Here is a 72089-nt window from a genome sequence, read left to right on the forward strand (position 1 = left end):
GAGATGGATTGATAGTTATATGGCATCTCCTTCTCCCTGCCAAAGATGTACACACATTGTAGGTTGAGGACACTAGGAAAGAACATTCCCTCAAAAATGTAGCTCACCCCCACCAACGCATCTGGTGGTTTTTGTTGTTGTTGTTATGTTTTGTTTTTTAAGGGTTTTTTGTTGTTGTTGTTGTTTTAGCATCTGTTTTTACCTGGCCAACCAGAGGACACATTAATTCAGACCAAAGGAAATTTAATCAAACAGCATTGCAAAATTAGAAACAAAAGATGTATATACTCTGCCACAAGGTACTGCACCATAAGGCAGGAACATGTGCGGAGAATATACATGAATGGATATAAATTGGGAACATGTTTAATCAGGAAACATGTAATCACCAGGGTCACTTAGGTGCTCAAAGCTACAAAGCCTTCTAGTGACATTGCCTAGAGCTCTTCCTTTGTTAGGCATCTCCAATATGCTTCTGCTACTGAATTCTGCTTGTCATCTTCCTATCTTTGGCCAGAAAGTAGTTTCTTCCTCAAAAGGGACCTCTCCTTTCCTCAGCTGCTGCTGCCTAGGAGTCTCCAAACCTTTATCCAAGTTAGGGCTGGAGTTCCTCTGAACTCCTGAGTCTCTGGAGGCCCTAAGTTGAGGAGGGTCTGTAACTCATTCACTTGCTGTAACAGGGTGAGGTATGGTACAGTGGGCTTCATAAGTCATCAGCAAGCAGTTAGGGGCACAAAGAAGCTTTGGGCACTTTTTCCACAACACGATGCTGAAAGAACAGCAGATTTGAAATCAGATGACCTGAGTCCATAGCCCAGCTCTGCCACTTACTAGCTATGTGACCTTAAGTATGGTCAACTTAGAATGGTGATGGCAAACCTATGACACGCATGTCAGCACTGACACATGTAGCCATTTTTGATGCTACGCGGCCACATGCAGCTGCATACAGAGAAGTATGGGGCCACGTGCCAAGGATGAAACATTTGCTGTAGTGTAGTGTAGACATTCTGTGCACTACAGAGGACAATTCTACCTATATTAATTTACCTATTTTGGTTTAAGTACAGATATATATTGCAATTACACATTTTTGTTGTTTAAACTATAAATATTATGAAATTATGTTTTTTTCCTTGAAGTGACATACCACCCGAGTTATGCTTGGTTTTTTGACGAATTTTGACACACCAAGCTCAAAAGGTTGCCCATCACTGACTTAGAAGGTTGGAGCCTCAGATACCTCCCCCTATCTATCACCTAGTGGTGCTGAGAGATTAAAATGAAATCGAAGTATAAAACACACAGAGAACTATATAAATGTAAGAGACTATCATCCTTGCCTTCAAAAAGCTAATATGTGGTTGGAAGACAAAACAAAACTATATGAAACAATTAAGAGAATACAGCATCCTTACCAATTAATGGAGGGGACTAGACCACTCTTAGAGATAATCAAAGGTCCCTTCAAGACCTTGGGTGCCGGAAGCCATCGAGGCTGTGAGGTTAGCACGGCTACTCACAAGCTCTGACAATCCAGCACGGCAGGTTGTCAGGAGGATGGCAATTCCACGCTCAGTTTACCCCATGTGATTCTTTTTACAGTGACATTCACTTGCATTGAATTATTGCAATCAATATCCTTATGCGGCTCAAAGGAGACACAGAAAAACAATACAGGTTCATGGCAAGAACAATCACAGCCATAGACTACCCACTATCCCAAAATAAACCCCTGTACAACCCCCTAGAGTATAGACATTTCCCCTAGAATCAGCCCAGCAAAAAACCAGCAGTTAGTGAGTTAATGCAAGTTTCTAAAGTTCCCAGCAAGAGAACACCCGGCCTGGGTTTGTTCCCAAACTCCTACAGACCAAAGAAACAGTGAAACACAAGGAAATTAAGGCAATGACAAATTAGGACAGAATCATCCTACCAGAACTGCATTCTTATTAACCATATAGCAGAAAGAACAGCATGGGAACAAAAATTGGACCAGACTGATATTATTGTATCTTATTGGATGTAATCAACTACCATAACTATCTCCTTGATTTATGATAGGAATGAATAGTATAACATAACTATATACATGATATAATTAGTTAAAATATAATTAACTATTATGCTTAGCTAGGAACTGATGTTCTAGTACATTACGAATGGCTGAAAAGACTAAGTTCCAACTAAGCCAGGCCATAATGAATAATTCTTGACAAGCTTGCTTCTTTGTTTAACCACGGTAAGATAATTATTAAATGCCAATCTCGTGATGTTTCAAAAGTTAATATGTGATTTTGAAAGTATGGGAAAATCAAAACCTGTATGAGATCATAAAGAAAAAAGGGTATAAAAATGAAAATCAGCAGATGGCACTAGAAGGAACAGCCTCTGCAATTTGACTTGCACTCTGGCTCGTTCTCACTCCATTCTTCGCCACGCCATCCCACCTCCAGAGACCCAACCAAGCGAAGAGCAGACTCTTCGCACTTAGGGTCATCTAAGGACCAGTAGAGATGCCTTATTTCCCTTTTGCTCTAAAAAAAATATATGTTGGGACAGCTGGGTGGCTCAGTGGATTAAGAGCCAGGCCCAGAGTTCAAATCTGTCCTCAGACACTCTCTAGCTGGGAGACCCTGGGCAAGTCACTTAATCCCCATTACCTAGCCCTTACCACTCTTCTGCCTTAGAACCAATACACAATACTGATTCTAAGATGGAAGATAAGGGTTTTAATATATATGTTACTAAAATAAAATATAACCTTTGTTATTTAAGCTCAAGCCTGTAGTATTATTTATTCAACATATTATTTCATTAAATATTCTTTCTTAAAAATCTAACCAACAATCACAAAACTACTGCAGTAGGGTTTGAATTTAATGTTTGTTTCAGAGGCTAGAGATGGACAGCACCAGAATACATTTCTAGAATTCAAACAAGTCAAAATCATGGAAATTGGCTGTTTAAAAAAAATAGTCACGTTATATGTTATTTATGTTATATAAAATAAGAAAAGGATCACTGTGACCTGATTCTCTGGATACCCCAATGAGTACCTACATGATTTTTTTGTAATTTGTTTATTCACAGTTGTTCCTTGAACCAATTCTCTTGGAACAACTCTCAGGATTCGTGCATAAATATAGGTTTATGCCTATTCTATTTTTTTTTTATCCTTACCTTCTGTCTTAGGATTTGTGAAGATGGGATTAACTCTACCCTGTCCATTTTTAGATTTAATCACCAAAAGTGTACACACCACACTTACCCTCAGGTTGGGGAGCTCTGTAACCCATATGTGCAATAGTGGGTGATGAATCAGAATCAACTGACTGCCTCCTGGGCAGTCCTAAGCAAAGCTTTAGTTATAATTGGTATCCGTAAAATGGGAGAAAGGCACAGGAAGTGACCAAAGAAATGGTCTTTATAAATTGCAAAAACCTCCTGTGAAAAAGGTCTTTTCCCTTGAATTGGACCCTGGAGGACCTCTGGCTGAGGACATGATTGGTTCCAAGGCAGAAGAGTTTAAGGGCTAGGTAATGGAGGTCAAGTGACTTGCCCAGCATCACATTGCTAACAAGTATCTGAGGTCAGATTTGAACCCCAAATTTCTCAATTCTAAGCCTGGCTTTCAATCCAATGAGCTACCTAACTGCCCCATGTCTATTCTTCCAAAATCCTCAGTTAAAAAATGTTTTGTGAGTTTGACAGTGTATCTGATCCACTGGCTTGAATCATCTCATCATCCTTCCAACCTCAAGACAGTACCTATGTGACGATGGCAGACTTCCAGGCTCGTTGGGAGGTCTGGAATTTGAGATCCGAGGTTATGAAATGTCTTCCTCCTCCTGAGACTGTCCATAAGCTTCCTTTCTTTTCTCCACAAAGAAGGACTGCTGCAGCGATGACACAATCCCTCCTCCCCAGCTTCAATCACTTCAAAGCCCTTCAAGGACAGTTAAAGTCCTTCCTGACTCCCACCCCTTTCTAACCTTCTTAGCCTTTGCCTGTTTTCCCTCTTGTCTGAGGTGAACTTCTAAGTTCAGGGTCAATATAAGCAGAAGGAAGACCTGATTTGGAAAACATCACCAGTTCATGGCAATGCTTGGGATGATGATGGGTCAGTCCCTTGAAGATCAATGTCAGAATGGAGTAAAAGTAAAACATCTCCTTTGTTAATTTGTTTCCCAACCATTGGCAAATTTATACGAAGCAGCTCTAGCACTACAGTGACTAGGAAGGGTTTATCCTCCTTCGGTTCACTTTCTACTCCAGCCTCATGGAAGTGGCTTAAATACGACTACAAGAAGAGACAGAAATTGAGGCCGTGTTTTGTTTTGTTTTTTTAATACACAAATAAATTTAAACACACGTCAACCTATGGTAATGTTATCTGAGGGTGTTGTGTTATCTCCATTGGGTCCATTCTACTGCCAACAGATAGATGTCCATACCAAGTGCTAATGATGATAGAGTGGATAGCTAGCAATAAAGAGGCAAAGTCTCTGCTCCAAATGATTGTAACTTATTAGCACAGAGGGCATGTTAATGCTGCATTTAGGCAAGGAGATTGTGCCTGGATCTGCCATCTCTTAGGTACTCTTAGATAAGGAAGCTCCCTCTACCAAGGCCCATCAGCACTTTCTCCATATTACATGTCCAGGGCACTGAGGGGTTAAGTGACTTTGCTCGGGGTCACACAGACACTTTATGTCTAAGGTGGGACACAAAACCAGGTCTTCTTGGCTCCAAAGCTATCCACTACACCATGCTTTCTTTTATATTCCATGTTTATTGTTACAAATGGTTGCAAGTTTAGCTCAAATAATTTAAGCCCATCTCAAAATAATACACATCTTTTTCCATGTGCAACATCAAACATTAGGAAGATGGGCTAAATAGTCAGAGAAATGCCATTTAACCCTCAGATTCCATAATTAAAGTGCAAAGTGAACCACTCTCAAAATTTATACCTGGGCCTAAAAACAACACATGGAAATTCTTTAGCAAGGTGAGAGAATACAGTATGCTGAGACTGACCCTTACAGAGCCAGTGTAAAAGGACAAGATAAACTTTCTTGGAGGCTGACCTTTACCTTGGAGGCTGACCTTTACCGTGGAGGCTAGTCACATAAGGAAGAACAAGAATAATGGCACAAACACAGACAAACTATGTTTATAGACATCAAGTGAAGATCAACCTAAGGGTAAGATGTCTAACTGGAAAAATAGAGGCACCTAGCAAAATTATATTTCTTCTTCTGATTCTTGGTCTCGTTCAGTGTTTTTCAGCAATCTCATATCAGAAGGAAATGTCTTCTTAAGTTTTGATCTAATTAACCTGAGAAGAAAGAATAATTTGTCATTAGACATAAACAGATTTGAATTGGGGGCATTACAAATCAAATCAAAGGAAGTAATTAAGAATGAATAATAATTTTAAAAGTAAAATATTAACTTTGCAATTTGAAAGAGTAATCCAAAACAGCAGACAGTGGAACAGTCATTTTCATTTTGCCATCCCTTCCTTTGGGATAGCTCTTCCTCCTTGGTTTTCAGTCATGGCTCGCTGCCTACTTCTCTGTCTTAATTCTGGGTCCTCCTCACCTTCCCCCTTAAACTAGACTGTTATTGATCCCCTTGTCTCTCTGCACTAGGCAATAGCATCAACTCCCATGACTTTCATCATTATTACGACACAAATGACTTCCAGATATTTATATTTACCTCTTTATGGAGTACCATCCATTTTCCAGTTCTGGAATCATCATCAAAACTAACTCATTGGGGGGGGGGCAGCTGGGTGGCTCAGTGGATTGAGAACCAGGCCTATATATGGGAGGCCCTGGGTTCAAAACTAGCCTCAGACACTTCCCAGTTGTGTGACCCTGGGCAAGTCACTTAACCCCCATTGCCTAGCTCTTACCACAATATGCAGTATTGATTCTAAGGCAGAAGGTAAGGGGTTAAAAAAATTTTTTTTAATGAAAACCAACTCATTGCTCCTGGGAAAGATATATATATATATATATCTTCTCTCTTATGTCCCCACTTACCATCTCTGTAACTTTCCAATCCAAAATCTACCTCTCTGGTCCTTTTGCTACATCTAGTTTCTTTCCCTATTAGAATTATAAGCTCCTTGAGAACAGGGATTATTTTTGTTTTAATATTTCTTTGACACTTGGTGCATAAGTGCTTAAATGCTTCTTCATTTGTTCATTCATTCATTCATTCCCAGATATTTGCAGAACATCTGGCTGCTTGCAGGGTAACTCCACCTAGACATAGTTCCTGAAAGTGCCTCAATTCAGCATCTCCCAAACTGAATCCATCCCATTCCCTCTTGGGTCTGCTTCTCCTCCTAATTCCACCAGAGAAGACACTCCCATCAGGCCAAGCTCCAAACTTCAGAGTCACTGTTGGCTTTTCCTTCTCCTCAGAGTCAAACATGTGTGAAAACTAACTCAGCAGGCTCTCTCCTCTCTATTCCACTTCCAAGAAAAACACCTTCATTAAGGCCCTCACCTGAAAAGAAATTCTCTAGACTATTATGATAGCCTCTTAAGAGGGTAGTTTTAAGTTTACCCTCACTCCAACCCATCCTTCATACTGCTGTCCAAGTAATTCTTATACACCACTTGGATTAAGCCTCTCCTCTATTCAAAAACCTCAAATGGCTCCCTATTTCCCACTAAATAAAGATGATAGAGAAAGGTAGTTAAGTGATGCAGAAAAATATGGACTCAAAACGATGGGTTCAAATCCAACTTCAGACAATTACTAGTCATGTGACCTTGGGCAAGTAAATCACTTACTCTCTCTGGGCCTCAGTTTCCTCATCAGTAAAATGAGGGGTTAGACTTGATTGCCTTTAAGGTCTGCTTCCAGCTCTAAATCTAGTATCCAGTGATTCTTCAGACCCAAGTTTAGTCATTATAATGATTTTTGCTCACACAAACACTAAATGAATTCTATTTCCCTAAGTAGTTACTCCAAGGTCCTAGATAGGAAAGGGTTGAAATCAATCCCTCTCCCAGATAATAGGGTTGGGAGTGAAACAAAAGCCTAGCCTAGCCACCCCTTTCCTTCCCTACTCTCCAGAATCCTTTTTGTTTCTTTTGCTGCTTGGCTTCTGAGAGTTTTGTGCTTTGGAGTTTTGTGAATGAATAGAAAGGCATATGCTAGCTGTAGGCAGAGCCATGAATAATTCAGCTGATTTCATCCCTTGCCCAGCTCTAATACAAACTACAAGTATTTTCCTTATAAAACGTGACTATTATATGAACCCCCAAAAGAATTTGGTTGTATTATTTGTTGAAAAGAAATGGGTGGTGCTGGTCCACAAAGCACCATGACTGAGGAATAACTACAGAGACATAAAGTCTGGTAGAGCTAGAAGAGTCTTTGGGACTCATTATGTTCAACCTTCTCCTATGATGTAAGAAGAAAACAAAGCCCAGACGCACTGGGTAGTGATCCAAACACCACAAGGTACTCCCAAGGTCACACAGTGATTGTGGAAGATGGGAAATCTCATCAGTGGGAGAACTGGGACAGAAATTCATTCTTCTGACTTCTAGTCCAGTATTCTTTCCACCTTTCCATAGTGTCCTCCCTTGTATACAAGTAGCTTTTTGTAGCTTTCTTAGAATCCTTGTAATTGCCTTTTATTTACATCTCTAATAGATTGTTTTACAAATTAATAGTGCAAAGCATATATTAGCTTGTGTAAGATAAGACCAATGGCAGCATCATTTTTTATTCGTTTAATTTTTCTATTCAATAAACATTTTTCATGTTCAATAAACATTTATTAAGTGCCCACTGTATGCCAGGCCTGGATTCAGGAAGATTCATCTTGCTGCATTCAAATCTAGCCTCAGACACTTACTAGCTATGTGACTCTGTGTTAATCACTTAACTCTATCTGCCTCAATTTTCTCATCTGTAAAATAAATTAAAGAAGGAAATGGCAAACCACGCCAATGTCTTTGCCAAAAAAAAAAAAAAAAGAAGAAGAAGAAGGTCACAAAGAGTCAGATATGACCAAAACAACTCAACAACGCAACAAAAATATGCCAGGCACTGTGCCAACGTGTTCATGATAAATTCATCTCACCTGGTGTAAAGTTGTCTAATTCTCCACAACCAAATGTTTGTAGGCAAATCATTTAACTTCTCCAAGGCTCAATTTTTCCATCATTAAGTGAGGATGACATATTTGTATTAATGCTTAAGAATGTGTGAGGATCAACCAAAACAGTGTGCCAGAGACAGTTTTCAGAGTGTCTACATTAAAGAATTATTATTATTATTATTATTATTGCTAATGAGTAGCAAGGGCTATATTGATCGGGGATGGAACATGGCCAAACAAATTATAGTACAGGAATGTAATAGAATATAACTGTGCTCTAAGAAATAACACAAGGACTAAAAAGATGCACAGGAAGACTTAGGTGAATAAAGCAAAGAGAAAGAAGCAGAACCAGGAAAACAGTACACATGGAACTATAACAATGGAAATGGAAATATCCACAAAGACCCATATTGCTGAGTAGTTTAATTTTAGCCTTGATTTTGTAACTCTTGGTTTTCTACTGTAGACATTCCAAGCTCATTTAACTTCTCTCTATTCCAGTATATGATAATTGTGAATGTCTTGCTGAGAAAGTAAGAACTCTGAAAAAGACACAGGAAAGATTGAAAGTGGGGCTTCTCTAGGGAGAAGATGGTGAAAAATTTTTGTTTTGGACATATCAAACTAAATTGATCCATATGACGATCCAGACTTATTACTTCATCAGAGTGGGACTTCCTGGGTATAAATTCCCTCCATGGATGTAGGCTGACAACTACTCCTTATCTTCAGTTCCTAGAGAATTGTTGAGACACTGAGAAGATATGACTTGTCCAGAGTTATATGACTAGTGTGAACCAAGGTTTTTCTGACTGCTAGATCAATCTCTAACTACGGTACCACACTGCCTAACAAGTCCAGTGGCTTTAAAAAAAATTAAGACCTTTAACAATTGCTTATTTTTCTAATATAGCATTAATTTCAGAAAATTCAGACAGAAAATTTTCAGTTAAAAACCCATGTCAATGCAACTTCTCTCCTTTCACTCACAAACTATCTGGGTACTAATAGTCTCATGTCAAAAAAAAGAAAAAGAAAGCATAATAAAATTCACTTGTTAAGCAATTTTATCTATTTTCTGACTAATGTTTGATTCTATACCTCTACCTTCTCCCTCAAATACAGAACTATGGGGCCTTCAAATTGTGTTTCATACCTGTTGTATTTATGGGGAGTTAAGAATTAAAACCCCTTCATCTGTGAAGGACTAAACTATTATCAGCAAAACAAAGTTCCAAGATAACCCCAAGGGACTCATGATAAAAAAAAAAAGTGCTATCCATAGCCAAAGAAGGAACTATTAAAGTCTGATTGCTGATCAAAGCATACCATCTTTCATTTAATTTTCTTCATGAGTTTCTTCTTGTATGTGTGATATGTGTTTTCTATCATAGCATGAGGAACAGGGAAATAGGTATTGTATGAAAGTAGCCTGCATAAACCTATTTACCACCATGGGGAGGGGAAAGAAGGGAAGAAGGGAGAGAATCTGAATCCCAAAAGGTCAAAAACAATCATCAAAAATTGTCTCTTCATATAACTTAAAAAAAATTTAAGTTAAATAAAATAAAAACAACAAAAAAAAAGAACTAAAAACCTTTCAGTGTCCCCAGGCAACTCTAAAGGACTTTAAGTTACAGATGAGTTGCTAATCTATATCCATGGAGTTTCCACCCTAGGAATCCTACAGGGCAGGTTTGACATGTCACTCCACTGATCAGTCAACTCTAGGGGCTCCATATTACCTCAAAAATCAAATATAAAATCCTCTACCTTCATAATCTGGCCTCCTCTTCCCTTTGCAGGCTTCTTACACTGACTGTATTCCCTCCACACTACCATCCACCGTGGCACATCTCCTTGCTGCTCCTAAGGCAAGACCCTCCATCGCCTCTCACTCCTGCTTCATTCCCATTTAATTTTGGAGGTAGCAAGAGAGAGACAACCACCAATCCTTGGCTTCAGCCGTGCCAAGAGAGGTTCAGGGGGCCAGGGGGCATTAGTCAAAGCCCTGAATGACCAGAGGACTGCCCTAGATGTGCCCTTTGCATCAAATCAACTGAGGGAAAGAAGTGTAAGAGGTCATCTTTGGTATCTTACACGTTTCCAAATCCTTCATTTTGGAAGTCACTGGCTGGCTAAGACGAAAGGTCCATAACCATCAGGACAGGCAACCTGCTAAAACCAACAGCTAAAACACCATTTCTGTCTCCTCAGTACCTATAGCCCAGTGCCTGGCACACAGCAAGTGCTTAGTAAGTGCTTGTTCATTGTTTGCTAACTTGTTTTGCATGATAATACTCTGGAATTGCTTGTCAGTTCTGGGAGAGAGGAAGGCAGAGGGGAAGGAGACCACATGAATTAGGTAACTTTGAAAACTTATGTGTAAATTTGTTATTGGAATAAAATAAAACAAAGAAAAGAAATTCATTGTTTGCTAACTGACAGTTCAGCTGAATGACATTCATAGGGGAAAAAAAGAAGCAGGAACTACCTCTTCTCTTTGTGTTTTTAAGTACCCAATAAATATTTCTTGAGTCCCATTGGTAACCAGTGACCAGAAAATCTTTCCCAAAATTGCTGTGATCTTCATTGATTCTATTACCTACCAAATAAAATTCAAGCTCTTTGGCACAGCATTCGGAAAGTTCTGTGAGTCCCCTCTCACTCTCCACCTTTTTTTTAAACCCTTACCTTCCACCTTAAAATAAATCCTGTGTATTGGTTCCAAGGCAGAAGCATGGTAAGGACTAGGCAATGGGGGTTAAGTGACTTGCCCAGGGTCACACAGCTAGGAAGTGTCTAAGGCCAGATTTGTCTCACTCCCTTTTTTGTAAACCCTTACTACCTGTTTCAATTCCAAGGCAAAAGAATGGCAAGGTGTATGTGATAACAGCCATATTGTGGAATGCTCAAATGGATAGACATGGCTATTAGAAGCAAGAGAGTGATCCAGGACAATTCCAAGGGACTTAGGACAAAATGCTATCCACCTACAGAGAAAGAACTGCTGGAGTCAGAATGCAGATGAAAGCATACAATTTTCACTGTAGTTTAGCTGGGCTTATGTTTTAGGATTTTGGTTTTATATCATTACTCACTTACAAAAATGAATAATATGGGACTGTATTTTGCATGATAATACATGTATAACCCAGAAAAAAATAAAACAAAGCAGTAAGGGAGAGGTAATGGAGGTTAAGTGATTTGCTCAGAGTCACAAAACAAGGAAGTGTCTGAGGTCAGATTTGAACCTACCATTTCTGGGCCTCATTCTCTATCCACCGAGCTACCTAGCTTTCCCTGCCTTTTTAAACCAGTTAATGGTTTAAATTAAATTAATGTTAATTTTTCTCTGGAAAAAAAACAAAACAAAACATCCAGTCAGCTTTCCTCTCCCTTGCCTTTCATTTTAATGTCAAAGGTCCTCTGAATGGAAACCCCAGAAGAAAAACATTTGATTGATCACATGGTTCATTGGGGATATGGTTGGGGATGTTGACTTTGAGTGATCACCCCATTGCAAATATTAATAATATGGAAATAGGTCTTGATTGATGATACATGTAAAACCCAGTGGAATTGCTCGATGGGTCTGGGAGCAGGGCAGGAGAAGGGGAAGGAAAGAACATGATTCATGTAACCATGGAAAAATATTCTAATTTAATCAATTAAATAAATTGATTTTTTTCAAAAAGCCCTCTGAATGGATCAGGGCTCAGCACTACCAACCCTTCCTATGCCTTGTAATCTGTAGAACTGATCCCCAAAGGCCAATAACAGTTAACTTACCAGGTGATAAAAGCATAATTCATACCCAAGATGAAATAAGTGAATGCATAATGCCAGCAAAAACATATGGTCAGAAACAACATGTTGCCGTGATCTGTTTGATTCCATTCAGGGCCTCCATTGAGGGGATATAACACAAAGGCAATCTGTAACAGAAAATACAAATCTGTGTTGAAGCCATCAGATGGATCAAAAAGATGTTGAATTTTTAAGCCTTTGGTTCCAGGGTTCATGGGAGAACCACACGCCCAGGACATGGGCTATGTGGATTTCAAAATTAATATCCAATAACTAAATATTACATTTAATAAAGTTTTATTAATAATAACTAAAGTAAGAGATCTAGCTATTCAGCCCACTCGCCAGAGCAAAAGAGGAAGAGGGAGGAGTTACAGTCAAATATAAAACAATAACGTGACCACACAAATGTGGAGGCACAGGAGAGATTAAAGGGAATTTTGGGAAAACTAAGGGACTTATGGGGGATGAAGTCCAACATTCAAAATCTCCATTTATACAGCTGCTACAATTTTACAAAAATGAGGCTTTATTTATTCTGTCCAGCCACATGGACTGCAACTACCAAAGTATATCACCTCTCAAACATCCTAGAATTCAGAGCTAGTAAAGTGAAGAAATCAAATATAAATATGTTTTTATAGATGAGGAAACTGAGGTTCATGAAGGCTGCTGGTCAGTCAATAAGCATTTAGTTTTTGTTGTTTTTTTTAACTTTGAATTCCATATTTTCTCCTTCCCACACACATTGAGAAGGGAAGAAATAAGGATCCATTATACATGTGGAGACATACAAAACACACTTCTGTATTAACCATGTTGCCAAAATAAAAAGAAAATAACTTCAGTCTCTCAGTTCTCTCTCTGGAGGCTGAGACCATTTTTTATCATGAGCTCCTTGGAACTATCTTGGATAGTTGTATGGATCAGAATTGCCAAGATTTTCACAGTGAATTTCATTCCAATATTGCTTCAATGAACATTTATTAAGCCCATACTAGATGCCAGGTGCCATGTTAAATGCTGGGCATACAAAGGAAAGCAGAAACCTCAAGGAGCTCCCTTCTAGTGGGGAGCCAATATAGGAATAACCATATGCAAGATTCCTGCAGGCAAAATGGAAGGCAATATCAGGAGGAAGGCCCTGGGGGGAGAGAGGAGGAAGACAGAGAAAGGACAGTCTGGGCAGAAGTTAGGAGAACTGAGAGACAGGGACAAAGAGGGAGAGCATTCCAGGCAGAGAGGACAGAAGATGTAAAGGCATGGAGTCAGGCTGGGGAAGCAAACTGGACGGTGCTGCGTATATGGAAGGAAGTGACAAAGAAGAATGGAAAACTAGGATGTGGCTGGATTGTGAAGGACTTCAAATGCCAAAAAGAGGACTTTATGTTTCATTCTGGAGATATCAGGTAGCTAATGGAAGTTGAGTAGGGGGTAACATAGTCAGGGAGCAGGCAGCGAGGCGGCTCAGTGAAGAGAGCACTAGTGGCATGACTCTGGGCAAGTCACTTCACCCTGTTTGCCTCGGTTTCCTCATCTGTCAGATAAGCCAGAGAAGGAAATGACAAACCACCCTGGAATCTTTGTCAAGAAAACCCCAAAAGAGATCATGAAGCATCAGACAGCAAACGTCAGACTCGTGCTTGAGGAAAATTCCTTTTGCAGCTGAGTGGAGGAAGAATTGGAACAGGCAGAGAGTTGAGGCAAGGAGATAAATGAGAAAGCTGTGATAATAGTCCAGGTAAGAAGTAATGAGGGCCTCTGTTGGGGTGCTAGCTATCTGAATCAGAAAAGGGAAGAAATAAGCATTTATTAAGTACTTTCTAAATGCCAAGCACACTGTGCTGCATGCTTTACAAATAGCCTTTCCTTTGATCCAATAACCTCAGGAGATAGGTGCTATTATTATCCCCATTTTACAATTGAGGAGACTGAGGCAGAGAGTGGTCAAGTGACTTGCTTAGAGTCACAAAGCTAGGAAGTGTCTGAGGTTGGATGAAACTCAGTTCTTCCCAACTTCAGTGTTTCCACTTCCAGTTATCTACCCATTGAGCTATCTACCTGCCTCAGGCTACCTATAGATGTTGGGAAGGCAGGAAAAAAAACCACAACATAATTTGACAATAGACTGGATATGTGGAGTAAGTTTAGTCAAGGATAACAGTAAAGTGGTGAGCCTGGGTGACTCTTGAGGTACCTTCATCAATAATAAGAAAGTTGGGGAGAGGAGAAGGTTTGGGGGAAAAAGATAATAAACTTCCAGGCTGGAGAAGCTAGGGAAACACAGTCATATATATATATAATTTATTGCAATAATTATGTATATAATTATTGCAATAAATTTTATTTTAAAACAAAAATATAATAATACAATAAAGGCCTATTGTTTTATGCATTGCTGGCTTGTATGGTTGTCTCCAAAAACCTCCTGATGAAACATGGGGCAGGAATAACAGAAGCAGAAGCATCAAGGACAACTCCAAAGTTTCAGCCTGTCCTTGGCAAATAATGGGAAATTAGCAAAGCGAGCCAATTGAAGGAGGAAATAAATTCATTTTTAGACAGTGTGGTACAGACAGCCATGATAAAGTAGAAGGAACGGTGCCTTTAGAGCCTAAGGATTTGGGTTCAAATCACATCTCTAATGCTACCAATGTGACCTTATATAAGTCACTTAACTTCCCTCAGTTTCCTCATCTATAAAATGAGGGGAGAATCTAAATGGTCTCTGAGGTCTCTTCCATCTCCAGATCCATACTCCCAGGAGCCTAACTTGAGTCTGAGTTGAAAGTGGGAAAAATCAAATGAGGACAGCCAAAAGAAAACTAACAATGCAAGATCAACCTGGAGTCTAGAAGAGAGGCAGAGATGGTCCTGGGAATTCATTCACATAAAAATGACAAGCCTAAAAAGCAGATGAGATTTCTAAGGGAGATCATGAAGAGCAAGAAGTGCAAAAAGCCTCGGGATTGAACTCTTAAGGAAGAAAGCCTAGGAACCAGTTACCCTCATCTACAAAAAAAGAAAAACTAGATGATCTAAAAATAAATAGCCAAAGGAAAGTGGAAAACTACAATGATTAGCTTGAAAATTCATGAGTGAGCCATATAATCAAGTCCTTTGTTTAGCTCTTTTTTTCCTTTTTACATCTTTTTCCTTTAATTTTTAAAAATCTTTATCAATTTTTTTAAGGAAGAAGATCTAGGAAGCCTAGGAACTAGTGACTCTCATCTACAAAAAAGAAGAGGTTAAACTAGATGATCTAAAAATAAATAGCCAAAGGAAAGTGGAAAACTATTATGATTAGCTTGATAATTCATGAGCAAGCCATAGAGTATATTATCAAGGCTTTTTGTTTAACATTTTTTCCTTTTTTCATCTTTTTCCTTTAATTTTTTAAAATATCAATTTTTATAATCATCTTCATTTTCTAATATATCCCTCCAGTCTCCTGGACCCAGCGAGCATCCCATAAAACAAAGAATAAAATAAAAAAGAGAAATGACTAGTTCAGGAAAACCATCCCTGATATGTTAGATTGAGTCTGACAATATGTGCAGTATGCCATAACCATATCAACCAATCCCTGCCAAGAAGGAAGAGAGGAGCTTTTTTCCTCAACTCTTCTCTAGGACCAAACTTCTTAGTCATTATAATTGCATAGTCCCAAATTTAGTTTTGTTGCTGATCTTTCCATTTCCATTTTTCTAGTCATTGTGGTCATTGTTTTCCTGGCTATGCTCATTTCACCTAAATCCATTCATTCAGTTCTTCTTAAAGAATTCAAGTTAATTGGAGAGCAATTTAGAATTTTCCCCAGATAGTTATGAAATTGTGTATACCCTTAGACTCAGCAACACCATTGTTGAGTCTGTTTCCCAAGGAGATCAGAGAAAAAGGAAAAGAATCTATATGTTCCAAAATATTTATAGCAGCTCTCGGTGGTGGAAATTGAGGGGGATACCCATCAATTGGGGAATGACTAAACAAGTTGCAGCATATGATTGTGATGGAATACTGAAAGAAACTGTAAGAAACAACGAGCAAGCTGATTTCTAAAAAACTTGGAAAGAACTATATGGAAAAGTGAATAGTGAAATGAGTAGAACCAAGAGAACAACAAACACAGCTACAAACTTAATTTAAAGAATAACTTACTTCCAGAGAATGAAATGAAAAACGAAGACATGAAAGACATAATTTATACCAACATATCTGTCTTCCAGATGATGCCTTTTATGATGCAGGAAGAGGAAGGAAGGGCTGAGACACTTGTAAATAAATTCTATTCATTAAAAAAATTCTGGCTAAAAGCTAAATCTATATCAGATTACTGACCATCTCAATGCAGGAGGGTGAGAAAGAAAGGGGAAAATTTGAGACTTTAAAAAAATTATTTTTAAAATGTGAGAAACCATTTTATATGTAACTAAGGAGGAAAGTAAATTTAATTTAAAAATTTTGTAGCTAAGCTTGTTAGAATAAAGTATTCTTTTGCTTTTATTACCTAGTTTTCTCAATTAATGGCTTACATGAAGATATGGCCATGAAAAGAGGTTACAACCATGTATGAAAAGAAAAAAAAGTCCATGGTCTTAAAGATTGTTTGTATGAGGAAACCATGGCCATTCTGATAGGGCAAATACTGTGGTGAGTAACTTGGACTTTGTATGCTGCATCATAGACCAATTCACTAAATTGATACAGACCTAGTCACAGTGTTAGTCTTAGGTCTTCCTCCTACCCAGAAACTAGCTCTTACAGAATATAAAGAGGGAGGGAAGGTCTTCTGAGACTAAAGTAACAACTACTCACATTTACAGTAGGAACTCATTTTATGCAAGCTCAACCCAAGCAAATTCAGATATATGAGATTGCCAATCAGAAAAAATAAAGGCAGAAAAATATGTAAGATAACAATTTTTAATTATGTGCAAAAATTTGTTCCAATTTCCCAAGCACCAGTTCACCCACTTTCATTATTGCTCTGAGAAGTGTTAGTTTGAGGCATTTATATTGTTTTGTGCCAACTATTAGCTCCCACCATCAGTCTTTGTTCTGAGTTCTCACTTGTAACAAGTTGTGTCCACATCTGAGTAGTGCTTCTCTTTGTTTCAGTAATGCTATTTAGTTATTAATAATGGCCCTGAAGTACAAGAGTAGTGATTCTGGTAGCTCTGATGAGCCTAAGAAAAGTCATAAAGTGCCTAATGGTGTTCATATAAGAATATTTATTAAATTATGGGGTATGCTATTATGCACAATTTTCAACTTACACAAAGGATCCTGGAAATTATTGGTTGTGTAAAATGAGGTCCTACTATAGATAGTGCTTTTGCAGTAAAAAAAAACAAAACACATTCCTCAGAACCCTGTAACATATGAATAAGATAATTCCCACTTTACAAATGAAGAAGCAAAGACTCAGAAAGAATTGGCTTGCCTAGGGCCATACAGGTAACATCTTGTTGGAATATGAAGCCAGATCTTCTAAAATCACATCAATACTCTTTCCTCCATACCATAATTCTGCTTTTTGGTTTATGTCTCAGTGTCATCAACAATCAGTGAATTCAGTGGAGAAAAAAAAAACTCAGCACCTTGTAGTTATTTGACATCATGAAGATCAAATAATCAGCAAATTATCTGAGTTACTCATTTGTCAAATAGCAATAAATTATATTTTTAAGGAATAAAATATTGCATATACTAAGTTTTCCATATTTACAGAGAGCTTTATGACCATTTGCCTCTAGCTGTGTCTCTCAACAATTCCAGGAAGGAAGAAATCTTTGTCTTAGAGATCAACTTAACAGGGAAATCTAAGGGCCTCACCCATTCCAATTCCAATTAGTACCAGAGATGATATCAGAAATCATGGCACTGAGTGATGGAGCAACTGTTGTTCAACACATCTTAAGTGTCTGATTTGAAAAGCAGAGATGCAGGGATATTCTCCAGAACTATGACTAAATTCTGATGTGGCAAGGCATCCACTCTTTCCACCCAGCAATATTGCCTGCAAGGCTTCAATCCCATGACTCAACACATCCATCTTTAAAAAGGAGATGCAAGAGCATTATATGCAATGGGGATAAATTAGAAGCCTTCCCAATAAGATCAGGAGTGAAACAAGGATGCCCATTATCACCTCTATTATGCAACATAGTACTAGAAACACTAGCAATAGCAATTAGAGAAGAAAAAGAAATTGAAGGCATCAAAATAGGCAAGGAGGAGACTAAGCTATCACTCTTTGCAGATGATATGATGATCTACTTAAAAAATCCTAGAGAATCAACTAAGAAGCTGGTAGAAATAATCAACAACTTTAGCAAAGTTGCAGGATACAAAATAAATGCACATAAATCATCAGCATTTCTATATATTCCCAACACATTAGAGTAGCAAGAGGTAGAAAGAGAAACACCATTTAAAATCACCCTAGACAATATAAAATACTTGGGAATCTATCTACCAAAACAAACACAGCAATTATACGAAAACAACTACAAAACACTTTCCAAAAAAATAAAACTGGATCTCAACAATTGGAAAACCATTAATTGTTCGTGGGTAGGACGAGCTAACATAATAAAAATGACCATTCTACTCAAATTAATTTACCTATTTAGCGCCATACCTATCAAATTACCAAAAAACTTCTTTACTGAATTAGGAAAAACTATAACAAAGTTCATTTGGAATAACAAAAGATCAAGAATATCAAGGGAAATAATGAAAAAAAATGTGAAGGAAGGGGGCCTAGCAGTACCAGACATTAAACTATACTATAAAGCAGCAGTCATCAAAACAATATGGTGCTGGCTAAGAGACAGAGAGGAGGATCAGTGGAATAGACTTGGGGTTAATGACGTCAGCAAGACAGTGTATGATAAACCCAAAGAGCCCAACTTTTGGGACATGAATCCACTATTTGACAAAAACTGCTGGGAAATTTGGAAAACAATATGGGAGAGATTAGGTCTAGATCAACATCTCACACCCTACACCAAGATAAATTCAGAATGGGTGAATGACCTGAACATAAAGAGGGAAACTATAAATAAGCTAAGTGAACACAGAATAGTATACCTGTCAGATCTCTGGGAAAGGAAAGATTTTAAAACCAAGCAAGAGCTAGAGAAAATTACAAAATGTAAATTAAATGATTTTGATTATATTAAGCTAAAAAGCTTTTGTACAAACAAAAATAATGTAGTCAAAATCATAAGGGAAACAACAAATTGGGAAAAAATCTTTATAACAAAAAACTCTGACAGGGGTCTAATTACTCAAATATACAAGGAGTTAAATCAATTGTATAAAAAAATCAAGCCATTCCCCAATTGAAAAATGGGCAAGAGACATGAATAGGCAATTCTCAGGTAAAGAAATCAAAAGTATCAATAAGCACATGAGAAAGTGTTCTAAATCTCTAATAATTAGAGAAATGCAAATCAAAACAACTCTGAGGTATCACCTCACACCTAGCAGATTGGCTAAAATGAAAGAAGGGGAGAGTAATGAATGTTGGAGGGGATGTGGCAAAATTGGCACATTAATGCATTGCTGGTGGAGTTGTGAACTGATCCAGCCATTCTGGCTGGCAATTTGGAACTATGCTCAAAGGGCTATAAAAGAATGCCTGCCCTTTGATCCAGCCATAGCACTGTTGGGTTTGTACCCCCAAAGAGATCATAGATAAACAGACTTGTACGAAAATATTTATAGCTGCGCTTTTTGTAGTGTGGCAACAAACTGGAAAAAGAGGGTATGTCCTTCAATTGGGGAATGGCTGAACAAACTGTGGTATATGCGGGTGATGGAATACTATTGTGCTAAAAGGAATAATAAACTGGAGGAATTCCATGTGAACTGGAAAGACCTCCGGGAACCGATGCAGAGTGAAAGGAGCAGAGCCAGAAGAACATTGTACACAGAGACTGATACACTGTGGTAAAATCGAATGTAATGGACTTCTGTACCAGCAGTAATACAATGACCCAGGACAGCTCTGAGGGATTTATGGTAAAGATGCTGCCCACATTCAGAGGAAGGACTGCAGGAGAGGAAACATAGAAGACAAACAAATGCTTGAACGCATGGCTTGAGGCGGACATGATTGGGGATGTAGACTCGAAACTACCACACCAATGCAAGTATCAACAATTTGGAAATAGGTCTTAATCAATGACACATGTTAAAACCAGTGGAAATGTGCGTCGGCCATGGGTGGGGGAAGAGCGGGGGGGTGAAGGGGAAAGTAGGGGCATGAAGTATGTAAACAGATTAAAAATGAATATTAATAAATGTTAAAAAAAATAAAAGTAATTCAGGAAAATAAAAGCAAATAGAAGCCACCAGTAAGGAGGTTAAATCAATTAGTAACAAGTTTCCTTAGAAATCTCAGTCGCTTCCTGTCAGATACTTGAGTTAACTTTATAGCCTGACTCAAGAGGACCCCCACCAGGATCCCAGATCAGACTGCCCAGGAGCAAAATGAGTGCTAAATGCCCACATTTGTATCACAGCTTCCTTGCCCAATATTCCTGGCTGATGTTATGGGAGCATGGGGCGGGGGGGGGGTTAATTTATGCCTCCCCAGTTCTGTTATTTTTCTGGTCCACTATGGGACAGGGAAAGAAAGCCCTTTCCTCCCTTGCTAGAAGAAGTTAAGGGAGAGCTGGCAGATGCCCAAGGGATACACTACAACTTTTATAGCCCACTGAAGAAATAACTCTTCCTAGCTCAGTACCTCATCACCTTTGGTTCAAACTACTCTCTCCCTGGGCTCAAGGCATCAGCCAGGAATCACTTTGTCATGTATGTACTTTAGAAAGGGGCCATAACATACTTCCCACAGAATGAGGCTTATGTGTGTGTGTCCAAATCCATTGTGGCTACCCTAGTTCAGCAGATCAGAGGTTATGATGTGTTACCAAGTCAAGATCTATATGGGAGCTTCTATATTACTAAAGATATGTCATGTGTGTATGTATGTAAAACACTTACTAGTTGTGTGACCTTGGGCAAGTCACTTAAACTTATGTTTGCCTAAGTTTCCTCAAATGTAAAATAGGGATAATAACAGCACCTACTTTTCCAGGGCTGTTGTGAGGATCTAAATGAGACAACAATTATAAAACATTTAATATGGGGGGCAGCTGGGTAGCTCAGTGGAGTGAGAGTCAGGCCTAGAGACAGGAGGTCCTAGGTTCAAACCTGACCTCAGCCACTTCCCAGCTGTGTGACCCTGGACAAGTCACTTGACCCCCATTGCCCACCCTTACCAATCTTCCACCTATGAGACAATACACCGAAGTACAAGGGTTAAAAAAAAACATTTAATATGGTATCTGGCACAGAATATATTTTAAAATAAAGATTAGCTAATTATTATATGATTAAAAAAAAAGGAGATGCAAGATTCTTAATGAGAGCAGTCTCATTAGGCAAATGATTTCATTCTCATGACTGCACAGGAGGAGCTGGAAAATCAGGGTCTGAGGAAAGTTCCCTTGCTACCCAACAGCCTCCAAGTGTTCTTTCTTGTAGAAGGACACCCTATACCAAGATAAGGTTAAAATGGATATGTGTTTTAGGCATAAAAGGGATACTCTAAGTAAATGAGAGGAATATAGGTTTACTTGTCAAATCTATGGAGAAGGAAAGAATTTATGACCAAGCAAAAGATAAAGAACATGACAAGATGTAAAATGAATAATTTTGACTACATTAAATTAAAACAGTTTTGTACAAACAAAGCAATGTAATCAAGATTAGAAGAGAAACAACAAACGGTGGTAAGGGGGGGAGGGGAATTTTATAATAAATTTCTCTGCTAAAGTCTCATTTCTCAAATATATAAGAACACAAGTCATTCCCCAAATGACAAATGGTCAAAGGATATGAATAAGCAGTTATTAGTTGTGTAAAATGAGGTCCTAATCAAAGCTATTAATATAAAAAAATGTTCTAAATCACTCTTGATTAGAGAAATGCAAATTAAAACAACTCTAAGATACAACTTCACACCAATCAGATTGGTCAATATGACAATAAAGGAAAGTGATAAATATTGCAGGGGTTGTGGCAAAATTGGGACACAAATACATTGTTGGTGGAATTGTGGACTGATACAACCATTCTGAAGGTTATATGCCCAAAGGGATATAAACCAATGCATACCCTTTGATCCAGAGGTACCACTGCTATATCTGTATCCAAAAAAAGGAGAAAGGTCCTACTTGCACAAAGATATTTAAAGCTAATCTTTTTGTGATGATAAAGAATAGAAATTGAAAGAATGCCTGTCAACTGGAAAATGGCTGGACAAATTGTGGCATACGTCAGTGATGGAATATTACTGAGCTGTAAGAAATATTTAATAGGATGATTTCAGAAAGAGCTAGAAAGACCTACATGAACTGATGCAGAGGGAAATAAGCAGAACCAGAAGAACATTGTACATAGTAACAGCAATATTGTGGAATGATCAACTGTGACAAACTTAGCTAATCTCAGCAATACAATGATCTGGCACAATTCTAAGGGGCTTATATATGCTCTCCACCTCCAGAGAAAGAAGTGTTGGAGTCAGAATGTAGATCAAAGCATACAATTTTTCACTTTAGTTTATTTGGGTTGTTATTGTGGAATTTTGGTTTTAAATGATTGTTCTCTTACAAAAATGAACAAAATGGAAATATATTTTGCACAATACATGTATAACCCAGATCAAATTGCTTGCCAGATTTGGAAAGAGAGGGAAGGAAAGGGGCTGGGGGGAGACAATTTGGATCACATAACTTTGGAAATTTTGTGTGGAAATTTAATATTATATGTAATTAATAAAATTAAATATCTTTATAACAAAATTTTATTTAAAAGGGTCAATAGATATTGGGCAGTGGCTGAATACTATGATGTTATAAGAAATGAAGACAAAGGCAATTCCAGAGAAACCTGGGCAGACTTGCATGAACTGATGCAGAGTGAAGGAGAATAATTTATACTATAACATTAATATTGAAAAAATGAATAATTCAGAAATACTTAATAATGTTGATCAATCCAAGGATCAACCACAATTTCATAGGAGTAAAGTTAAAGAATACTGCCTGCCTAATGACAGAGAGATGAAGGACTAATATGCAGAATGGGAAACACATTTTTGGATGTGACCAATGTGGGAATTTATTTTGCCCATCTCGATTGTGTATTTCTTTTCCATTCTTTCCTTTGTTTTTTTTCAATTCATCAGTTGGGGGTGGGGAATGGAGGTAAAAGGGAGAGAAATAAATGCTTGATAAGTGAAAAATAAATAAATTTTTAAAAAAGAAAAATCAACATATGGAAAATAATCTACTTATTATATTATCTCTCCCATCCCAAAAGCACCAACTGTTTCACTTTTGGTATCTGCAAAAAGAGAGTCTGACTCCCATTATTATTTTCTACAAAAGAAGAAAGAGGAAGGACTACAAGAAGAGATGCAGCATCTGAGGTCTGGACTGGGGGTGGAAAACAGTTTAACATTAGTCTGCCACCAATAAATATGCTTCCCTACATGTATCCTATTTTGTAGAGAGTGACAGATATGATCAAATGGTAGGAGAAAGAAAGGGGGGAGATGAGTTTATAGAAGATCGTGACTTTGTGTTAACACTCCAAAATACTTCTGCCAACTTAAAAGATTGCATGCTCTTTGATCCAGCAATACCACTACTAGGTTTGTACCCTAAAGAAATAATAAGGGGCAGCTGGGTAGCTCAGTGGATTGAGAGTCAGGCCTAGAGATGGGAGGTCCTAGGTTCAAATCTGGCCTCACACACTTCCTAGCTGTGTGACCCTGGGCAAGTCACTTGACCCCCATTGCCCACTCTTACCACTCTTCCACCAAGGAGCCAATACACAGAAGTTAAGGGTTAAAAACAAAGTAAAAGAAAAAGAAAGAAGAATGAAAAATGTTTGTATGAAAATATTCATAGCCTCACTCTTTGTGGTGGCAAAAAATTGAAAAATGAGGCGGTATCCATCGATTGGGGAATGGCTGAACAAATTGTGGTATATGATGCTGATGGAATACTATTGTGCTGTAAGAAATGATGAAATCAAGGATTTCTATATGAACTGGAAGAACCTCCAGAAACTAATGCAGAGTGCAATAAGCAGAACCAAGAAAACATTATACACAGAAAGTGAAACACTGTAGAACAATCCAATGTAACGGACTTTGCTACTACAAAACTTATGAGAAAGGGACTTATGAGAAAGAATGCTATCCACATCAAGAGAAAGAACTGTGGGAGTAGAAATGCAAAAGAAAAACAAATGGCTTCTCATTTTTTTATATAGATATATGATTGGAGATTTTTGTTTTAAAAAATTGTTCTACTACAAAAATGAATAATATGGAAATAGATATAAGTGATAACATTTGTATAACCCAGTGGAAGTGCTTGTTGGCTCCGAGAGGGGGGAGGGAAGAGGGTAAGGAAAGAAAATGAGTCAGATAAACATGGAAAAATATTTTTAAAAAAATAAAAATTAAAAACATTTTTAAAAAATAATACTTCTGCCAAGAGGCCCAGTTTCCAAATTAATAAGTACCTTTGTGATTCCATGCATTTTGCTGTATGCATTTAAAAACATTATTCCAAGAAGAGGGTCACTGGAATCACCAGACCTCCAAGGTGGGGGAGGAGGGTCTTGGGGGGTACAGAGTAAGGAATTAAGGAATTGTGGCACATATATATGTTAAGAATTCCTGGCCTAGATCATCTCTAAAGCTCTGTTCCTATGTGTGTGAGTGTACCCTTGTCAATCTATGAAAATTGCAGGTATCACCATGAATCCTCTGCACTGAAGAGTCTTAAAAGTAACTTTGAAAAGTAGAGACTCTATGATAAGCATATACTAAGATAAAGCTTCTGGTATGGAATATTCATATACCCCCAAAGGAAATGTACCAACTAAGTGACAACAAATTCTCAGGCACTGCACATTTTTCTCACAGATGGGGTTTTGGGAAAAGCTGCAGCTGAGGCTTTCATTTCCTGACAATGTGCATGCTTCCTTTGGTCCTGCGTGTATAGTATTGGTGTTTTTTAAGGCCTCAAGTATTTCAGAGTTATTATTTGGTCTGGCCACCAGGTAAAAAAGGAAACCAGTCTAGACATTTGTAGAGGAAAAAAATATTAAAAGCATTAGTGCTTGAGAACATTAACCTTAGAATTCTTTATGAGTCCAAAAGCAGTTTCGAGAAATATGGGACTCATCGACAAATGCAACCTTAATGTAAGCTCCTTGAGGGTAGGAGCTTTTCCATTTTCATCTTTTAATTCCAGTTTGACATTAGGATGGCACCTCAATGTTCGTTGAATTAAGTTAAGTTTTATTATTATTATTTATTATTATTATTAATTAAGTTAAATTTAATTAAGTTCTTGTTTTACACAATTATACCAAAGGATAGTATAATTCACTAGTTCTTTTCTCAATTAGCTGATGGAGCCAATAGCCCTGTAGTGGCTTCCTTCTGATGGTAATCTACTACAAAGCTATAATAGAAACTCTAAAAGAACTCCCTTCTCCTTTCTCTTTATTTTAGACTTCAAAGAAGTTTCTAAAAAAATGAAACTGTAGACAACAAAGCCATCACAATCAAGAATAAAGAACAAGGATTAGTAAGTATTCACGCCATTTTTGTACCTGTGCTATTCTACAAAACTCAAATGACCTGCCCATTATAAGAAAGCAGAATACAGGTTTCTCCTTTTTCTTGCTTTAGGAAAACACAGTTGAATTGTGTCCTTCCTGTCAAAGAAAATATCATAAACACAAATTCATTCTCCCAAAGTTCTCTAAAGAAAGGAAGGAAGAAAGGAAGGAAGGAAGGAAGGAAGGAAGGAAGGAAGGAAGGAAGGAAGGAAGGAAGGAAGGAATGAAAAAAGGAAGAAGGAAAGGTGGGAAGGAGGGAAGGAAGCATATTAGTCAATCAATTAACAAGCATTTATTATGTAATAGAGGTATTTTATAAATATTATCTCATATAATCTTCACAACAACCCTGTAATGTAGGTGCTATAATTTTCCCCAATTTGCAGGCAAGGACACTGAGGCTGAGATTAAGTGACTTGCCCAAGGTCACACAGCTAGTGACTATTTGAGGCAGTATTTGAATGCCCAACTCCAAGCCCAGTACTATCTCATGTACCATCTCACTGTCTATGTAGTATTCACTTAGTAGATTATTGCTCAGAGATATTTCTTCTCAGTCTAACTTCTCCTTGCCAATAAACCTGCTTCTAGGCCTTCTGCGTGTATGCACTTGGGAAACACAAACCCATTTCAGCATCAGCAGGAGAGTTAGAAGAAACACTTGCTCTAGAGTCAGAGGACCTGGGTTCAAATATTGCCTGTGATACTTAGTACTTGTGTTACCCTGGGAAACCCTGTGCAAATTCCATCACCCTCAGCCATCCTCATCTGTAAAATGAGGAGTTTGAACCAAATGACCTAGGAGGTCCACAGAGCTTTGGTCAGCCAAAGTAAAATATGGCCCATAACAAAAATCTGATGAGAAAAAAAAATCATACAATACATTCCAAAGACAAGCACAAAATGACTTCTGGATTATATTCTGCTTCAGAACAGTATGTAATGTAATATCACTGCTTCCTCACCCATTTTCTTTCTTTCCTTCTTCCCTCCTTCCTTCCTTTCTCTCTTTCTCCCTTCTTTCCTTCCTTCCCCTCCTGGGAAAGAGAAGAGGACAGGAGAGGACAGGAGAGGACAGGAGAGGGGAGGAGAGGACAGGAGAGGAAAGGAGAGGAGAGAAGAAGAGAGGAGAGGAGAGGACAGGAGAGGACAGGAGAGGACAGGAGAGGACAGGAGAGGAGAGGAGAAGAGAGGAGAGGAGAGAAGAAGAGAGGAGAGGACAGGACAGGACAGTACAGGAGAGGACAGGAGAGGAGAGGACAGGAGAGGACAGGAGAGGAGAGGAGAAGAGAGGAGAGGAGAGAAGAAGAGAGGAGAGGAGAGGACAGGAGAGGACAGGAGAGGACAGGAGAGGACAGGAGAGGACAGGAGAGGAGAGGACAGGAGAGGACAGGAGAGGAGAGAACAGGAGAGGACAGGGGAGGAGAGGGAGGGGAGGAGAGAAAGCCATCCCTGCCCAGGAACAAGTTGCTCTTGAGGTTGTTCAGCTTTTATTTTTGAAGAGGACTAGGGCCAAATTGAAGTCCTCAGCCTCACTCTGTCTTCCAGTCATCAGATTCCAGTGGTAAGACAAAACTCTGGGGAGTAGCAGATACTTCACTGTTCTGACCAAACTCTAAGTGCTTCACAGAACCTGTTTCAGTTGCCTTCATGGCCACTGGAACAAATCATTCTCATCTGCTCATTCTGCCGGGGAAAGTTGTCCCAGGCTTGGGGTAGAAGTCCTCTATCTCACTGGCAGTTTGACCTGGTTTAGCCTGTCTGTAAGATGATTTTACCATAGTGTGGACACTGTCCAGGCTAAAGTTTACTGGAGCCCCAGGTGAGAGGTGGGTGACAGGTGGACACCAATGGAGAGGAGTAGCCCTGAAAGGGCTAGGCAAACCTCACACCAAAGTTGCTAGCTCCCCCTGAATACCCTGGGAATGAGTCCTAGAATGAGGACTATCTCTATTCTTACTGCTGAAGAAAGCAAGAAGATCTGCATAATCCTTATATGGAAGGCAAAGGGGCAGACTGTGGTTTCCCTGGCACTGGGAACTCTTGGGGAGAAAACTTGCTCTGCCAGGATACCAACCCACCTGCTCTGTTATTTATAATCAACCACCTTTTCTACCTCGTACCTGAGATGGGCTAGAGCTATAGTCCACTTGGAATTGGTCAGAGGGGTGGTTTCTACTCCTCTGTGTCTCCAAAGGGACAGTGTTTTTATATCCATTTTGGCAGGAAGATGAGGCTAAAGCTCAATAAAAACATTTGTTTTTAAAGTAAATAAAAATCACTGAAAGGAATGGAAACTATTATAAAGGAAATGAATACTCGCATAACAGATCTGAATAAATTTCTTGTTGCGTCCAAAGTCAAATTATTTTTTTACTAATAATAAACATCAGAAAGATTTGGTCTGATTTTATTAATAAGCAGAAACTTGAAATTTGTCCAATATTCTCTTTTCTAAACAAAATCACTTAGTTGACACAATATTTGTTCACATAATAACCCATCTCTAAATTTCCTGTACTTAGTTTCCTGGCAGTCAAAGACATACTGCCAAAAACTTGATTAAGCTAAAGAAATTCACCAACATTCAATTATGTGAGGGAAGGGAGGGGATAATCATTTATTAAGCACCTACTATGTGCTAAGAACCTTATAAATATTATGTTATTTAATCCTCATATCAACCTGGGAGATAGGTGCTTTTATTATTCCCATAAAATAATAATAAAGCTAACATTCATATAATGCTTTTACTATGAACCAAGAACTCTGCTAAGTGTTTTATAATATCTCATCTGATCCTCATAACAACCCAGGGAGATACATGATACTATGATCCCCATTATCCTCACTTTCTTTAAAAACCTTTACTTTCTTTTTTTTTTTTTTTTTAAAAACCCTTACTTTCTGTCTTGGAATCAATACTGTGTATTGGCTCCAAGGCAGAAGGGTGGTAAGGGTAGGCAATGGGGGTCAAGTGACTTGCCCAGGGTCACACAGCTGGGAAGTGTCTGAGGCCAGATTTGAACCTAGGACTTCCTGTTTCTAGGCCTGGCTCTCAATCCACTGAGCTACCCAGCTGCCCCCAAACCTTTACTTTCTGCCTTGGAATCAATACCAAATATCAGTCCTAAGGCAGAAGAACTTGGAGTTAAGTAAAGTGCCAGAAAGGATCTGAGACCAGATTTGAGCCCATGTCTTCCCCATCACCAGGTCTGGCTTTCTATCTATTGAGCTACTTCCTTGCCCCAACTATCCCCATTTTATAGTTGAGGAAACTGAGGCAAACATAGGTTAAGTGGCTTACTCTGCACCAAGCTCTAAGATAAATGCTTTTTTTTTTTAATTTTTTTTAAACCCTTAACTTCTGTGTATTGACTTATAGGTGGAAGAGTGGTAAGGGTGGGCAATGGGGGTCAAGTGACTTGCCCAGGGTCACACAGCTGGGAAGTGGCTGAGGCCGGATTTGAACCTAGGACCTCCCGTCTCTAGGCCTGGCTCTCACTCCACTGAGCTACCCAGCTGCCCCCTCTGATAAGTGCTTTTTAATTATCTCATTTGATCCTTATGACTAGAAGGTAGGTGATATTCTGATCCTCATTTATTAGATGAAGAAACTGAAGAATTAATTGATTGATTGATATCAATAAATGAAATTAATAAATAATAAATTAATTAATGAAGATTGAGACTGCTCAAGGTCACACAGGTAATAAATGTCTGAGGCTACATTTGAATTCAGGTTTTCTGGACCCCCATACCCATGCTCTGTCCTCTTTGCTATCTAGTTGTGAATCACTCCATTGTTTCTGCTTTCTTGCCTTTTTCTCCTGTTTCCTTCAAAACTGATCTCTGTTGCTTCCTTTCATGCCCCCCAAATTATCTTGTTATTTCTTTGGCATACATTTTATACCTGTATATTTCTCCCCTGAGAACATAAATTCTTAAGGGCAGAGATGGTTTTGTTTTTTTTTCATCTTTGCAGCCTCCGTGCAGTCACTTAATAAATGCTTGCTACTGACTGATTTGAATGACTGATTTCCTTTTTTCAGAATCACTCCAGCTCTGCTCTTTCTCTCACCAGTCTCTACTTCTCAGCCTTTCAACCAGCATTTCTTTCTGTCCAAATTGTCACAACTTTCCTGTTGCCTTAACAGTGGCATCTACCTCCTCCTGTAATCTCCAATAGCCCATTACTTAAGAAAATAAAACTTATACCTTGGCCATAAAATTTTCAGTGACCTAATTGTTGCCATCCTATTGCTGCCCTCATCAATGATCACTGCAAATTGAATGTTCTCCAAGAACTCTTCCCTGATAGCCCAGACCCACCTACATAAGTCATGCTATTTTAAGTATGACTCTGATATCATCACCAATGCAGTTATATAAGATTGCTCGGAGGGCTGTGGTGCTGGCGTCTGTATGTCTGTATCATCATCCAATTAATGTAAATGATATGATGCCTACACCCTCCCATCCAAAGAATAAATGGAATAGGTTGTTAGCAGATACTAAGATAATTATCATGAGGAAAAATGGAATGAGGTATTTGAAGAATCAAAAAAAATGTTAGTCTTGAGTGTATATATCATAAGGAGAATTCTAGGATTGATCAGGTGATAAATCAAGTGATTGGAATAAAAATAATAAAAATCTAATTTAAAACTTATTCAAATGTTAAATGTGTGAACTGAGAACCAATGTCAATTGGTAATAATTGATTCTTGGTCTAGATCAGTGATTCCCAAACTTTTTGGCCTACTGCCCCCTTTCCAGAAAAAAATATTACTTAGCCCCCTGGAAATTAATTTTTTTAATTTTAATAGCAATTAATAGGAAAGATAAATGCACCCGTGGCCATCACTGCCCCGCCCCCAGATCGCTGCAGCATCCACCAGGGGCAGTAGCACCCACTTTGGGAACCACTGGTCTAGATAAATAAAGGTAAGGAAGGAAGAGAGACTAATTAGGAAGGCTAATTTAACTATATTTTTGCAATACAGGGGGAAATGTTTTGTGTGGAAGTAAGATGTTATATAATAGTGGTGAAATAATAATGTAATGGACAATAGAGTGGTTGAGTTAAGGAGGTAATTGATTACTTTCATTTGGAATTGCACCAAAGCTTTTGGGCCCTAAGACCAATGGATAACTACTATCCTTTAAAAGTAAGAAAGTCATACTGCTAGGTATAGGTTCAGGAATGAGCAGTTCTTCGTTCTTTCTCAGCATATAAGAAGGATTAAACTTCTATGTTTAGATTCACAATCTAATGTTTTGGTTAAACTATATTTGCAGTATGTTAAATTCAAAATACATTTTGGATTAAATGATAAAAAAATTAGTGGTAGGATGTGCAGGATTATGAGTATATGTTCATACGTTAATGAAGGGTGGACAGGTGATGATTAATTTTCCCCATTGTGAAGTGATTAATATATATAAGGAGTATAAGGCTGTGATTACTGTATTTACTCCTAAAAGTAGAAGGGAGAAGTTGGACCATGAGAATGATGAAATGATGACTATTGGTTCTCCTAGAAGGTTAACTGATGGTGGTAGAGCTTTGCTAAGAGTCATCAAAAGCATATTAGTGGTAAAATCCTCAGGCAGTGATTACTGTGAATTCATTTATAATTAATATTGGTTAGACAAAATAATATAGAAGATGTAAGGCCATGGACAATTATTAATACCGTAGCCCCTATGGAGCTAAGGGGTGATTATATTAGGGTGTGTGTTATTTAAAATTTCTGGGGTTCCATATAGAGCTATTTGGGGATCATTTGAGCTTTTAAATGACAAACTTCCTGTGGACACTTTGAAACTATATTTTCCATGGTCCAACGGGTTTCCTGTTTTAGATGGCATCTTCAAGGTAAAGCCTGGCTTTAAATATTGGGAAGTCGGGCTTGACTGTCTCTTTTGCTACGCAGACAAGATGAGGGAAGGTAGGGAATGTAATGGCTGAGGTGGCAATTTGAAATTTTTACAGGCATGTGGTCGATTTTATTCTACCAACACGGGCCTAAATAAAATATTAGTTTTCCTCATAATATCAGCCTTTATCATTTTTTAATCGTTACATTTATGGAGACCACATTGGAAAAGTAACTCTCAATTTTTCAGATAGCCTACCAAGCCATGCAACTCTGAGACACCTCCAGATCTTTCCGGGATCCTCAAACCTGCTCTTTTTCCACTCTTGCTCCTCTCCCTATTCTCCCCAGCATCGCCTCTGGGCTGCTTTTCAGGGAAAATGGAAAATGGTTTTAAATGCTACTGGCCTGCTAGTTCTTTTGCCCAGTGCCCAAGGCCTGGTGCCCCTATCCACACTGTTTGAATGCTGGTTTCCTGCTCACCTCTGCCGTTTTTCCTGACTCCTGACCCCGGCCTCTGCTTTTCCTGTTCCAACTGACTCCTGGGATTTCCGAGCACCCCGGCTGCGGCTTAGAGACTGCTTCTGCAGCTGCCTGCCCTCCCCCACTGTCTCCTCATGGCGATCCCAGAGACTGCCGACTGCTGCTTAAGATTTGGGAAGTATGCCCCCCCCCACTCTTGTTAATGACTTTTAACCAGAAAGGAGCTTTTACTCCACTTTTGCGCTCCACGTGTTTCTTATAAAGCCTGACCTAGGCACCCACACACACATAACTTTTCTCTAGACCCTACCCCACTTGGCTTCCACATGAGCACTAGTGTTTACTCTTCAAACAGGAAGTAAAATGGCAAACTTTCTTGGGATTATTTCAAACTCGAAACTCAGGGGAACTTTGAACTATATATCCCTTAAGCTCAGAGCAGAGACTCATTATAAGGACCTTGAATTGAACCACAGGTGGATTTTAAAACCTCAGAACTGAATGGGTTTTATTTCTGTTTTAAAAAGACTCTGTATCTTACTGTATTTTGCTGATTAGTTGTGAATTAATTTTGTCCTTTTTTGTTGATTTTCCTGTTGCACTGAATCATTTTAAGCTAATGAAGTTTTGGCTGCTAGATTAACTCCTTTTATGATTTTATTGTAACTCCCGAATGATGAACAAATCTATTAGTACTGGTGAAAGAGGTTTTTTGACTGAATAGCTTATTATCTGGTACTCAGATTGTATTTCCTGATTTCTTTAAGGTTTCATTTTTTTACTGCATCAATACAAAATTCTGTTATATGTACCATTTATGAACATCTTACACATTTTAAAGTTGTAAATTGCCTTATGTATACTGGATTTACCATCTCACCTATAGGAGCACATGCCTTAAGTTTTTATTCTATCTTGATAATTGTGTACAACCTTGGAGATTTTGATGCCTTGAAAATTTAAGTTGTAATTTTATAAGAGGTTTTAAATTTTACTTTAGATGACTAGTCCCTTCTGTATGAATGATAAGGTTTTTTTATATTTATTTTCAAGAATTGTTGTCTAAAAGAAAAAGGTTTTATATATTTTATTGTGAAGAATTGTTGTTTTATATATATATGTATATTTTTTTTAAACAGGAAGCCAGAAGAGCTTCTGTATGTGTGATGTTAGTCTCTATGTTTTAGACTGCTTTTATCAGAAGGATCTAGAATTCTTAAGGATAATTTAGACCCAGAAGGTTTTTTTTTTAAATCAGATTTTTTTAGGCTCTGCCCCACAATTGCTATGGAGGTAGTAACAGAGTTTGTTAAGAAAGCATCTTAGCCAACGGTTTACTACACCTGTTGAATTTTTAACAAGTGTACGATTTTTTTTAAAACATCATAGCAAGTGATTATAATAGTAGATTGTTGTGTTATTAGAAATTATGGTACTTTATTTGAATGTTCATTGTGAATCTGTTATTTTGTAAAACCCATTTGCACTCACAGCTCATGCAAAGGCTTAACAGGAAATGAATTTCATTTTTGGGTGAAAAAAATTTTCACTAGTTATAAGCTGTATATTTTTTTATTTTTAAAACATTCTTTTATTTTTCTTCCTTACATGTGCAATGCAATATGTGTTCTTTTCTCTCAATTTATTATCCTTGAGAGCATGCATTTTTTCCCTAAATTTTAAATTTTCTTATTGCTTTTCCTTTTAATTTTTTTAATTCGAGCAATTGATTTTTCCTTTTTTCTCATTTGTACTGAAAGTACATTATAATCATTGTTAATCCTTTTTTTTTATTTTACAGTGATATAAAGTTAATGCAAATATATATTTGCTATAATATTAATGCATACCTGAAAAGCCTGGGACTGTGGTAACCTGCCAATTATTGGTAAATATTATGGGACTATGATTTAATGTCTCTCTGTCTGATTCCAGGTGAAGTGTTAAAAAGAGCCACGAGGTCATGGAGACTGACTGAGAATCTGCAAAAGTGCCAAGGAGCAAAAGGCCATTCAGACCATGGATTGAGGAAGTTCTATGCCAATACTGAAGGTTTTGAAACTGAAGTTTGAGTTTGGAGTCGCAGCTTTTCTAACACTTAGAGGCTCAGACTTCCCCTTTAACTTAAATTCCTAGTAAAGCACCTAAGATTGGCTATCATTATGGCTCATTCCCTGAGAAGGTGAAGGCAAATCAGACCAGGGAAAGACATTCCCCTTATTTCTCTTATATATAAAATGGCAACTTTCTGTAGTCAATGGATCCTTAATAGGTAATTGCAAATTGCTTAAATCACTTTTAATTGGGCCTTGATTCAAAGGCCTGTTATAAGTTGATTTTCCTTACATTTTTTGCACATTTTACATTTCATTCACAAGTTAATTTTTTCTTCTTTATTTGAATGTTATTCTTTTTTTTTAATTATTTCTTTTGTCAATTGATTTCATACAACCCCATGACTCAGCCATGCATCCTTAGCTGACCTGAGGTAGGGGTAATGTGTTATTTAGAATTTTCCTCAGGGGGGTGTGTGTTGGTTTTATAATCATAATGTCTGAATTATAATCTATAATGCAAGTTAATTTTAACTCTTTTAGGAGTAATCTCAGGGGGGTAATGTATAATTCTCAGAAGGAAATGTATGTTTTATAATCTATAATGTAAAGTTTAAATTCTTTTGAAAGTAATTTCAGGATAAGAATTTTGCCATCTCCCCAGAATCCAGACAACAACCCATTTTGGTGAAGACACCATGAAGATGCCTGAAGAGCCTTCACTGGATCATGAAGATACAAATTTGAACTTTGGGGTGCAGTTGATTTGAAATATGGGGAGTTGGATGAGTTGAATGCATTTGTTTTTGAATGTACACTCTTATGCCAATAGGGGACTGCCCCAAATTGGCTTTTTGTCAATGTGGCTAGCTTTTATCCTCTTTTCTTTTATCCCCAAATTTCCTGTAATTTAGAAGTTGACTATGGTTTAAGATCCACCAAAAAAGACCAGTCTTTTTCACCGGATCTCGGGGGTAATGTGTTATTTAAAATTTCTGGGGTTCCATATAGAGCTATTTGGGGATCATTTGAGCTTTTAAATGACAAACATCCTGTGAACACTTTGAAACTATATTTTTCATGGTCCAACGGGTTTCCTGTTTTGGATGATGTCTTCAAAGTAAAGCCTGGCATTAAATATTGGGAAGTCAGACTTGACTGTCTCTTTTGCTATGCAGACAAGATGAGGGAAGGTAGGGAATGTAATGGCTGAGGCGGCAATTTGAAATTTTTACAGGCATGTGGTCGATTTTATTCTACCAACATGGGCCTAAATAAAATATTAGTGTTCCTCATAATATCAGCCTTTATCATTTTTAATCATTACAGGTGGCAATAATAACTAGGTCCATGTGGCTTACTGATGAGTAAGTGATTAAGGATTTTTCTTGAAGTCAATACTAAATATTGATTTTAACACAGAAGAGTAGTAAGAACTAGGCAATTGGGGTAAAATGACTTCTCCAGGGTCACATAGCTAAGAAGTGTCTGAGGACAGATCTGAACCCAGGTCCTCTTGACTCCAGATCTGACACTCCCTCTACTGTGCTAACAAACTGCCCCGGGAGGGATATATTTTGAATTGAAGGTGATATAAAGACAACTGATAGCAATATATTTTTTAAGTTGCTCTGGCTGAAAAATCTGTTACTCTGTGATCAATCTGGTAAGAAACCTTTTCTGTAGGAGAAAGAACACTATCCACATCCAGAGAAAGAACTGTGGAACCGGAAATACATTAGAAAAATATATGTTCAATCATGTTGTGTGATGGGGATATGACTAGGGTTTTGATGTTAAAGGATCTCTCTACTGCAGATATGAATAACATGGAAATAGGTTTTGTACAATGATACATGTATAACCCAGTGGAACTGCTTGTCAGCTCCAGGAGTGGGGAGGGAAGAGGGGTTGAAAAAAACATGAATCATGTAACCATGGAAAAATATTCTAAATAAATTTTTTTTAAATTTTAAACCCTTAACTTCTGTGTATTGACTTATAGGTGGAAGAGTGGTAAGGGTAGGCAATGGGGGTCAAGTGACTTGCCCAGGGTCACACAGCTGGGAAGTGTCTGAGGCCGGCTTTGAACCTAGGACCTCCTGTCTCTAGGCCTGGCTCTCAATCCACTGAGCTACCCAGCTGCCCCCTAAATAAAAACTAAAAAAAAAATTTTCTGCAATTAGCTAGGCTGATTTCAGACAACAGAGAAATAATCAATTACCCAGACTTTTTTATTTTGTTTTATTATTGTTATTATTAGTTATTTGTTATTGCTACATTATTTGTTAAAATGATGTTATTATTTATGTTGTTTTGTTATGCTATCAGACTGTAAGATCCTTGAAAGCAAGAACTGCTTCCAACTAAAACCCTATAACCTCCAGGAAGGGGCTGCTTCCTGGCCAATCCCTGGCAAGGATCCCACTGAGGATTCCCAGGACATCCCTTTCCAAATACAAATACTACCTCTATTCAATGGAAGCATTGGCTTACCTGCCAAAACCAGCTACCTTGAAGCAAGACAAAACTTGACCGGAGGAGCTCTAAAACTATATTGCTCCGAAAGAAGAATTCCAGGAATATGAAGATTGCTGCACCAATGATGGATAGGAAAAGCAGCTGATGAATGTAGATGTCCAACATCTCTCGGCCATGGGTGTGGAAGTAAAAGATAAAACCTGATGGATGAGAGAAAGATGTTTTTGACTTGAACTGAAATCAAAGCTAATCTTTATTATGTAGTTTAGAGTTTGGAAATTTTAAGAAGAAACAAAAAACAATAGAAAGAAGATTAAATGTGAAGTCAAGAGACCCAAATTCAAATCTTGGTCTTGTCATTTTCTGGGTAAGTCTTTTCATATGTGAAGAGTGGTTTTGTTGTTAAGTCATTTCCATCATGTCCAGCTCTTCATGACCCCATTTACAGTTTTTTTTTTGGCAAAGATAATGGAGAAGTTTGTCTTTTTCCTTCTCCAGCTCATTTTACAGATGAGGAAATTGAGGCAAACAGGTTAAAGTGACTTTCCCAGAATCACACAGCTTGATTTGAACTCATGAAGATGAGTTTTCCTGACTTCAAGCCTGGCACTCCACCAACTGGGCCACCTCATAAAAAAAAGGGAGTTGGACTAAAATATGGTCCCTTTCCAGCTCTAAATGTAGAAATGAATAATGCTGCTCTCTCTCATAGGACTACACTGAGAAATCAACTGAATCGACAGCTTTCATTAAGGGCAAAATATTTCTTCAATCATAAAATTAAGAAGCTGGACTAAATGTCCTCTGAGAGCTCTTCTAACTTTAATGTATAATTGTATGTATGCATGTAGATGTCGATTGTATAGCTATATACACATATGGGTATATAAATATATTTATATGTATTTATATATTTTTATCTTACATGTATATTTTATAAATACAAATATGGAGCTAACTAAGAGAACATTGTACACAGAAAGTGAAACACTGTGGAACAATTGAATGTAATGGACTTTGCTACTAGTAGCAATGAAATGATCCAAGACAATTCTGGGGGACTTATGAGAAAGAATGCTATCCACATTGAGAGAAAGAACTGTGGGAGTAGAAATGCTGAAGAAAAACATATGATTGATCACCTGTTTATATGGGTACATGATTAGGGGTTTTGGTTTCAAAAGACTTCTCTATTGTAAAAATGAATAATATGGAAATAGGTATCAAGTGATAACATTTGTACAACCCAGTGGAATTGCTTGTCCGCTCTGGGAGGGGGGAGGGAAGAGAGAAGGGAGAGAAAATGAAACATATAACCATGGGAAAACATTTTTAAAATAAAAATAAACAATAAAAAAGCAATAAAAAATAAAATAACACAAAGACACGTGTGTCTATATATACGTATGTATGCATTTATAAATATATGTATGTGTGCATATATAGAGAGAGAGAAGGTAGATGAAGGGAAATACCCCCTTAGACTTACCCTCCACAAAAAAGGCATTTGAGAGCATCATCTTGCTTAAGGAAACTGGCAGTGTATGGGTGGTGAAGCACAAGATGTCAATCAGTCCAGAGAGTCCAAAGAAGAAGTACATGGTTGCATGCTGCCAACCCATGAGGTGATCCCAATGTTTCTCTTCATAGTTGTACAAGTTCAGGTGGGGCCCATCAGGAACAAACTGTTCTGCTGTCATGCCTTCATGGGAGCAAACAAACAAAACAAAAATTAGAGGCCCTTCCAAGACCTGGCCAATAATAGAAGATGATCCCAGTTCATGAATCCCACACTTCATCCCTCTCTGAACTGTCCCTTAGAATGGGCAAGGCAGGAGCTCTTCACTAGTGTCTCCCCTTCTACGCATCCTGTTACCATGGATAAATGCATGGTTCCTCTTCCTTTAAGCAAATAATACTGTTCCAATATAAGAGAAAAGTACTTCGCTGATTTGGGGCAAGGCACTTACTGACTTTACAATGATGGTCTAAAGCAAAGGTGTCAGACTCACAAAGCCACAACATTCCCAGAGTGCTGCCCAATCCAGATTAAAATGTAACTGAAAAATACTTAACAAAATAAATGAAAGTAAAATAAAAGAGATAACATTAATATGTTGTTTTCTAAGACAACATATGGCCCAGGGGGATTCTTAGAATGGTTGTGTCCCCCTTATTTTAAGTGCCCTTCTTCTATTTGAATTTGGCACCACTAGACTATAGAATGCTATGGTTCTAAGATTCAAGGCAGCAGGGTACCATGGAAAAAGTAACAAGAGTAAATGAAAGAGCTGGGATTGGAACCCACCTCTTCTTACTCCATTAAGTTATAGATAGGTTGGGTTCTGCAAGGGTAGAAGGAATTCCTGCATGGATAAAATCACAGTTGCTTCAGAAATTTGCACTATAAATGTCAGTCATTATAGTAAAATCCTAGGAGCATAGATTTAGAAATGAAAGGGACTTAAAAGAGCAAATATTCATTATAGTGCATTATTATTTGCCATCTATGTATAAGTTTGGCTCTACCAGGCTGGCCCTAGAGAGGCTGATATTGTCTTCTGTGCATTTTGCATTAAGATAACTTCTACTAGAGGAAAGATAAAGCCAAACTGTGGTAGGATGGTTCAGAGAATTTGTTTTCTCCAGATATGAACAGCTATGAAAGAACAGGGATGGCCCAATCAATTACATGAATGCAAGTAAAAAATATTTATAAAAAAATTTTATAAATTGTTTCCTCCCAGATGCTGTTGGGTCTAATTATTATGTAGAAATCAAAAGAGATGCTTTTATCTCTTTTTTAAAGTACTTTTTATTATTATGAATGTAGTCAGTAGCAACTAATAAAAACATATCCCTATACAGAGAAAAACCAAAAAGGAAACCATAAATCTCTGCTATATACACTTTGTTTTTTAGTGTAGAATTCAAATTTTACATGGTTCAAACACTGCTAATGTCCTCTTCTGACCTTTCTTCAGCTTTCTCTTGTTTATTTTTTAATGATTTATCCACAGCCTTTCTTTTCTTCTTTTTTCTTTTTAGCATTACTGTCACTGATACCCATTGCACTCCATTTCTTTCTGACAAAAAGTCTCTATAATAAGTATAGTCACAGAAAACTAGGCTATGCATTGGCCATATTAAAAATATATCCATTTTTTGCCTAAACTTTTTTTATTTATAAAGCATCTATTTTCTTCTTCCCATCTTCCAATTTTTTTTAAATCTGTAATAAATATGCACAAAGCAAAACAAATTTCTGTATTATCTAAACTCACAAATGTATTTCTCATTCTGCATATTTAGTATATCACTTCTCTATCCAGAAATGGGTATCATTCTTTGTCACTGGTCCCCTGAAATCATGATTGATTACAGCATTGATTAGCATTCTTAAGCCTTTTAATATTGTTATTTTTACAGTTCTATTTTATAAATTGTTCTCCTGGTTGTGCTAACTTCACTCTCCAACTTCATTTAAGTTTTCTCAGATTTCCCTGAAACCATGTCCTTCATTATTTCTTTTAACACAAGAGTATTCCATTGCATTCATATACTATAATTTAATTATCCTCTCCCTAATTAATGAATAGTCTCTTGTTTTCCAGTTCCCTGCCACTATAAAAAGAGTTGTTATAAATATATCTCTACATTCGAACCTATATTTCTTTAATTTTTTGTCAGGAATAGACAAAGTGGGGGTATTTCTGGATCGAAGGGTATGAATAGTTTAGTAATTTGGGAGGTATAGCTCCAAACTGCTTTCCAGAATGGCTGCTTAAGGACATTAATGTGCCCATTTTCCCATGACCCCTCTGACATCTGTCATTTTTCTTTTATTTGCCAATCTAATAGTAGAAAGAGGGACCTTAGAATTGCTTTCATTTGCAATTTTCCAATTATTACTGATCTGGAACATTTTTAATATGGCTATAGATAGTTTAAATTCTTCCTTTGATAGTGCCTGATTATATTCTTTGATCTCTTATCAAGTGAAGAAGGTCTCTTATTCTTATTCAGTTGAACCAATTCCATAAACACACATACATATACATATATCCTTATATAGATAGATTGACACCTAGACACCTAGACATCTAGACATCTAGGTAAAAATCCTTTAGCAGAGAAACCTCTTGCAAACATGTTTTCCCAGTTAACTTTTCCTTCTAATCTTAGTGAATTAGGTTTGCTTGTGCAAAAGTTTAAAATGTTTTTGTAATCAAAATTGTCCATTTTATTTTCTGTAGTCTTCTATATCCCTTGTTTGTTCATGAATTCTTTCTCTATTCAAAGATAGGAAAGGTAGGTTCTTCTTTGTTCTAATTTGTTTTTGATGTGACCTTTTACATCTAGGTCATATATCTATTTGGAGCTTATCTTAGTATTGTATAAAATGATGGTTTAAACCTAATTTCTGCCAGATTGCTGAACTACTCTCTGACAATTTTGGACAAACAGTGTGTACTTAGCCCAGTAGCTTGCATCTTTGTGTTTAGTAAACACTAAGTCAATAGGTGTGTTTACTTCAGTATGTTGTGTCCTTAATCTACTCCACTGATAAACCATTCTATTTTTTAACCAGTACAAAATAGTTTTGATCACTGCAAAGCAGAAGTCAGTCATTAAGTACTCAACTCATAATTTGAAATCTAATTCTTGTACATCCCTTTCCTCACATTTTTTCATTATCCTCCTTAAGATTCTTGATCATTTGTTCCTCCAAATGATTTTTGTTAAACTTTCTAGTACTATAAAGTACCTTTGGTAGTTTGATGTGGCAATGAATCTGTAAATTAATTCAAGTCTTCTGTCATTTTTATTCTAATGACATGCCTTCAATCACGAGAAATTCATCTCTCTCTTTATTCCTTAGACATATAGTTCTGTAAAAAGGATTTCATAGTCATATTCATATAATTCCCATGGAAGTCTTTGTAGCTAGACTCAAAGATAGTTGATGCATTATACAGTTTTTTTCTCTCTTCTTGCTAAATTATGTTGGTAATATAGAGAAAAGATGATTGAGTTTAGTTTATATCCTAAAGGTATTAAATGTTTCAATTAATTTTAGTTGAATTTCTAGGGTTCTCTAAGTAAAGAAGCAAGTCATCTCTAAAAGTGATCATTTTGTTTCCTTTTGATCTATATTTGTTTCCTTGATTTCTTTTTCTTGACTTATTTAGATAGCTACCATTCCTAGAACTATGTCAAATGATAGTGTTAACAATGGATATCTGGTTTTTCCTTGGTCTTATGGGAAAGTCCTCTTGTAGAAACTTGGGAAGCCTTGTATAAACTGATGGAGTGAAGTAAGCAGAACCAGAACAGTTTTTATATTTATAACAGTATTATAAAGTTAGATAACTTTGAAAGACTTAAGAATTCTGAACATAGCATCAGAATAAGTAGCATTCTAAGGGCTTCTTGACAAATGAGTGAAGGAATTAGGGTACAGAATGAGAAATATATTTTTTTGGACATAGTCACTATGGGAATTTATTTTTAGCTTGACTATGTACATCTATTATAGGGATTTTTTTCCCCAATGGGAGAGTCGAAGTGGGAGAATTTAAAAATAGATTTTTATTCATTGAAAAATATGCAATTTAATTTTTTAAAAATATATTTTTATATTTCTCCATTACACATAATACTAATTCTATGTTTTAGGTGGATACAACTTATTTTATTTAAAAAATGGTCATTTTATTTCAATACTTAATTTTTTTTAAGATAAATGGGTATTATATCAAAAGCCTTTTCTGAATTTACTGATATAATCATGGATTTCTTTATTATTAATATTTTTTTTACATGTATAGGGACTTGGATATCAACTAGACTTGCAATTTAATTGTTGTAGGTAACTTGTGGATAAGAAAACTGCCTCTACTAATACAGGTCAACCCCCTTTCCAGCAACTTCTAATCTTAAAGAATTATCTAGAACAGTTAAGAGAATATATGACTTACCCACAGTCACAAAGCAAATATGTGTCAGAAGTGGTACTCAAACTCAGGTTTTTCTGCCTTCGAGGTCAGTTCTCTATCCATCATACCACCCAACCTCTCAATTTTATGTTCATATTTTTCATAAATTAAACCACACTTGCATTCCTGGCATAAATCCAACTATGTCATAATGTATATATACTCTTTTTAACACCCTCTTTGCTAATATTGTATTGAATATTTTTACCTTGACATTCATTAGAGATATTGATCTATCCGATTTCTCTGTTCTTGGTTTAGTTACCAAGACCACATATGTCTAAAAGAATAAGTTTGATTCGTGTTCACTTTAGCAGCATATATACTTAAAAAAATAGTAAGTTCGATAATAAGTTTTTCTCTATTATTGCAAATAATGGATGTAATATTAGAATTATAGCTGGGTGAACATCTGATAGAATTACATATAAATCCATCCAGCCCTGAAGTGTTTTCTTTGAGAGTTTCTTTTGGGATTTTTCAGTGTTTTTCCTGAGATCTAGTTATTTAAATTTGTTATTTCTTGTTTTGTTTTTCTGGATATTCATTTGTAGATATTCATCCATTTCATTAATCAATTTTTCTGGTAAATAATTGAACAGAGCAGTTTCTAATGATTTTCTTTACTTTCTTTTCCCTTTACAAATTTACCCTTTTCATTTATGATATTGGTGACTTGGTTTTGCTCTTTTAACAAAACCAAATTGGATAATGGTTTAATCTATGTTATTGGTTTATTTTCCAAAAAATAAGCTTTTTATTTTGTTGATCATTTCAATTATTTGGTCTTTTTTTTAAGGGGATTGTTTTATGTTTTTGATTTGGTTTGGTTTGCTTGTTCATGTGATCAAAAATAGCCAACATTAAGGTCATGAGCAAGCCATTTCTCTGGGTGTTAGCTTTTTCATCTCCAAGCTAAGTATAGTAAAAATGCTTCCTGCACAGTATTGCTATGACAATCAGATAGTACTTCAGTCAAGGAAAAATGATGTAAGCTCCCAAGAAGTATCCTGAGAATCTGCATATTAGAAATGTCATCCACTAAATTCCTAAAAACTAAATAAGAATCAACAGGAAATGGATGAAGCTATTCAACATCAGAAGTCTCCTCCCTAGTCTACACCCATTTACAATTTTATCAGTTGTAGGGAGCTCTACCATAAGGACTTTCCATCCTCCTATGCAAATTAGCACCTATTCATTAACATCTAAATGACTTGTTTAGTTTGTAAATATATCAGTTATGGGTCTAGAGGAAACCAGGGAAGAATGAGGAGAAAGGTTTGGTCTCATAGATCATGAAGGGATGATCTGAACTTTTATACTCAACTGCAACAATTAAAACTACAATTTGTTGCTCAAGGTTTGATTCGACAGTAATAAAAAGAGGCAATTAAAAGAAAATGTCCATCTTTCTACCAAAAATGAATAAATAAGAGATTCACATTCTCTTGAATCCAATCCTGAATTTGGACGCCCAAATGGAAAAAGTGGGAATCTGAGAAATGAACAATTTACCAAATAAAGACATGGAGATTTTGATCAGGCCCTCGATAATTTCCAAACGTTGAAATCCTGCTCTGGATCCAAGGAAACAGGTCTTCTTGTTCTTTTTGCAGACATACTTTAGTATGTACTTCACACTCCACCAAAAACCAAAGAAAAGGAAAAAGCTTCCAGGGATAGCATGACCTCTGAAACTCCCCATCCTATACTAGTACTGCAGAACCTAGAGGGAAAAAGTAAAACAACATCCATGTCATTTCTGAAAGCAATTCAGGTATCATCCATTACTATAAACAATGAAGGAGTTTGATTATGTAACCCAGGAAGATCCTGGAATTTTCTTGTCAAGAGAATATTTTGCTACTATTAAACTTGTTCAAGCCATTAGTTATTCAGGTTTTTTTTTAAGCTTTTAACTATACATTTTTATTGATATTTTTTGTGTTTATATCAATTAACAGTTCAAAGGAAATGGCACAGTGCAGTATTTTCTGTTTTAATACCAACTGTAAGGCAAAAAAAAGGGCAAGGGCTAAGCAAATGGGGTTATGAAAGTTCTCTCTCCCCCTCCTGGGTTAGCCCCCTACCCCAGATCTTTGGGTTTTGTAATACTTGATCATCAGGGCCCCTTCTAGGTTCTCAGAAAAGAATGCTAGAAACAATGGAATCTTGGGGTGTCTCTCCTCTGAGTCTTGACCAAACTAGAGTCTGCCCCACTCGCATTGGTTGCTACTCCTGGGGACTTCCAACATCTTCACTGGACATTTACTGTTGTAAATCCAGGAGTTCTTTTGGGGATGTGCTGGAGTATGTATATGAGAGAGTTGGTCAGCCTGCCTCCATTCAGGCAGCCATCTGGCCACTATAGACAATTTTTTAAAACCTACTATCTGTCTTGGTATCATTTTAAGAGTGGCAAAGGCTAAACAATCAGATTAAGTGACTTGTCAAAGCTCACACAGCTAGGAAGTATTTGAGGTTAGATATAAACCCAGATCCTCTTGACTCCAAGCCTGGCACCCTGGACACTGTGCCACCACGCTGCCCCTTTTCCGTCTAAATTGTACCATCGTCCAGTTGCCCTCACCACAGACAATTAATAAACAATCACTGAGCTGAATTGCATTTGAGTTTACATCAAAGGTTAACACTGAGTTAACAAGAAGGAAGGAATAATTTGCAATGGCATAGACCGAGTAAGGCTTTGTTAGAATATGAGATTTGAACTCGAAAGATATCTTTCCATAGGGGAGAGTTAACAAACTCACAGAGATGGGAAAATGGAGGACGTGTTCACTAAACAGTGAAATGTTGGATAAGCCAGTTTAACTGAAGCCCTAAATATATGTAGGGATAGTAATTATAACAGCTAACATGTACTTTGTATGAATTACCTGATTTAATTCTCTCAATAATGCTGTGAGGTAGGTGCAATTATTATCTCTATTTTACAGATGACAAAATATAGACGAAGAGAGGGAAAGTAATTTAACCAGGGTTGGCCAGGTGGTAAATGTCTGAGGGAGTATTCGAAATTCACCTCTTGAGAGACATGAGACTGTTAAAGGTAGATTAGAACAAGATTGTGGATAAGTCTGAGTGTTAGGCTAAAAAATTTAGACTTTAGCAAAAAAAAAAAAATCTATGGACAGTTTTTGGACAATGATATAAGATGATTAGATCCATGTATTAAGAAGATAAATCTTTCATCAGGACAGAGGATGAACTAGTACAGAGGAGAAATGTCAAGATTGTACTACATTATACCAGACCTGAGGACAAAGATCTAGATAAAGCTTGTCGGGCTGTAGGGAAAGAAAACAGGGGGAAACATAACAAAGAGCTGGCATTTATCATTATTATTATAATTATTTATACACTATGGCTTAAGATGTTAAAGATTATCAGGATCAGTGTTGAAGAGTTAGTTCAAAGCAATTACATACTTAAAAGATTCAATTCATAATCATTTTATGGTTTTCTAGCATCTCGTCTATTGTCCTGAACTGTTAAAGCCTACATTAAAGAAATGGTTTATGATACCAACCCTCATTTCCTTTTCTGACAGGTTTATAAGATCAGGGGAAATCCATATACAGTTGGTTTTAGCAAGGCATTTGATGAAATCCTTCATTATTCTTATGCACAGAATTAGAGACATTGTATTTGTTGGGAGTATTTCATGAAAATCATATAGCTCATTTTGTAATAAGAGATGGGAACACCTTTACCTGAGAAAGAAAAGACTTCCTGGCCTTGACCTGCGGACAATAATAACAAGGCCTGAATCAAACCCTAATAGCAGCCTTAAGAAGACAAGTTGCAACTATAACTGACAAGTCATATAAGACAAAGCAAGGAAGACAAAATTATAGCTATACCCTGGAGAGAAGGAGACATTGCCACAGCCTGTCATCAGGCTTAATGCAAGTTTGTTTTTGTATTTGATTAGATGTGCATTTTAAGCTATTAAAATTTATATAATATTTGTTTCTAAATTCTCTCCTTAAACACTACCTGTATGTGGCCCTGGGCAATTCCCTTCTCTGCTCTGCCTCAGTTCCTTTATCTGTAAAATAAGGAAACTGGACTAGTAGGTAGTGTCAAACACCATGTTCCCTATTTACTTAGAAAACCACGAATTAACATCATGTTGTTTTGTAAGTGTTTTGTTTTGGGTTTTGTTTTTTTTGTTCTTATATGCTTCCCAATTACATTTTTTTAAGCTTTTTTTTTTTTAATTTTTTTAAACCCTTAACTTCTGTGTATTAGTTCCTTGGTGGAAGAGTGGTAAGGGTAGGCAATGGGGGTCAAGTGACTTGCCCAGGGTCACACAGCTGGGAAGTGGCTGAGGCCAGATTTGAACCTAGGACCTCCCATCTCTAGGCCTGGCTCTCAATCCACTGAGCTACCCAGCTGCCCCCCAATTACATTTTAATTTGGTTCTGGCAACCTTCAAGAGTTTTACCTGCTGTGAATAGGCAGCACCTCTCAAGTCTGGGGTTCATAACCTATACAAAGGCAAAGGAAAGACAGAATATTGTATGTAAAGAATAACAAGAAGGTCAGCTTGAAAAAATGAAATGGAAGCAGATAACGGGAAGGAGTGGGGGAGGAAATATTTGGAGTGAAGGTTTTCTGAAAAGGCTCTCATTTCCAAGATATATTAAGAACTAATCCAAAATTATAAGATTATAAGAAAAAAGAACCATTGAAGAAATGAGTAATAGACAAAGGATAGAAACTCTTTCTATAGATATAGTTATATAGATATACATCCATATATGTGTATATACATGTATATACAAACACACACGCATGTATCTAGGTATATAACACATATTGGGAGGGAGGGGTTTTAAATGCCAGCACTTAAGAGAGAAGAATTAATAGAATATATATTGTACCTTGACTGCAACCAAGAAATTAACAATAAGAGCAAAAAGTATTATACACCCAGAAAATAACTGCTTTTTAAAGCATCAACATAATGAGGACCATATGGGAAATATTATGTTAAAGTCAATATGCTAGAGGTGGGGTGGTCAGTAAATAATGAGTGTTAGAGACCTATACAATTATTTGCAACTTCTTGTTTCAGCTTTCACACTCAGTTTTTTCCTTGAGTTCTCATTCATAAAGCTTATCAAATGTGATTTTAATTAAAATCTATAATAATTCAATAAGATCTGGGTGAGAAACCATAAATTCTAACACAAGTAAGAGAACTTATTTTTATCTCTTACTAGTAAATGCATGGATAATGGCTGATTTTCAATATTTCCCCTCTGCATAACCACAGATCATTTAGTCTATCCTTCTGCCTTAAGGAAAAGGATCAAGCATTTAAGTGTCTAATATGTGCCAGACACTGTTAGGCATTTTACAAATATCATTAAGGCAGGATTGAACTTAAACCCTCTCAAAGTTTCATCCCCCATCTCCAGAGAAAAGAGATTCACAGAACCTCAGAGTTGGAAGATACCCAAAAGTTAACTAGACTATTCTCTAATTTGGCAAGAGCTCCCCTCAAGAACTTCTAAAAATTGGCCATTCAAATTTGCACAAAGATTTCCAGTAGGAAGGAACCGAGAGCTACCTCAAAAAGGCAGCCTCCACTGCTTTTGGACAAGCTTTCGTTTTCAAAATCATTCTCTTCTACTGAGGCAAAATGTGCCTCTCCACAATTTATACCCATTGCTTCCAACAATACCCTCCTTGGTAATATATTCAAAGCTCTCAGCCAAAAGGGCAAATAACTTATAAGAATATAAGTTCTTTCTCTCTACCTCCCAACTTTACTATGGGAAAAAACCAACCCTATTTATTCAAATAACATCTGCCACAACACAGCACTTTGAACAGTTCCTCACAGACAAGCACATACAATTTTAAATGAAATTTTGTCCAGTTATTTTTTTAACCTTCACTTATTCATTTCATTGTCTTCACTGGCTGCCCCATGGCATTCCATCCCCAATGTCTCCTCACCAATGTGAAAGTGCAGCAGGATTCCTTTGTCAAAATTTATCTTCACAATTCCTTCCAAAATAACTCCATCTCTTCTTCCAAGAGATTGAAATGGCACCAGTGATAAGGAGTGAAAACAAAGGATAACCAGTCCTAATTCTAAAATCCCAACTCTGGCTTTTCATAAATTGAACTGAAGTGCTCCTGTTTTCCAAGAAGGAAATTAAACAGGTAAGTCTGCAGAATGTGTCCCAATGCTGAGCATGGCTTCATATGCAAAGTGAACAACCCTTGAAACATGCTACCTTCATTACTGAACTGGGCCAAAAATCACTCCTAAATCAAACTCATCCTCCTAACCAGGGTCTATAAGGCTTCAAGCAACAATGATGAATCCTAAAAAACAAAGCTAACAGTGCAGACTGACCTGTAAAGCACTTGTGACAGGAGCAATCAGACTGGAGACTAAGACAAAGGGAAGTATGGCAGATTTCATGAATATCAGTGAGAGGTGGGTTGAGTAGGTGGTGCCTAAAGCTAGCAAGACTCATTTTTCCGAGTTCAAATCTGACCTCAGACACTTACCAGCTGTGTGACCCTGGGCAAGATTCTTAAATTGCCTATGTTTCCTTACCTGTGAAATGAGCTAGAGAAAGAAATGGCAAATTACTCTAGGATTTTTGCAAAACAAACCCCAACTGGAAACATGGAGAGTCAGAAATGACTCAACAACAACAAGAGGAGGCAATAAAAATGATAAAATAAATATGAATAACAATATGTAAATATAAATAATATAATACAAAACATAAATAGACACTATAATAAAAGGAAAAGAAAAAACTCTTTCATAAGAAGGAATCAAGTTTCCCATAGAGGAACAGACTATCCTAACCTTCTCTAGATAGGGTATACTCAACATGGGGAGTTGGGAGCTACATTTGAATCCTGCCTCAGATTCTTACTAATTGTACAATCATAAGTGAGACACAAAACTTCTCAAAGCCTGAGTTTCTTCCTGTGAAAAACTCACTACCTCCCTAACCAAGTTGTTGTGAGGAAACTGTTTAGATCATCTGATCTAATCCCCTTATTTTACCATTGTGGAAACTGAAGTCCAATGAGTTTAAATGCCCAGCCTAAAGTCCCTGAGGTAGAAAGTTGCAAAGCCCCCTACAATACTAATATTAGTATTAATAGTAACGTTAGTGGCTGCATTCAAGGCTAAAGGATGAGAGTGTCATCCAAATTCTGTATTTCTCTCTCTCTTTTTTTTTAATGTATAACAAAGGACTAGCCAATAAACTTGGGCCCTATAAGCATCTATAGATTGCCACCGATGCAGCTTCCCACGTGGAATAGGCTGGGGACGTTATGTCTCACTAAGTATGATGACATATAATGGAAGTACCTTGGAGAGAGTGTAGCTTTTCTGCAGCTGGTTTCTGGTCTAGTTATCACAGAGTGGACAATAGCCTGGTTCTATGACAATAGATCAATAGCCTGGATCAATAGACTGGCTGGATCTGTGACAGAAATTGAAAGTCTGGACTCTTATGCTATTTAACATGACCATCCGACTCTCCTCCTGAATGCTTCTGTCCAAGCCCAGTGGATGGCCAAGTATGAGGGAACCGAGTCTTGGCATGATATTTACAGTAATCTGCTAGCATCCCAAATGGATTAGAATCGATTCTGACCAAAGCTGACATTCCATTTACCCAAGCTTGGCTCTGAGAATACCAGGGTCAGAACTTTCATTTCCTTGTTGACTTCAGCAATATTTTCAGGGAATTCTAAAAGTTACTTCAGTGTATCCGCAGGCGTGGATAGCTTTAGCCACTCAGTCCTCCACAGTAGAAACCTTCAAGAAGCTACATGTACTTTCTTCAAATGTTTCTCTTAGAATAACTGGAGTGCAACAATTATTTGTGCTTCACCTACTAGGACAGGAGTGTAGTCTACATTTCCATTTTTCACAATCACCCCTGTTCAAAGGCCAGTGAATCTAACCAACATCCTTTTCCCAAAGCTTGATCTATTATCTTGAGCTCCTGTGTCACCAGACTTTTATTCTCTACCTATGTGCATGTATCCTACATTTAACCACAACTCTAACAGAAAGATGGACTGACTTTCTGGTTTCCTTCTAGTGGTGATGTTTATGACACATACTGGCACACTTACCCTCTTAGTACTCTAGGAAACTATAAAATTCTCAGTGAGAATGAATCATTTTTCCAGGTGGGATGGATTGGTTCATGGGTCCATTTTTCCCTACAGGTCCTATAAGCTCCTTTAGTTGAGTCACCATTTAAAGGCTGTTTCCCTGTTTAGACCTTTAATATTTTTATGATCAGGTAAATGTCTTCTTGTGGTTAGAATTAACTATATGACAAATGAGACATTCTAGACTCATCATATACATACTTAAATGATTTCATGTAATCCATCAGTTTGTAGGTCTGTATTCATTTCAGGGCAATGACAATCTTCATAATTCCTTTTAACGTTCAAAGAAACAAAAACAAATCTTCATGGCTCTGGGGCTACTTGGGCCATCTTCAGGGGATACTAACGTCTTACTACTAGTCTGGATAAATGGTGGTTCACCCATGATAGGAGCTAGGATAGCAGTTTTCCTCTTTCTTCTTCTTTACAATATTTCTACCAAATTCAATCAAGGCTATTGCTGCTGTTTGGCCAGGGCCAGAGAATAATTTGAGTTTATTTATGCATTCAAATTATGTGAGTCCAGGCTCTGATTTTCTTACATCCCTCCCATAGGGAGAGAGAGGGAATAAGCCCATGATTTCATTTAAGGAATTCCTGGATAAGCAAACTCCTACTACCAATGCAGGTCAGAATTTTCACACCAACTGAGAATCTTAAAGAGTCTCTTAAAGCTCTGTAAGGTTAAATGATTTGCCCAGGGTCACACACACACAGCTGGTATGGGTCAAAAACCAGGATACAAACCCAAGTTTTTCTGCCTCTGAAGCCAACTCTCTATCCACTGTGTCACACTAACATTTTTTCAATAATAACTGATATTTATAAAGTCCTCTGAGGTTTATGAGGCACTTTTATGTATGATATTTCAACCATCCCTCACAATAACCCTCTTAGCTAGGTACTTATAGATACCACTGTTCCCAGTTTATGTATGAGAAAATTAAGAAATATATGAGAAAATTGATCTTGGATAAGCCATTTACCCATAATCACACCACTAGTAAGGCACAGAGGCAAGATTTGAACCTGGTCTTCCTAACTAAATCCTTCACTCTACTTATTGTAACACAAAGTAATGGGAATGTGCACATATCTCATGAATTCCTTAATATCTAGGGTCACACTGATCACCGAACAGAAGATACCAAAACTAGAACCCAGCAAAGGAAGACAAAATGGGGTTTTCCCCCCACTCATCCTTGGCTGGCATTCATCCGTGCACTTTCACAATTCTGGCCATGGCCAGGGCTCTCTGAAAGACCTAATAAGGGTGAAATACTTCTTTTGCCAGTAAAATTTCTCATTCAGTCATTCCCAATAAACTGTGGAGGGGAAAGGCCTATGATTGGCTGGTGTGGCAATAACAGGATATCCAAACATTCTACAAGTTCCATCCAAAACACTTCAGGGGAGCCCTCCTGGTACTCTAACTGAAGCCAACCATAGCAAGGTGGATCACGTATTGGCCGAGAATAATAAAGAAAGCTTTTATTGAAACACTTGCCAGATTCCACACTACCTTTCAGAAATGCTAGCCAGTGCTCTCAGGGCTTCAGGCAACATGATAAAACTGAGTATGATGCATTGATGAGAACAAACAAAGACAGAGGAAATATGTTCTAATTCCCCTGCGGGAATGTGAATTTGATATAGCTGTGTCACACTGTTCCCTGTGCTAGTTGGATCACGTCTGAATTGTGAGTTTTGGCTTTATGGTAATAGTGTGTTCGTTTTATTTTATTTTTTAAACCCTTACATTCTGTCTTATTAACAACTCTTAAGTCAGATGGGCAGGAGCTAGGCGAACGAGGATAAGTGACTTGCCCAGAGTCATACAACTAGTATCTAAAGCCATATCTAAATCCAGATTTTCTCTGGCACTCTATCCACTGTGCCACCTAGCTGCCCCCTAATGTGTTCGTTTTAAGAAGAGACATTGAAAAAGCAGAGTATGCTAACAGTAGGATAACAAAGACAGAGAAAAGGCCTGAAACCATGCCATAACAAAGCTTTTTTGAAGGAACTGGGAATATTTAACTTGAAGAAGAAAGAACTTAGAGGCAATATCATGAGTGAATGAAAAAGTATTTGTTAAATGAAATGTGTCAAAAGTCCTGATCTAAAAGCTGATTGCAGTTTTCAAGAATTCTGAGGGCTGTCAGATTAGAGATGAGAAACAGGCATAGAAAATAGGAGAGGCAGGCTGGCCCATCCACTTTGCCTTGTGGGTTCAGGTGGGACCTGTGGGCTGGACTGGCCAATGATTACTATGGATCCTACCTTTTCCTTCCCAATTTCATTCCCACCATCCCCACTGCAAACCTTCTTCCTTCTCTGGACCCCTGCAATAGCCTTCTGCCCCAACCCACTACAGCTTCCCTGAAGTTTAAAGAGCTTCATAGAAGAATTAGCCTGACTAAAAGCAAGAAGCCTTTGCTGGCCATATTTAAATTTATACAAGGAAAGACTTGAGATTTAAGAGCAGATATAGAGGATAATCAACAGATAATCAACAAAAACACAGAGAGGGAGAACAGGAACAACAAGGGAAGAATACAACTAGAGTAACATCCCTTCCCAAAACCAAAAAAATAAATAAATAAAGCTAAGGCAGCATCTGTCATTTCCAAAGCAGAGTGGAGAAGCACAAGGCAGGGGTATAACCAGTGACACCATTAGGGCTTTGAGTGTAATGACCTGGGGAGGTGGGGGGGGGGGGGGAATGGAGGGAAGGTAAGAGGCAGAAGCTCACAGTGGATTTATAAGGACATTCTCTAGACTCAGCACATCCAAGTAATTAAGCTCTCAAGTACTCTTTAAAGTTTAGTGAACAGAATGACAGTGTCATATGTCACTCTAGGCATTAGGGCAGCTCAGCAATGAAAATTAAGAGGTCCTGGGAACTTGAACAGGAAAAAGATAATTTTATCTTTATTTTCGTTAACCTCTGACTGAAATTTAGCATTTCCTTCAATAATATTATTCTCAGGGGCAGCTGGGTAGCTCAATGGATTGAGAGCCAGGCCTAGAGATGGGAGGTCCTAGGTTCAAATTTGGCCTCAGACACTTCCCAGCTGTGTGATCCTGGGCAAGTCACTTAACCCCCATTGCCTACCCTTACCACTCTTCTAACTATGAGCCAATACACAGTACTGACTCCAAGATGGAAGGTAAGGGTTTAAAAAATAATAATAATATTCTACAAAAGGTTTCCCTAGAGGAACAAGGTCCATAACTCACAAACAAACAAGATTAAGAAAGGTGATTGAGAAACAATCTATCTGACACAATAGGAAGAATACTGACTACGGCTTAAGTTTTATGGTCATAGGTTCTATGAACAAAGGATTACAGAAGGAAGGTTGAGGTGGCAGACAGGAGAAAAGTCATAAGTTGGGCAAGTCTTAGAAAAACAGACAGGTTTTCTAGGCTATTTCATTTCCTAATTCATCTGTCCCCACCTCTAGGCACTTCCTCACCTCATCTTATCCATCCTACATATTATCATATTCACATAATTGGCAATAAATCTATCATCCCATTAGTACAGAGCATTCCCAGATGGGGAACTTCCTCTACCAAAGCAGATAAGCACTTGTTCTCTAACTTAAAATATTAAAAAATTGCCCAGTGATGGTGAACCTATGGCACATGTGCCAAAGATGGCAAGTTAAGCACTTTCTGTGGGCACACAGCCCCCCCACCTACCCAACCCCCAGAATTTGTTACTAGAAAGGCAGAGGGACTCAGATGGAGCTGCTCCCCTCTCCCTCTCCACTGTGCCTCATAACTTTTTTTTACACCCTCCACCCCTCTGCCAGGCAGCCCAATGGGAGCACAAAGAGGATAAGGTGGACAACTCACAGGAGGCAGAGCTGAAGGGGAGCAGAGCACTCGGGCCACTTCCCTCCCCCTCTCTATACACTCTGAGGACATTTTTTACTTCATTCGCCCCTCCAACCAGCAGCCCAATTGAAGCACTTCCTCCCTCCCCTGTGTGGAGTAAGGGGAGGGGGGGCAGGGAGTGCCTGGCACTCAATGGGGGTGGGCAGCACTCCATCTCTAAAAGATTCACCATCACTGCCCTAGAACACTAAGAGGGCAGCTAGATTTTACAGTGGTTAGAGCTCCCAGTTGGAGTCAGAAAGACTCATTTGTCTGAATTGAAATCTAGCCTCAGACACTTACTAGATGTGTGAGCCTGGACAAGTTGCTTAATCCTATTTGCCTCAAATTCCTCATCTGCAAAATAAACTAGAGAAGTAAGTGGCTAACCACTCCAGTATCTTTGCCAAGGAAACCCCAAAATGAGGTCACAAAAAAATCAGACACAAATGAAACAAATAAACAAGAACTTGTGTTATTTGGAATTTGGGGGGGTTCCATTGAGAGGTATTTGGGACTCATTTGAGCCTTAAAATATCTAGATATATCACAAACTTCCTGTGGATGTTTAGGGGACTTGGAAACTACATTTTCCATGATTCAATGGGTTTCCAGTTTTGACGTGATGACGTGTACCAAGGTAAAGGGTAGCTTAAATTGGAAGGTGGGGCTTGAGATTTCCTCTTGGTTTACGTAGGAGAGGTGAGAGAAGGTAATGGCTAATGGTGGCAATTTGATTAGATCTCGATTTTATTCTACCAACATGGCCTTGATTAAAATATTACTTTTCCTTTTAATATCAGCCTTTACTTATTTTAATCATTACAAACTAGAATATCCAAAGGTTAAGTGACTTTCCCTGAGTCACAAAGTCAATGTTAATCCTAAAATAAATCTTTCTTAAGCACAGGTCTAATTACTTCCTGACTCATAAACATTCTCTCCCCTTCCTTTCTCTTTTCCTCTCTCTTCTTCTCCCCATCCTTCTCTCTCTTCCTTTCTCTCTCCCTCCTCCCCTCTCTCTACCTCCTTCTCTCTCTGTTTCACTCTCTCTGCCTTTCCTTACTTTCTCTTCCCTCTATCTCTTATTCCCCTCCTCATCCTTTTACCCCATTAAATCCCCTGAAATATATTCCTGTAATGAATTGTATGTATTTTTTCTCCTTTGATCAATTCAAATGAAAATGGAATCAAGTGTTACCTACTCTCCCTAACCCTCTTTCCTTGTTTGCATAGAATACAAAGTTCCTATGAAGCTGTTGTCCTTACATCAGGAATGATTTACTGTTGTTCGGCCATTCCAGTCATATTCTACTCTTTGCAAAAGAGCCCTTTTGCAGTTTTATTGGTACTGAAATGTTTTGCCATTTCCTTCTCCAGTCCATTTTACAGATGAGTAACTGAGCAAACAGAGAGAATTAACTCACCCAGGGAAATACAACTAGTAAATTTCTGAGACCAGATTTGAACTTATGAAGATGAATTTTCTGATTCTAAACCTAGTGCTCTGTCCACTGCCTTATCTAGTTGCCCCAGAAATACTTAAAAATCCTCTATTTAAATTAAAATCAATTTTCCCTATTACTATTATATTCTCTTTTTCCGAGTAAGTTTTTTTTTTTTTAAATTTTAAACCCTTAACTTCTGTGTATTGACTTATAGGTGGAAGAGTGGTAAGGGTAGGCAATGAGGGTCAAGTGACTTGCCCAGGGTCACACAGCTGGGAAGTGTCTGAGGCCAGATTTGAACCTAGGACCTCCCGTCTCTAGGCCTGGCTCTCAATCCACTGAGCTACCCAGCTGCCCCCCCAAGTAAGTTATTCTTGACTGCAAATCTATATCCTTTGCCTTCTGAAATATTATATTCTGAGCTCACAAGCTCCTTCTTAGGGGTGGCTACTAAACTCTGATGAACCTGACTATGTCTCTTTTGTGTGGAATTAACATTAAAATAGAGCCCATATTTGGCACATGCACATTAAGGTAGGACATAGAATGATAGTGTAGTTTCTGATGTACGGGTGGTAGCCATCTGACCCAGTGATTTATTTCTGGTCATGTCTTTGAGGTAGTGCAGTAAATCTTAAATAATCTCTCTTCCATCTGTTTTTTGTATCAGTTGTTTTTCATATGAGTTATCTTATTTTTTCTTTTCTATTTTTCAATCATTTGACTCTTTTAATGTTTTTTCTTATCTCTCAGAAACATTAGAAGATTGTTGCTAGAGACTCTGCCACTATCAATCTGCTGGAAAGTTAGGCTGGGTCAGTGATGGAATTTGAGGCTCTCCTTTGGTCTGGGGCTCCTGTTGTCATTATTTCACTGCAGTTTAGATTGGGTTGGAAACTGGAATTGAGTCTCCACTTTTCTCCTGTAGTCATAGTTACCACTCACTTCTGAACTTGCTCTTTGCTCAGTACATAGCTACAAGAATACAATTGTTTTTCATCCCTGAAACTCACCCTTAGTACAGGTCCCCTCCTCAGTCAGTCCTAGATCTCTGACCTAGAACTGAATAGTGCGTAATTAGAATCTGATCCCCAAAACTTCAATTCCCAGCATCCCACTTTCATTCTCATGGTAAGTCCTTACGTTTTGGAGAAAAAGTTTCTGGGACCCCACCCCCCTCTCTCTTTTTCATTTGAACATGGCTAGGAAAACTTCTCTTTACTCAGGGTTCCACTTTTGTTCTTTTATTTCTTTTACTTCAAGTGATTATTAATAAATCTTATAAAATTTAATATTTGGAGTTATTGGATATTAATTTTAATCTTACAATAGTAAGAGGCAAAAGCTGCCAATGACCAATGAGCCATCTCTCACGCTGCACAAGTTCAGGTACTTGCATGCTAGATCTGGGATTTCTCCTTGACTTTAAGCACTATTTCTCCCTATGTTGGCATATTCTATGTTGAAGATGTTCCTAGCCAATCCCATCCCCAGTATTCACAGACCTCACCGTCTCCTTTTGTTAGCCTAGGCTGGAAAAATCATTCACTGTGATTTTTTTCCTGGGATTTTCTGATCGGGACTTGGTCTGGTGAGCTTTTTAGATTTGTGTGGAGGGAGTTATGGGATTGACCTTGGTTATACAGCTTTCTGATACTTCTCCGGCAATGGTTCCCCAGTATCTATGTAGATCATAGAATAGCAGAGCTGGAGGGAATGTTGGGGTCACCCAGCTCAAAAAAGGGAAGACTATATGAACTGATGCAGAGTAAAGGAACTAAAAATATGAAAACAATATGCACAGTGACTATGAAAATATTAGAATAAATAACAAAAAGACAAAAATGAATGTTGCTATTATGATGATCATAACCCTTGGCCCTAGAATATACTTCCTCCTATTCTTTCAGAGAAACAAACCATACTCAGTACCTCAAAAAGTCAACAGCTATTGATGTAATAAAAAAGTACTTATACCATCAGAGTTTGTTGATATATTCATTAGTTATACAGAATTGTCTTTTTTTTTTAATTCATAGGAGGGGCAAGGATATATTTAGAAATAAAATTTATATGGAAACTAAGAAATCAATAAAAAAAAAATTCAGATCATGGATGTGGATGTAAAGGACTTTCAGAGTGACTGGATCCAATCCCGTCATCTTATGGTTGAGAAAAAGGATGCACAAAGAGATTGGACTTGTACAAAGGGACAAAGAAAGTAAGTTGCAGACCCTAAGTTTTTATACAAGTCCTCTGACTCTAGATCCAGTCCCCTTTTTACTATTAATGTATTCCATGTGTTGTTGGTTTTTTTTCCAGACATATTCACCTGTGTTTCTATCCTCAAGGTGACTCCAGATCAGAAAACAAAATGGGTTTCAACAGATTCTAAACCTAGAATTTCCAGGTCAGGAGATCCAGGGAGGTCTGGGACAAAAGCACAGCCTCCAACTTTGAGGATACCTACAGTACTACTGATCCTACAGACACATTGCCACCGTTTCCTGCTGTCTCCTCACTTCTTGACCTTTGTTGGACAGGAAAAATGAGTAATTGGATATATAATAGTTTTGGTCAAGAAAGCAAGGACACATCTTCTGCCCCACTTCTCCCATCAAAAGTGACCCACAAAAGCATAAGATACATTTTATCATTTAATGAACACACTTTCACATGCTAATTTGTATCCATCATCCATCAAAGTTCCATCTCATCACAGTAACTTCTATATCACCATTAGATATTAAAATGACCTTTAGAAAGGTAGACTTGATTACCACTCCAACTCAGAGCCAGAACAGTCTAAAAAAGTTTAGTTTTTATCTAGTGTTGGGTGACAGTCTAAAAGTAAAATGGGCAAAGAGCCTTGATGCTCAGTATCCAGGCATGACAGTCTTCTGCCGTGCCCTACTACTATTGGACCAGCCCAACAACTAGGGTGTCTTACCAATGCCACATTTACTCTCAGAGTAATACATACTTGCTACCCATTCTTCCCCTATCTGCACCTTCACCTCCTCTTGACTCCTATAAGAATAGAGTCTTCAGAACACAGCAGGAGAGGGAAGAGGGAAAGAGAGTGGAAATAAGGCTTGGCCTCTAACTACAAAACCTCTTTCCAAATGTGGTAAGTTCATTAGATGAAGCCTAATCCCAGAAAAGCATCTTTCCTATACACTGCTATTCACAAGACTATGAGAAGGAATGTAGCATATGAAAACATCCAACTAGACTCCTGGCCATGACCACAAGCTTTGACTTTAGCCAAAATCCTACATAAGTTAGTTAACAGCCATAGTGGATGTGCCTGAGAACAGCTGCTGCTCCTGGCAAATGTTACTGGCTCATCTGGAAAGACCAGAATATTACAATAGTATCGGTCTTGCAACAACACCAAAGAAACTACTCTTTACCTTCCCACTCATTTCTCTTACCCTTGGGGGGGGGGGGTGCAATCACCACTAGCAGCCTCCTCCCCAACTCACAGAAACCTTTTCATCAGACACCTAGCAATTAATGTCATAAGAATCAACCAGTCTGTTATCAGCAGGAATTATGCTTCCAACGCTCTCCTTGGTATACAAAGTAGACAATATTGACTTGCCATTCTTTGTGTGGTTTCTCCATAAGGGAAAATGGATTTGGCCAAGATCCATACCCCACCCTCCCACCCCCAACACACACACACACACACACACACACACACACACACACACACACACACACCTCTCTCTTNACACACACACACACACACACACACACACACACACACACACACACACACTTCTCTCTTTGTTTCTCTTAAGTCTTCTTTTATCTATGAAATAGGTTAAGCCTGTGACTGACTCAGGGATGGAACCTAGTCCTTGTTTAAGTGTCATAAATATGTGATGTAAATAATGACCAACATTTAAGACATAATCCAACCATCACCTTCTTCTGAATTCATGAAGCTTTTCCTGATCTTCCCCAACTGCTGGTGTCCCCCCCCCCAAACAACCATGTATTATTAACTACTTTTTACATATTTACATTTGTTCACTTCATATTTATGTGGCATATATATTTTTATATATACTTGTTGTCTCCTCCATTAGAAGTTCATTGTGGGGGCAGGTAGGTGGCTCAGTGGATAGAAAGTCAGGCTTAGAGATGGGAGGTCATAGGTTTAAATGTGGCCTCATACACTGCCTAGCTATATGACTGTGGACAAGTCACTTAACCCTGATTGCCTAATCCCCACTTTTCTGTCCTGGAACTGACACTTAATGTTGATTCTAAGACAGATGGTAAGAGTTTTTTAAAAAGCTTATTGTGAATAGGGATGGTTTCATTCTTTGTACTTGCATTTCCCAGTGCCTAGAAGAATACCTGGAACATAATATATGCTAAATAAATACTTGTTCATTGACTGATTGATATAATACTTTAAAGTTACCAAAGAACTTCTTTCTTTCTCTCTCTCTCTCTGTCTGTCTGTCTCTTTTTCTGCCTATGTCACACACACACACACACACACACACACACACACGGCTCATTTGAACTATATCTCACTGCAAGGACCTCAACAGGGATTCAGTTCAATTCAACAAACACCTAAGTGCCTCCTCTAGGTCAGGCACTGTGCTGTGTCCTCAGAATATGTAAAAAAAATATTTTTCCAGGTCTTATCATCCCCATTCTACAAATGTGGAAACTAAAGCTCAATGAAGTTAAATGCCAGGAGAAATATTTGAACTCAAGTCTTCCTGACCAGTAGGCTAAGACTATTCATTGGACTAGGGCTGCCTTTCCAACCTCTGAACCAAACAAAATCCAACAAATCACTACAAGCATTCTAAAGCCATCTAACAACAATGAAAGGACGTAATTCAGGTTTAAATGTGGTCCGCAGAATTGTATCAGAAGGAGAGATATTTACAATGGATAAAATAAGTCTTTGAGTTTCTTGCCACAACCAGAGTCATAACAGTTGACCTGTGAGGCAAGGATTATCACCAAAGAATCTAATCAGTCATTTTCTTACTATAAGTCTAACAGTGGCCAACATATAAAAGTAGCCAGAATTTGAAGCTCTGGAATAGAGTAGAGTTTAACATACAGGTGCAAAAAACAGGCAGTTAGGCAACACAGTGGATAGAATGCTAGGCCTGGAGTCAGGAAGACTTCTTATTCCTGAGTTCAAATTCCAGCTTCAGCCATACTAGCCGTGTGACCCTGAACAAAAAAACTTAATTCTGTTGGTCTCAGTTTCCTTATCTATAAAATGAGAAAAAAATGGCAAACCACTCCAGTCCCTTTGCCAAGAAAAAAAAGGGTCACAAAGGTTTGAACACTACTTTTTTTAAAAAAAATGACTAACCAACAATAGCAAAACTAGAAAGACTGAGAGTAAAAAAACCAGATGAGATGTCTTCATGGCTCTGGTATAGGTCTAATACTCCCAAGGGGGTTTTCCTTATGTGACTATGCTGACCTGTGTTTTGTATGAACTTGGTAAATATTCATGTGTTGAAATAATTTGCAGTTTGTCAGAGCCCTTAAGCATAAATGACAACCAGAAAATGATTACTGTGCCTCATTGTTAGAGATATTTTGAGCCCTTCCCAATCCCTTGGGCTTATGCCTAGTGTCAGAGGTTGCAGGACTCTGATGAAGACACCAGGATATCATAGAGATTCTCCTCTCATCCCATCAATCCATTCCCATAAATTAGCAAGTCTGATAGAAGCATTACACAGGCTAAAGTATCTACTCTTCAACTGCAAGCAAGTGGATACCAAGATTGTGGTATAGAACCACTACTAGGTCTGATATTCCAAAGAGATCATAAAAAAATGGGAAAGGATCTGCTAGTACAAAAATATTTATGGCAGCTCTTTTTGTGAGGCAAAGAATTGGAAGCTGAAAGAATGTCCATCAATTGGGGAATGGCTGAACAAATTGTGGTATATGATGGTGATGGAATACTATTGTACTATAAGAAATGATAAGCAGGATGGTAGAAAAAGCTGGAAAGATCTACATGAAATGAGGCAGAGTGAAATAAGCAGAACCAGGAAAATATTGGTCCACAATAACAGCAATATTAACTGTTAAAGACTTACCTACCCTCAACAAAACAATAATCCAGGACGATTCTGAAGGACTTAGGACAAATAAAGCTATCCACCTCCAGAGAAAGAATTGCTGGGGTCAGAATGCAGATGAAAGCATACCATCTTTCACATTACTTTATTTATGGTTTTACTTGGGAGCTTTGGTGTTATAGGAGTATTCTCTTATAACAATGGCCAATATGGAAATGTTTTGTATGATAATACATATATAACCCAAATCAAACCACTTACCATATCCAAGAGGGGGAAGGGAAGGGAGGGAGACAATTTGGATCTTATAACTTTGGAAAATGTATGTTGAAAATCGTTATTACATTAATTGGGAAAATAAAATATCTTTTAAAAAGAAAAAGGAAAAAAAAAGATTGCGACATAGAAGGAAAATCCTAGACAGAGAACCAAGTCCAACTCTACCTGCTGTGTTGAGCCAGTCATTGTTTCTCCATATCCCCTTCCTCCCCTTCTAAAAGCAATAGGAATAGATCCTTCTGAGACTATTTGTGAACCCTATTTCAAGACAAAGCCAAACACCTAGCAAGCAGAGCCATAACTACAGCAGGGCAACCAATGAATTTCCCCAGGTCATCAAAATTCAGAGGTCACAAACTACACTGTTCCTGAGAATACTGGTTCTTCTACCCAACCTTCATAGTTATATATATATTTAAATACAAAATATGTGCAATTTTTAGAGTAGAGGACACAGATCTAATATGAAGAATAATTAAAAATATAATAGGGGTATCAAAGAGTATGGGTCAACTAGGTGGCTCCTTGGATAGAGTACTGGCCTAAAATCAAGAGAACCTGAGTTCAAATCCAGCCTTAGACATGTACTAACTGTGTAACACTGGGCGAGTCACTTAAGCCTGTTTGCCTCAGTTTCTCATCCATAAAATAAGCTGAATTTTTGTTTTTGTGTTGTATGGTTATGCACATCTTGGTGTGATATATACATTACACCATGCAAAAACTGAAATGATAGAGGAAGCAAAGATTTGATCTTCTGGGTTTATCACCTTATTAAACAACACATACCAATTGTCCAACAAACCAATACAAAGCCCCTTCCTTGGTTTATGGGTGGGCACCAAATAAAAACTGTTCAGCAAACAAGACAAATTTATTAAAAGGAAACAATATAGCATTAGGTAATCTGATTTCTAATTAGATGAAAGAAATAAGGACTTTCCAAGTTGGGAGGAGCAAATGAACAGGAAAAGAGGGGTTCTACTCCTCCCCAAGTATCTATAAACAATCAAAGAAACATGGAAACAACAACTAATTGATCAGTATGGGGCCAATTTTCAGATAAGACATATGGGTTACTACAGCTCTACAATTATGAATAAACTCCTTACATCAGTCTTGGGATCTGACTGTGTTTCTGGTCAAAAAACCTAGGTCCTTGGTTAAGGGTCTCTAAATAGCAGATACAGGTGGTCCAGTTTCAAACAATGCAATAAGGTTTTCTCCCAATTCCCACAATTGAATAACTTTTCTCACAAAACAGAATTTGGACCAGGTCCATGATTGAATAGAAAGAGAATGACACTAGCTCCAGAATTAAGTCAGAAGATAGAATCAATGTGGTTTACTCAATTCCTACAATTAGCTATTTGCTGATTTAATCCCTTTATTAACTGGTGGTTACTGAAACAACCTGTCAAGTCATGTCTTACAAAGTATCAATGATTATTTTAGGTATTGCTACTATGATGGCACTCCAGAGTGACTGCCTAAGACTTTGTTAATCATCCTTGGTGTGTTTGGCACTGACGCACTTGATACTATTCTGATGTGGTTTTTAAAATACTTTTTATTTCATCAAACATTGGCCAATGGCATGTAACATAAAATAAAATGAGCTGGAGAAAGAAAGGGCAAACCACCCAGTGTCCTCACCAGGAAAACTTGAAATGGGGTCAGGAAGAATGGGACACAACCAAACAAAAGCAATCAGAAGCACTGTGGGAGGGTAGCAAGGGAGAGAAAAGGTCAGGGAAGGACAACACCAATGTGGATGGATGAGAGGTAAGCAGAAAGGGGGGCTTTCTGCCTTTCATAGGAATTCTGACCCAAAGCCTAGGCCATCATGTTCTATGGAAGATTAAAATTAATATCCAATAACTCCAAGTATTTTATTTTAAAAGGTTTATTAATAATCCCTTGAAGTAGAGAAAATAGAAAGACAAGCGTAAAGCCTGAGTAAAGGCAGCTTTCCCAGCTGTAGCAGAAGTAGCAGGAGAAAAAGAGAGCAAGAGGGCAAGGTAACAAAAACCTTCTCTCCAAAACGTAAGGACCAAAGTGGGGTTCTGGGAAATGAAGTCCCAGGGTACAAAATTCTAATTACACAATAATGTTGATTTGATTCTCACCCTGGGCAAGAATAAGAAATCCTAAACTTGGAGATCAGCCAGGGGTAGTTGATTAAACCACTTTGTTCAATGACCAGCTAGAAGACATCAAATATGTACTTCCTCCCTTCCCTGTTCAACAAGTTATGCCTAACAAGGAATAAAAACAGAAAAAAAAATCAATTCACCAAACTAATCATCAATAGTGTCTAATAGTACAGGCAATAACAGTCTATACTCCTAGCCCCCTACTTCTACCAAGAAACAAGGGAGGTGCATTTTCTCAATTCTTCTCCATGTTCAAGATACAACCTAATGTGTCAAATATTCAACTGATTTAAAAGACCTAGCTTTTTGGCAATTGGTGCACATCTGAACAAAGAAGCACAGATATCCCTTCCACATCGTGACTTTCTCCATCACAGTTTAAATATATCACAGGTTGGCATAAGAAATTAAGTGGGAATATGGGGTTAGTTTTGTGAGAACTGAAGATGGCATGCAAAAGCCCATAGAAGACACAGAAAAAGCTTAGAAATTCATAAATGCATAAAATATATAGATGTGGTATCATAAAATACCAACATAAGTTATCTTTTAACAACATAAATATATACAATTCCTTTTTTTAAATTAAAATAAGTAAAAAGTTAAAGTCTGAAAAAAGTACATGAAAATATTTATAGCTGTGCTTTTTGTGGTGGCAAAGAACTGGAAAAGGAGGGTATGTCCTTCAATTGGGGAATGGCTGAACAAATTGTGGAATATGCTGGTGATGGAATACTATTGTGCTAAAAGGAATAATAAACTGGAGGAGTTCCAGGTGAACTGGAAAGACCTCCAGGAATTGATGCAGAGCGAAAGGAGCAGAGCCAAAAGAACACTGTACACAGAGACTGATATACTATGGTAAAATCGAATGCAATGGACTTCTGTATTAGCAGCAATGCAATGACCCAGGACAATTCTGAGGGATTTATGGTAAAGAACGCCACCCACGAATGTGGTCAGAGGAAGGACTGCAGGAGAGGAAACATATAAGAAAAACAACTGCTTGAACGCATGGGATGAGGTGGACATGATTGGGGATGTAGACTCGAAACTACCACACCAATGCAACTATCAACAATTTGACAATAGGTTTTGATCAATGACACATGTTAAAACCAGTGGAAATGTGCGTTGGCCATGGGTGGGGGGAGAGCGGGGGATGAAGGGGAAAGTAGGAGCATGAATCATGTAACCATGTTAAAAATGAATTTAAAAACTACATGAAAGTCAGCAGACAACAGATGCACTAAGGCTAGAAATGTAGATGTCTTTAAAAGTTTGATAACTCAAATAAATAAATAAATGAATAAATGAATAAATGAATAAATGAATAAATGAATAAATGAATAAATGAATGAATAAATAAATAAATAAACAAATAAATAAACAAATAAATAAATAAATAAATAAATAAATGAGTAAGTAAGTAAGTAAATAAATAAATAAATAGAATGGTTTAGTAACTCATAAATGCATATAATGTATTGTTAACACCCTATAAAAGAGAAAAAATTCAGCCATCTTCTCTGGCTCAGATGGAGGACTAAAAAATTTTACACAGATTTTCCAAATCATAGGAATGTCATGCCCCTAACCCCTAAAATGTGGAAGGGATACCATTACATGGTGTTTTTTTTTCCCTCACTTATACTGTGAGAACTTATAACTGCTCCCCAGGCCCTCCAAAAGCCTTCCAGTTTAGAAGTTTCTGCTATCACCCTATGCTATTCTCCCAGATTATGGGAAGCCACTATCTTGTTGCCCTGAGACATTTTCATCCTCCACTAAGAATTAGTTCCAAGGCAGAAGAGTGATAAGAGCCTGGCCATTGGGGTTAAGTAACTTGCCCAGGGCCACATAGCTAGGAAGTGTCTGAGGTCAGATTTAAACCTACATGTGGATTCCAGTTCTTTCATTAATTTGCAAAGTAACTTTGGGCCATTCAGGCTCTGCAGTTCCCTCTAGTACAAAATGAAGGGGTTGTTTTTCTAGAGAATGCTAAGGAATGGAATCATATCTAAAAGGGGTTGGGAAAACTGGAGAGCTGGATGGGGCTGAGGGGAAAATAGGTTCACTAATGAACTGTTGACAGAGTTGTAGACTGGTCCAACAATCCCAGAAAACAATTTATAATTATGCATATCTATCTTCCACCCACCCTCCCTTCCCCACACTAGATAAGGCATCACTTGGCAAAAAGATATAGGCATATATAAAACAATGTCTTGCTTATTTCTTTTTCCAGTTCTTTCTCTGGAGGTGGACATACACAAGTCATTCTTCAAACAATTTGTAACTATATAAACAACAAAAAAAGGGAATTTGGAGCCATACTTTACACCATACACTACAAATAATGAATTGGTGATCTTGATTATTTTTTAATCTGGGGGGATACTCAGAGATCTATTCTCTTACTGTCTCCTTATAGCACAGAGCCTGAGGCCCTCCTTCTAGAACTATACACTACTAAATTATCTCAGAGAGACCCCCTCCCAGAGTTGACAAGCAGTTCCACTGGGTTATAATATATTATCATTCAAAACCTATTTCCATATTATTCATTTTTGTAATAGTAATCCTGTGTACTTTAAAATTAAAATTTTATTTGTTTATTACATTAAAATTCCCAATTATCTATCTTCCACCTATCCTACCCTCCCCACACTAGAGAAAGCATCATTTGACAAAAAGGTATATGCATACATAAAATTATTTCTCATTTATTTCTATTTATCAGTTCTTTCTCTGCAGGTAGAAATACAGAAGTCATTCTTCAAACTATTTCTGTTGTTGTATATACTGTTCTCTTAGTTTTGCTCATTTCACTCTTCATATTTTCATGTAGTTCTTTCCATGTTTTCCTAAAATTAACCTGTCCATCATTTCTTAAAGCACAATATTCCAACACAATCATATGCCATAACTATGTGCTTTTATAAGCTACCTACGAGCAAAAAGTCATGCCCGCATTGGGGCTATTAGTAGCACCTGCGGTCTCCCTGTCCCCACAGAGCAACTAGCTTTCTCCTAAGGCTGTGATAACAATATTCTCTCTCTACAGCCTGGGGCCTCAGTGCCCCTGGGGATAGGAAACACCAGCGACTTAAAGGTCTCTCTTGGACTTATTGATTTGGATCTCTTTCTTTGCTGACTCTCCATATAAAAAGACTTTTAAGGTCTAGCTCAATCATATTCCTGTTCTGCAATGACTTTCCTTTTGGCCAGCCTTCTATCCTGCCCTTCTCCTAAGGGCTATCAACTCTTGAATTTTTCAAGATACTACCAAAAGGGTGAAATCTTGGCTCCTTTGCTATCTGCTTCTCTGATTATTTGCCTGGAGGTGGAAAATATGCTTCCCCAAAGACTTCACAACCCTGAACTAAAGTCTCTTGCCTCATCCTGCTCAAAGCTAAAGGAATGCTGGTTCAAATTTACCTCAGGTCCTCCTCTAGTTTTGACATCTTGCAGCATCTCTCATTGGGTGACTCTATAATTAGATTCTTTTTGTTACGGTAGAGCCTAGCGGAGATGTAGGGAAGGTAGGAAGTAGACTCATCCCAGAAAGCTCAGTCTTAGATAGATGCATTGTCCTGATATATACTATTGCCTGCACCAACAAGCCAAGTGATCAGGGACCAACCACTGAAAACACAGATACATACAGCCACCACTTGGGAGCTAAGGACCTCTGGCCATAACTCTCTCCTGACTTTCTATGGTTCCCTCCCATTGTCCCAAAAAGATGACCAAGAGTACCACAGGCTATCAGGGGCCTAGAATTACTGTCTCTGAGAATCCTGACATTGTTAGCTAGCCCATAATTCCATTGCCTTGGTGCTATCTTATCTGTCCAATAAAACCACAAAAGACATCATTTTTTCAGACGTGAATTCAGACCTACTTCTGTTCTTTGGGTTTAATTTCAGCTAGACCAACCTATCCATTCCTCCCCATTCCAATCCATCCTATATTCAGCTGCCAAAGTGATTGCCCTAAAACAGTAATGGGCAACCTTTTGAGCTTGGTGTGTCAAAATTCAGCAAAAAAAGAGCATAACTTGGGTGGTGTATCACTTCAAGAAAAAAACCATAATTTTGCAATATTTATAGTTTAAATAACAAAAATGTATAATTGTAATATTTAACTGTATTTAATAAACCAAAATAGGTAAATTAATATAGATAGAAGTGTCATCTATAGTGCACAGAGTGTCTACACTACACTACAGCAAGTGTTTTATCCTCAGGATGCAGCCTCATGTGGTCACATGTCATCGAAAATGGCTACACGTAGGTTTGTCTTCACCACCCTAAAACATAAATATGACCAAGTTACTTCCTCTACCACCACTCCAACTCAGTAGACTCCATTGGCTCCTTATCATGTCTCTGATTAAATATAAAATCCTCTGTTTGACATTCAAAGCTCTTTGTAATCTGCCTCCCACACAGATATCTTTCCAATCTTCTAATACCTTATTCACCTCCATATAACCTGAGATCCAATGGCACTGGCCTCCTTGTTGTTCCTGAAACAAGACACTCCTTCCCCAGGTGGGGGCATTTTCTCTGGCTATACTCTGTGCCAAGAATTCTCTTTGATCTCCCGACTTCTTCTAAGTCCCTGCAAAAATCTGACCTTCTACAAGAAGCCTTTTTCCAATCTCCCTTAATGCTAGCATTAGCATCCCTTACCTCTGAGATTATCTCTAAATTTATCCTGTATGTATCTTGTTTGTACCTAGTTGTTTGCATGCTGTCTCTCCCAATAGACCATAAGATTCTTGAGGGTAAGGATTGTTTTTTCCTTTGTTAGCCCTTTGTTTAGCACTGTGCCTGACATTTTATAGGCACTGATATTACATCACATTGTCTGAGGATAGATGCCCTTGCCAACCAATTCTGGAACTCCTCATTTAAACCCTTTTTTATAATCTCTTCTCAATCCCAAATGGACATCAGCTAGTGATGCTTATGTACAGTTTGTACTGTGGGATTTGCCCTCTCTACCGTGGCACACAGTGCACAAACTTTCACCTTCCCTAAATTAACACACATCCTCCCCTACGCGACCAAATAGTCTCCCTTTGTGCCTTACACCCAACACAGAAGATGCAGCATCTTACTTTCTGTGAGGATGTCTACATGTAATTGGGAACTTGAGCTCTGAAACACACCTCTTGCAAAGTATCTCCTGCTTCTATCAAGGACATGGCAGTCAAAGGCAAATATTCCAAATTTCCACACATTAAATGGTACCCATGTCTAATCTGATGTAGAAGTCAAAAAGACAAACAAAAATCACCCCAAAGATTTATGGTAAAGAATGCTACCCACATTCAGAGGAAGAACTGCAGGTGAGGAAACATATAAGAAAAACAATTGCTTGAACGCATGGGTTGAGGCGGACATGATTGGGGATGTAAATCCAAAACTATCACACCAATGCAACTATCAACAGTTTGGAAATAGGTCTTGACACATGTTAAAACCAGTGGAAATGTGCATCGGCCATGGGTGGGGGGAGAGCGGGGGGTGAAGGGGAAAGTAGGAGCATGAATCATGTAACCATGTTAAAAATGAATATTAATAAATGTTTTTTTAAAAAATCACCCCAAAAAGGCTAATGCCTCTTCCTCCTGTTATCGCCAAAGTGGGCAGGGATGAAATCATGAGCTTGGGTCACAACCTGGCAACAAAAGGTAAAAGGTACTATAAAATTTAAATTTCTATCCGAAAGCTCCAAGTATTATATTTTATAAAGTTTATTAATAATCACCTGAAGTAGAAAAAATAAAAGGAATAAAAACTTGAGTTAAAAAACACCTGAGTAAAATTCTCCTGCCTCTCACCTCTCCTAACCTCCACAGTCTTATTTCTGGGAGAAGAGAGAGCGGAGCTACATAAAACTTATATCTTCCCAACCTTAGCAGGTAAGGTGGATATGTAACTAGGATGCTGGGAAAGAGAGTTCCTGAGGAGAGAATTCTAATTATAGTACCAAGATCTGACCAGGGCATTCCTACATCCTTCCCCATGCTAGCTCTCTATAATTGTTCCACCAAGCTCTGTACCACAATTATAATGCCTTCTGAGGCGATGTTCCCTTTGTAGAAGTCAAATGCATGTCATACCAGGGTCCCATAGCTTCTGAGATAAGCACTCTCAAGAGAAGAAGGGAGGGCTCAAAGGGATTGTCAAAAACACACCTCTCTGTCTGGTTGTGCTTTTTTGTCTAGGGGAGGGTTTTACTAAGATTAGGGAAATCATTGGGAAATAGTGCTATTTTTTAAAGAACATCAATAAAAAAAAAAGAAGAAATACAGCTGTCCCTGACTTTGTTATATGAGATAGAATTATTTATAGGACAGCCCAGTGAGCAAGATCTGACCATATACACATATCAAAGGGAAAGCACAGATACCCAGCAAAAGTCAATCTGGGGTACAAACCATCTCCAAGACTATGGTATTCTTTCCAGGAAAAGGTCTTATCTAACTTTTTTGTTCCCCCTTCTCGAAACCCCAGTTTAATGGCCAGTCTGAACACTACAATGATTTCCATTAGAGAGGCGTCATTCATTGTTTTTTTAGTCAAGTACAACTCTTTGTGACCCATTTAGGTTTTTCTTGATAGAGATATTGAAATGGTTTGTCACTTCCTTCTCTAGCTCATTTAAACATGAGGAACTGAGGCAAAGAAGTTTAAATGACTGGCCCAGGGTCACATAGCTAATAACTGTCTGAAGCCAGATGTAAACTTAAGTCCTCCTAACTCCAGGATTCTATCCACTGAGTCAAGTAGCTGCTCTATTAGAGAGGCAGCATGGTGTAATTGTAAGAATGTTAGGAGAAACCTGGCATGTATCCTACCTCTGACATTTAGGAGCTATATGACCCTGGGAAATTCAAACAACTTCCTTAGCTTTGGTTTCCTCATCTATAAAATGGAACCAGCCTATAGCACACAACCTATCCTATAGATCATGTAGTGAGGAAATTGCTTCGCAAATCTTAAAGTGCTCTATAAATGCAAACTGTTATTATCATGTATGACTTTTGAAAACTTGAATCTCAGTCAAGTTATGAGAGCTTTTCAGATTCCCTTTTTCTTGTTTCCGCAAGTCCTCTAATGAATCAACTCTATTGCCCAAGTTTGCCAGATCCTCTAAAATAAACTAGTATCATCTGTCCAAATTGTATTTAAAGAAACATGCAGGTCTAAATTACACCTAACTAGCTAGGTAATGTGAAAGTTAGTTGATCACTGCAACTCATACTCACACTTCTATTCTAAACAAAATGACAGAAAAGAAATATGTGCCCCGGTCAGTTAGAAAAAAATAGACATGTTCTTCATAGGAAAAGTCACTGAACTGAAAAGAAACATTCTCACTGTGGATTTTACTAGATGTGAGACATCTACTTCATACT

General features: G+C 37.8%; 1 protein-coding gene across 1 annotated transcript; it reads right to left on the reverse strand.

The window, feature by feature from the left end:
• Window positions 1-4982: 4982 nt before the first annotated feature.
• On the reverse strand, window positions 4983-44288 carry TMEM45A (transmembrane protein 45A). Its single transcript, XM_044666807.1, has 5 exons — window positions 44099-44288; window positions 38071-38283; window positions 36597-36781; window positions 11939-12084; window positions 4983-5344 (listed from the first exon to the last, which is right to left on the reverse strand). Exons 1-5 carry the CDS (start codon window positions 44286-44288, stop codon window positions 5251-5253), a joined length of 828 nt encoding a protein of 275 aa, XP_044522742.1. The 3' UTR covers window positions 4983-5250.
• Window positions 44289-72089: the final 27801 nt, after the last annotated feature.

Source organism: Gracilinanus agilis, chromosome 3 (genome assembly GCF_016433145.1).
Source record: "Gracilinanus agilis isolate LMUSP501 chromosome 3, AgileGrace, whole genome shotgun sequence".
In the NCBI taxonomy this organism is placed as follows: domain Eukaryota; kingdom Metazoa; phylum Chordata; class Mammalia; order Didelphimorphia; family Didelphidae; genus Gracilinanus; species Gracilinanus agilis.

Bases quoted from the DNA above. Each gene is read 5' to 3' on its own strand.
- TMEM45A (XM_044666807.1), bottom strand. From the start codon at position 44,288: ATGGGGAGTTTCAGAGGTCATGCTATCCCTGGAAGCTTTTTCCTTTTC. The intron at 38,284-44,098 runs GTAAATTGTTCA...GCTCCCATGAAG, and splicing joins AATCTCCATGTCTTTATTTG to GCATGACAGCAGAACAGTTT. The intron at 5,345-11,938 runs GTAAGTTAACTG...CTTTCTTCTCAG, and splicing joins AATTATGCTTTTATCACCTG to GTTAATTAGATCAAAACTTA.